Raw genomic sequence first — 72,089 nt, forward strand, 5'->3', positions numbered from 1 at the left:
TGCAGGCTCGTCTTGCATCTCCGAAAATGAAAGGATGTCTGAATCCCCTGTGGAGACCACAGAGAAAGACCTAGTTCCCCACCTCATCGCGACCGGAGGCCTCACATCCTTTGAAAACTCCAGAGGTCCGCGGAGATCAGTGCCTCCAAAGGAGACGATGCCTGACTCCTCGTGAAACTTGATAGGAGTCCCAGGATTCCTGTGGCACGTGGAAAGGGACCCTTGGTCTCCTGCCTCAGCTGGAGAGGCGTCCCAATTGCCCTGCCAAGCCTCGAGGAGAATCCCGAGTTGTCCCTCGCAAATAGGCAGGAGTCCTGACGTCGCTGAACAAACACGTGGGTGGAAGGGCCATCCCCGTCGTAACTCGAGAATATACCCCAGGTTCCCGCCGCAACTCGAGAAAAACCATGAGACTTCCCCCTCGCCGCGAGATGAGGCCCGATTCCCCTGCACTGCGTGCAGAGCAATTCCGTGTTGCACATCACACATGAAAGGAGCCTTGATTTCCTTGATGGCACTCCAGAGAAACCCCAAGAACACTGTTTCAAGGCTGGAGGGATCCTGAGGTCCCTGTAGCAGCACGAAAGAGCTCCGTGGACCATGAATCAACTCGAGATGAGAGGTTAGTCCCTGGCTTCGACTCCAGAGGAATACCACCTTACCACAAGCACCTCAAGAGGAGGCTTCTCTCAGCTCTAGCTATGTGAGAGGGACCCTGACTTTGCGGCCTCAAGTGGAATGGACACCGCGATACCCTGACGCGAAATAAGGCCGGATATCCCTGCAGTGACTTGAATGCAGGCTCGTCTTGCATCTCCCAAGACGAAAGGATGTCTGAATCCCCTGTGGAGACCACAGAGAAAGACCTAGTTCCCCACCTCATTGCGACCGGAGGCCTCAAATCCTTTGAAAACTCCAGAGGTACGCGGAGATCAGTGCCTCCAAAGGAGACGATGCCTGACTCCTCGTGAAACTTGATAGGAGTCCCAGGATTCCTGTGGCACGTGGAAAGGGACCCTTGGTCTCCCGCCTCAGCTGGAGAGGCGTCCCAATTGCCCTGCCAAGCCTCGAGGAGAATCCCGAGCTGTCCTTCGCAACTAGGAAGGAGTCCTGACGTCGCTGAAGAAACACTTGGTTGAAAGGGCCATCCCCCTCGTAACTCGAGAATATACCCCAGGTTCCCGCCGCAACTCGAGAAAAACCGTGAGACTTCCCACTCGCCGCGAGATGAGGCCCGATTCCCCTGCACTGCGTGCAGAGCAATTCCGTGTTGCACATCACACATGAAAGGAGCCTTGATTTCCTTGATGGCACTACAGAGAAACCCCAAGAACACTGTTTCAAGGTTGAGGGATCCTGAGGTCACTGTAGCAACATGAAAGAGCTCCGTGGACCAAAAATCAACTCGAGATGAGAGGTTAGTCCCTGGCTTCGACTCCAGAGGAATACCACCTTACCACAAGCACCTCAGGAGGAGGATTCTCTCAGCTCTATGTATGTGAGAGGGACCCTGAGTTTGCGGCCTCAAGTGGAATGGAGACCGCGATGCCCTGACTCGAAATAAGGCCGGATATCCCTGCAGTGACTTGAATGCAGGCTCGTCTTGCATCTCCCAAGACGAAAGGATGTCTGAATCCCCTGTGGAGACCACAGAGAAAGACCTAGTTCACCACCTCATCGCGACCGGAGGCCTCACATTCTTTCAAAACTCCAGAGGTACGCGGAGATCAGTGCCTCCAAAGGAGACGATGCCTGACTCCTCGTGAAACTTGATAGGATTCCCAGGATTCCTGTGGCACGTGGAAAGGGACCCTTGGTCTCCCGCCTCAGCTGGAGAGGCGTCCCAAGTGCCCTGCCAAGCCTCGAGGAGAATCCCGAGTTGTCCCTCGCAACTAGGCAGGAGTCCTGACGTCGCTGAACAAACACGTGGCTGGAAGGGCCATCCCCTTCGTAACTCGAGAATATACCCCAGGTTCCCGCCGTAACTCGAGAAAAACCATGAGACTTCCCCCTCGCCGCGAGATGAGGCCCGATTCCCCTGCCCTGCGTGCAGAGCAATTCCGTTTTGCACATCACACATGAAAGGAGACTTGATTTCCTTGATGGCACTCCAGAGAAACCCCAAGAACACTGTTTCAAGGCTAGAGGGATACTGAGGTCACTGTAGCAACACGAAAGATCTCCGTGGACCAAAAATCAACTCGAGATGAGAGGTTAAACCCTGGCTTCGACTCCAGAGGAATACCACCTTACCACAAGCACCTCAAGAGGAGGCTTCTCTCAGCTCTAGCTATGTGACAGGGACCCTGAGTTTGCAGCCTCAAGTGGAATGGACACCGCGATTCCCTGATGCGAAATAAGGCCGGATATCCCTGCAGTGACTTGAATGCAGACTCGTCTTGCATCTCCCAAGACCAAAGGATGTCTGAATTCCCTGTGGAGACCACAGAGAATGACCTAGTTCCCCCCTCATCGCCACCGGAGTCCTCACATCCTTTGAAAACTCCAAAGGTACGCGGAGATCAGTGCCTCCAAAGGAGACGATGCCTGACTCCTCGTGAAACATGATAGGAGTCCCAGGATTCCTGTGGCACGTGGAAAGGGACCCTTGGTCTCCCGCCTCAGCTGGAGAGGCGTCCCAATTGCCCTGCCAAGCCTCGAGGAGAATCACGAGTTGTCCCTCGCAACTAGGCAGGAGTCCTGACGTCGCTGAACAAACACGTGGGTGGAAGGGCCATCCCCGTCGTAACTCGAGAATATACCTCAGGTTCCCGCCGCAACTCGAGAAAAACCATGAGACTTCCCCCTCGCCGCGAGATGAGGCCCGATTCCCCTGCACTGCGTGCAGAGCAATTCCGTGTTGCACATCACACATGAAAGGAGTCTTGATTTCCTTGATGGCACTCCAGAGAAAACCCAAGAACACTGTTTCAAGGCTGGAGGGATCCTGAGGTCCCTGTAGCAGCACGAAAGAGGTCCGTGGACCATGAATCAACTCGAGATGAGAGGTTAGTCCCTGGATTAGACTCCAGAGGAATACCACCTTACCACAAGCACCTCAAGAGGAGTCTTCTCTCAGCTCTAGGTATGTGAGAGGGACCCTGATTTTGCGGCCTCAAGTGGAATGGACACTGTGAAGCCCTGACGCAAAATAAGGCCGGATATCCCTGCAGTGACTTGAATGCAGGCTCGTCTTGCATCTCCCAAGATGAAAGGATGTCTGAATCCCCTGTGGAGACTGCAGAGAAAGACCTAGTTCCCCACCTCATGGCGACCGGAGGCCTGACATCCTTTGAAAACTCCAGAGGTCCGCGGAGATCAGTGCCTCCAAAGGAGAAGATGCCTGACTCCTCGTGAAACTTGATAGGAGTCCCAGGATTCCTTTGGCACGTGGAAAGGGACCCTTGGTCTCCCGCCTCAGCTGGAGAGACGTCCCAATTGCCCTGCCAAGCCTCGAGGAGAATCCCGAGTTGTCCCTCGCAACTAGGCTGGAGTCCTGACGTCGCTGAACAAACACGTGGGTGGAAGGGCCATCCCCGTCGTAACTTGATAATATACCCCAGGTTCCCGCCGCAACTCGAGAAAAACCATGAGACTTCCCCCTCGCCGCGAGATGAGGCCCGATACCCCTGCACTGCGTGCAGAGCAATTCCGTGTTGCACATCACACATGAAAGGAGCCTTGATTTCCTTGATGGCACTCCAGAGAAACCCCAAGAACACTGTTTCAAGGCTAGAGGGATCCTGAGGTCCGTGTAGCAGCACGAAAGAGCTCCGTGGACCATGAATCAACTCGAGATGAGAGGTTAGTCCCTGGCTTCGACTCCAGAGGAATACCACCTTACCACAAGCACCTCAAGAGGAGGCTTCTCTCAGCTCTAGCTATGTGAGAGGGACCCTGAGTTTGCGGCCTCAAGTGGAATGGAAACCGCGATTCCCTGACGCGAAATAAGGCCGGATATCCCTGCAGTGACTTGAATGCAGGCTCGTCTTGCATCTCCCAAGACGAAAGGATGTCTGAATCCCCTGTGGAGACCACAGAGAATGACCTAGTTTCCCCCTCATCGCGACCGGAGGCCTCACATCCTTTGAAAACTCCAGAGGTACGCGGAGATCAGTGCCTCCAAAGGAGACGATGCCTGACTCCTCGTGAAACTTGATAGGAGTCCCCGGGTTCCTGTGGCACATGGAAAGGGACCCTTGGTCTCCCGCCTCAGCTGGAGAGGCGTCCCAATTGCCCTGCCAAGCCTCGAGGAGAATCCCGAGTTGTCCCTGGCAACTAGGCAGGAGTCTGACGTCGCTGAACAAACACGTGGGTGGTAGGGCCATCCCCGTCGTAACTCGAGAATATACCTCAGGTTACCATCGCAACTCGAGAAAAACCATGAGACTTCCCCCTCGCCGCGAGATGAGGCCCGATTCCCCTGCACTGCGTGCAGAGCAATTCTGTGTTGCACATCACACATGAAAGGAGCCTTGATTTCCTTGATGGCACTCCAGAGAAACCCCAAGAACACTGTTTCAAGGCGAGAGGGATCCGGAGGTCACTGTGGCAACACGAAAGAGCTCCGTGGACCAAAAATCAACTCGAAATGAGAGGTTAGTTCCTGGCTTCGACTCCAGACGAATACCACCTTACCACAAGCACCTCAAGAGGAGGCTTCTCTTAGCTCTAGGTATGTGAGAGGGACCCTGAGTTTGCGGCCTCAAGTGGAATGGAAACCGCGATGCCCTGACTCGAAATAAGGCCGGATATCCCTGCAGTGACTTGAATGCAGGCTCGTCTTGCATCTCCCAAGACGAAAGGTTGTCTGAATCCCCTGTGGAGACCACAGAGAAAGACCTAGTTCCCCACCTCATCGCGACCGGAGGCCTCACATTCTTTGAAAATTCCAGAGGGACGCGGAGATCAGTGCCTCCAAAGGAGACGATGCCTGACTCCTCATGAAACTTGATAGGAGTCCCAGGATTCCTGTGGCACGTGGAAAGGGACACTTGGTCTCCCGCCTCAGCTGGAGAGGCGTCCCAATTGCCCTGCCAAGCCTCGAGGAGAATCCCGAGCTGTCCCTCGCAACTAGGCAGGAGTCCTGACGTCGCTGAAGAAACACGTGGGTGGAAGGGCCATCCCCGTCGTAACTCGAGAATATACCCCAGGTTCCCGCCGCAACTCGAGAAAAACCATGAGACTTCCCCCTCGCCGCGAGATGAGGCCCGATTCCCCTGCACTGCGTGCAGAGCAATTCCGTGTTGCACATCACACATGAAAGGAGCCTTGATTTCCTTGATGGCACTACAGTGAAACCCCAAGAACACTGTTTCAAGGTTGAGGGATCCTGAGGTCACTGTAGCAAAACAAAAGAGCTCCGTGAACCAAAAATCAACTCGAGATGAGCGGTTAGTCCCTGGCTTCGACTCCAGAGGAATACCACCTTACCACAAGCACCTCAGGAGGAGGATTCTCTCAGCTCTATGTATGTGAGAGGGACCCTGAGTTTGCGGCCTCAAGTGGAATGGAGACCGCGATGCCCTGACTCGAAATAAGGCCGGATATCCCTGCAGTGACTTGAATGCAGGCTCGTCTTGCATCTCCCAAGACGAAAGGATGTCTGAATCCCCTGTGGAGACCACAGAGAAAGACCTAGTTCACCACCTCATCGCGACCGGAGGCCTCACATTCTTTGAAAACTCCAGAGGTACGCGGAGATCAGTGCCTCCAAAGGAGACGATGCCTGACTCCTCGTGAAACTTGATAGGCGTCCCAGGATTCCTGTGGCACGTGGAAAGGGACCCTTGGTCTCCCGCCTCAGCTGGAGAGGCGTCCCAATTGCCCTGCCAAGCCTCGAAGAGAATCCCGAGTTGTCCCTCGCAACTAGGCAGGAGTCCTGACGTCGCTGAACAAACACGTGGCTGGAAGGGCCATCCCCGTCGTAACTCGAGAATATACCCCAGGTTCCCGCCGCAACTCGAGAAAAACCATGAGACTTCCCCCTCGCCGCGAAATGAGGCCCGATTCCCCTGCCCTGCGTGCAGAGCAATTCCGTTTTGCACATCACACATGAAAGGAGACTTGATTTCCTTGATGGCACTCCAGAGAAACCCCAAGAACACTGTTTCAAGGCTAGAGGGATACTGAGGTCACTGTAGCAACACGAAAGAGCTCCATGGACCAAAAATCAACTCAAGATGAGAGGTTAGTCCCTGGCTTCGACTCCAGAGGAATACCACCTTACCACAAGCACCTCAAGAGGATGCTTCTCTCAGCTCTAGCTATGTGACAGGGACCCTGAGTTTGCAGCCTCAAGTGGAATGGACACCGCGATTCCCTGATGCAAAATAAGGCCGGATATCCCTGCAGTGACTTGAATGCAGACTCGTCTTGCATCTCCCAAGACCAAAGGATGTCTGAATTCCCTGTGGAGACCACAGAGAATGACCTAGTTCCCCCCTCATTGCCACCGGAGGCCTCCCATCCTTTGAAAACTCCAGAGGTACGCGGAGATCAGTGCCTCCAAAGGAGACGATGCCTGACTCCTCATGAAACTTGATAGGAGTCCCAGGATTCCTGTGGCACGTGGAAAGGGACCCTTGGTCTCCCGCCTCAGCTGGAGAGGCGTCCCAATTGCCCTGCCAAGCCTCGAGGAGAATCACGAGTTGTCCCTCGCAACTAGGCAGGAGTCCTGACGTCGCTGAACAAACACGTGGGTGGAAGGGCCATCCCCGTCGTAACTCGAGAATATACCTCAGGTTCCCGCCGCAACTCGAGAAAAACCATGAGACTTCCCCCTCGCCGCGAGATGAGGCCCGATTCCCCTGCACTGCGTGCAGAGTAATTCCGTGTTGCACATCACACATGAAAGGAGTCTTGATTTCCTTGATGGCACTCCAGAGAAAACCCAAGAACACTGTTTCAAGGCTAGAGGGATCCTGAGGTCCCTGTAGCAGCACGAAAGAGCTCCGTGGACCATGAATCAACTCGAGATGAGAGGTTAGTCCCTGGATTCGACTCCAGAGGAATACCACCTTACCACAAGCACCTCAAGAGGAGTCTTCTCTAAGCTCTAGGTATGTGAGAGGGACCCTGATTTTGCGGCCTCAAGTGGAATGGACACTGTGATGCCCTGACGGAAAATAAGGCCGGATATCCCTGCAGTGACTTGAATGCAGGCTCGTCTTGCATCTCCCAAGATGAAAGGATGTCTGAATCCCCTGTGGAGACTGCAGAGAAAGAACTAGCTCCCAACCTCATGGCGACCGGAGGCCTCACATCCTTTGAAAACTCCAGAGGTCCGCGGAGATCAGTGCCTCCAAAGGAGACGATGCCTGACTCCTCGTGAAACTTGATAGGAGTCCCAGGATTCCTGTGGCACGTGGAAAGGGACACTTGGTCTCCCACCTCAGCTGGAGAGGCGTCCCAATTGCCCTGCCAAGCCTCGAGGAGAATCCCGAGTTGTCCCTCGCAACTAGGCTGGAGTCCTGACGTCGCTGAACAAACACGTGGGTGAAAGGGCCATCCCCGTCGTAATTTGAGAATATACCCCAGGTTCCCGCCGCAACTCGAGAAAAACCATGAGACTTCCCCCTCGCCGCGAGATGAGGCCCGATTCCCCTGCACTGCGTGCAGAGAAATAAAGTGTTGCACATCACACATGAAAGGAGCCTTGATTTCCTTGATGGCCCTCCAGAGAAACCCCAAGAACACTGTTTCAAGGCTAGAGGGATCCTGAGGTCACTGTAGCAACACGAAAGAGCTCCGTAGACCAAAAATCAACTCGAGATGAGAGGTTAGTCCCTGGCTTCGACTCCAGAGGAATACCACGTTACCACAAGCACCTCAAGAGGAGGCTTCTCTCAGCTCTAGGTATGTGAGAGGGACCCTGAGTTTGCTGCCTCAAGTGGAATGGACACCGCGATTCCCTGACGCGAAATAAGGCCGGATATCCCTGCAGTGACTTGAATGCAGGCTCGTCTTGCATCTCCCAAGACGAAAGGATGTCTGAATCCCCTGTGGAGACCACAGAGAATGACCTAGTTCCCCACCTCATCGCGACCGGAGGCCTCACATCCTTTGAAAACTCCAGAGGTACGCGGAGATCAGTGCCTCCAAAGGAGACGATGCCTGACTCCTCGTGAAACTTGATAGGAGTCCCAGGATTCCTGTGGCACGTGGAAAGGGACCCTTGGTCTCCCGCCTCAGCTGGAGAGGCGTCCCAATTGCCCTGCCAAGCCTCGAGGAGAATCCCGAGTTGTCCCTCGCAACTAGGCAGGAGTCCTGACGTCGCTGAACAAACACGTGGGTGGAAGGGCCATCCCCGTCGTAACTCGAGAATATACCTCAGGTTCCCGCCGCAACTCGAGAAAAACCATGAGACTTCCCCCTCGCCGCGAGATGAGGCCCGATTCCCCTGCACTGCGTGCAGAGCAATTCCGTGTTGCACATCACACATGAAAGGAGTCTTGATTTCCTTGATGGCACTCCAGAGAAACCCCAAGAACACTGTTTCAAGGCTGGAGGGATCCTGAGGTCACTGTAGCAGCACGAAAGAGCTCCGCGACCATGAATCAACTCGAGATGAGTGGTTAGTCCCTAGATTCGACTCCAGAGGAATACCACCTTACCACAAGCACCTCAAGAGGAGTCTTCTCTCAGCTCTAGGTATGTGAGAGGGACTCTGATTTTGCGGCCTCAAGTGGAATGGACACTGCGATGCCCTGACTCGAAATAAGGCCGGATATCCCTGCAGTGACTTGAATGCAGGCTCGTCTTGCATCTCCCAAGATGAAAGGATGTCTGAATCCCCTGTGGAGACTGCAGAGAAAGACCTAACTCCCAACCTCATGGCGACCGGAGGCCTCACATTCTTTGAAAACTCCAGAGGTCCGCGGAGATCAGTGCCTCCAAAGGAGAAGATGCCTGATTCCTCGTGAAACTTGATAGGAGTCCCAGGATTCCTGTGGCACGTGGAAAGGGACACTTGGTCTCCCACCTCAGCTGGAGAGGCGTCCCAATTGCCCTGCCAAGCCTCGAGGAGAATCCCGAGTTGTCCCTCGCAACTAGGCTGGAGTCCTGACGTCGCTGAACAAACACGTGGGTGGAAGGGCCATCCCCGTCGTAATTTGAGAATACACCCCAGGTTCCCGCCGCAACTCGAGAAAAACCATGAGACTTCCCCCTCGCCGCGAGATGAGGCCCGATTCCCCTGCACTGCGTGCAGAGAAATAAAGTGTTGCACATCACACATGAAAGGAGCCTTGATTTCCTTGATGGCCCTCCAGAGAAACCCCAAGAACACTGTTTCAAGGCTCGAGGGATCCTCAGGTCACTGTAGCAACACGAAAGAGCTCCGTGGACCAAAAATCAACTCGAGATGAGAGGTTAGTCCCTGGCTTCGACTTCAGAGGAATACCACGTTACCACAAGCACCTCAAGAGGAGGCTTCTCTCAGCTCTAGCTATGTGAGAGGGACCCTGAGTTTGCTGCCTCAAGTGGAATGGACACCGCGATGCCCTGACGCGAAATAAGGCCGGATATCCCTGCAGTGACTTGAATGCAGGCTCGTCTTGCCTCTCCCAAGACGAAAGGATGTCTGAATCCCCTGTGGAGACCACAGAGAATGACCTAGTTCCCCACCTCATCGCGACCGGAGGCCTCACATCCTTTGAAAACTCCAGAGGTACGCGGAGATCAGTGCCTCCAAAGGAGACGATGCCTGACTCCTCGTGAAACTTGATAGGAGTCCCAGGATTCCTGTGGCACGTGGAAAGGGACCCTTGGTCTCCCGCCTCAGCTGGAGAGGCGTCCCAATTGCCCTGCCAGGCCTCGAGGAGAATCCCGAGTTGTCCCTCGCAACTAGGCAGGAGTCCTGCCATCGCTGAACAAACACGTGGGTGGAAGGGCCATCCCCATCGTAACTCGAGAATATACCCCAGGTTCCCGCCGCAACTCGAGAAAAACCATGAGACTTCCCCTTTGCCGCGAGATGAGGACCGATTCCCCTGCACTGCGTGAAGAGCAATTCCGTGTTGCACATCACACATGAAAGGAGCCTTGATTTCCTTGATGGCACTCCAGAGAAACCCCAAGAACACTGTTTCAAGGCTAGAGGGATCCTGAGGTCACTGTAGCCACACGAAAGAACTCCGTGGCCCAAAAATCAACTCGAGATGAGAGGATAGTCCCTGGCTTCGACTCCATAGGAATACCACCTTACCACAAGCACCTCAAGAGGAGGCTTCTCTCAGCTCTAGGTATGTGAGAAGGACCCTGAGTTTGCGGCCTCAAGTGGAATGGACACCGCGATGCCCTGACTCGAAATACGGCCGGAAATCCCTGCAGTGACTTGAATGCAGGCTCGTCTTGCATCTCCCAAGACGAAAGGATATCTGAATCCCCTGTGGAGACCACAGAGAAAGACCTAGTTCCCCACCTCATCGCGACCAGAGGCCTCACATCCTTTGAAAACTCCAGAGGTACACGGAGATCAGTGCCTCCAAAGGAGACGATGCCTGACTCCTCTTGAAACTTGATACGAGTCCCAGGATTCCTGTGGCACGTCGAAAGGAACCCTTGGTCTCCCGCCTCAGCTGGAGAGGCGTCCCAATTGCCCTGCCAAGCCTCGAGGAGAATCTGGAGTTGTCCCTCGCAACTAGGCAGGAGTCCTGCCGTCTCTGAACAAACACATGGGTGGGAGGGCCATCCCCGTCGTAACTCGAGAATATACCCCAGGTTCCCGCCGCAACTCGAGAAAAACCATGAGACTTCCCCCTCGGCGCGAGATGAGGCCCGATTCCCCTGCACTGCGTGCAGAGCAATTCCCTGTTGCACATCACACATGAAAGGAGCCTTGATTTCCTTGATGGCCCTCCAGAGAAACCCCAAGAACACTGTTTCAAGGCTAGAGGGATCCTGAGGTCACTGTAGCAACACGAAAGAGCTCCGTGGACCAAGAATCAACTCGAGATGTGAGGTTAGTCCCTGGCTTCGACTCCAAAGGAATACCACCTTACCACAAGCCCCTCAAGAGGAGGCTTCTCTCAGCTCTAGGTATGTGAGAGGGACCCTGAGTTTGCGGCCTCAAGTGGAATGGACACCGCGATGCCCTGACTCGAAATAAGGCCGGATATCCCTGCAGTGACTTGAATGCAGGCTCGTCTTGCATCTCCCAAGACGAAAGGATGTCTGAATCCCCTGTGGAGACCACAGAGAAAGACCTAGTTCCCTACCTCATCGCGACCGGAGGCGTTACATCCTTTGAAAACTCCAGAGGTACGCGGAGATCAGCGCCTCCAAAGGAGACGATGCCTGACTCCTCGGGAAACTTGATAGGAGTCCCAGGATTCCTGTGGCACGTGGAAAGGGACCCTTGGTCTCCCGCCTCAGCTGGAGAGGCGTCCCAATTGCCCTGCCAAGCCTCGAGGAGAATCCCGATTTATCCCTCGAAACTAGGCAGGAGTCCTGACGTCGTTGAACAAACACGTGTGTGGAAGCGCCATCCCCGTCGTAACTCGAGAATATACCCCAGGTTCCCGCCGCAACTCGAGAAAAACCATGAGACTTCCCCCTCACCCCCATATGAGGCCCGATTCCCCTGCACTGCGTGCAGAGCAATTCCGTGTTGCACATCACACATGAAAGGAGCCTTGATTTCCTTGATGGCACTCCAGAGAAACCCCAAGAACACTGTTTCAAGGCTAGAGGGATCCTGAGGTCACTGTAGCAACACGAAAGAGCTCCGTGGACCAAAAATCAACTCGAGATGAGAGGTTAGTCCCTGGCTTCGACTCCAGAGGAATACCAGCTTACCACAAGCACCTCAAGTGGAGGCTTCTCTCAGCTCTAGGTATGTGAGAGGGACCCTGAGTTTGCGGCCTCAAGTGGAATGGACACTGCGATGCCCTGACGCGAAATAAGGCCGGATATGCCTGCAGTGACTTGAATGCAGGCTCATCTTGCATCTCCCAAGATGAAAGGATGTCTGAATCACCTGTGGAGACCACAGAGAAAGACCGAGTTCCCCACCTCATCGCGACCGGAGGCCTCACATCCTTTGAAAACTCCAGAGTTACGCAGAGACAGTGCCTCCAAAGGAGACGATGCCTGACATCTCGTGAAATTTGATAGGAGTCCCAGGATTCCTGTGGCACGTGGAAAGGGACCCTTGGTCTCCCGCCTCAGCTGGAGAGGCGTCCCAATTGCCCTGCCAAGCCTCGAGGAGAATCCCGAGTTGTCCCTCGCAACTAGGCAGGAGTCCTGAGGTCGCTGAACAAACACGTGGGTGGAAGGGCCATCCCCGTCGTAACTCGAGAATATACCCCAGGTTCCCGCCGCAACTCGAGAAAAACCATGAGACTTCCCCTTTGCCGCGAGATGAGGACCGATTCCCCTGCACTGCGTGCAGAGCAATTCCGTGTTGCACATCACACATGAAAGGAGCCTTGATTTCCGTGATAGCACTCCAGAGAAACCCAAAGAAAACTGTTTCAAGGCTAGCGGGATCCTGAGGTCACTGTAGCCACACGAAAGAACTCCGTGGCCCAAAAATCAACTCGAGATGAGAGGATAGTCCCTGGCTTCGACTCCATAGGAATACCACCTTACCACAAGCACCTCAAGAGGAGGCTTCTCTCAGCTCTAGGTATGTGAGAAGGACCCTGAGTTTGCGGCCTCAAGTGGAATGGACACCGCGATGCCCTGACTCGAAATAAGGCCGGATATCCCTGCAGTTACTTGAATGCAGACTCGTCTTGCATCTCCCAAGACGAAAGGATGTCTGAATCCCCTGTGGAGACCACAGAGAAAGACCTAGGTCCCCACCTCATCGCGACCGGAGGCCTCACATCCTTTGAAAACTTCAGAGGTACGCGGAGATCAGTGCCTCCAAAGGAGACGATGCCTGACTCCTCGTGAAACTTGATAGGAGTCCCAGGATTCCTGTGCACGTGGAAAGGAACACTTGGTCTCCCGCCTCAGCTGGAGAGGCGTCCCAGTTGCCCTGCCAAGCCTCGAGAAGAATCGCGAGTTGTCCCTCGCAACTAGGCAGGAGTCCTGACTTCGCTGAACAAACACGTGGGTGAAAGGGCCATCCCCGTCGTAACTCGAGAATATACCCCAGGTTCCCGCCACAACTCGAGAAAAACCATTAGACTTCCCCCTCGCCGCGAGATGAGGCCCGATTCCCCTGCACTGCGTGCAGAGCAATTCCGTGTTGCACATCATATATGAAAGGAGCCTTGATTTCCTTGATGGCACTCCAGAGAAACCCCAAGAACACTGTTTCAAGGCTAGAGGGATCCTGAGGTCACTGTAGCAACACGAAAGAGCTCCGTGGACCACAAATCAACTCGAGATGAGAGGTTAGTCCCCGGCTTCGACTCCAGAGGTATACCACCTCACCACAAGCACCTCAAGAGGAGGCTTCTCTCAGCTCTAGGTATGTGAGAGGGACACTGAGTTTGCGGCCTCAAGTGGAATGGACACCGCGATGCCCTGACTCGAAATACGGCCGGAAATCCCTGCAGTGACTTGAATGCAGGCTCGTCTTGCATCTCCCAAGACGAAAGGATATCTGAATCCCCTGTGGAGACCACAGAGAAAGACCTAGTTCCCCACCTCATCGCGACCGGAGGCCTCACTTCCTTTGAAAACTCCAGAGGTACGCGGAGATCAGTGCCTCCAAAGGAGACGATGCCTGACTCCTCTTGAAACTTGATAGGAGTCCCAGGATTCCTGTGGCACGTGGATAGGGACCCTTGGTCTCCCGCCTCAGCTGGAGAGGCGTCCCAATTGCCCTGCCAAGCCTCGAGGAGAATCTGGAGTTGTCCCTCGCAACTAGGCAGGAGTCCTGCCGTCTCTGAACAAACACATGGGTGGGAGGGCCATCCCCGTCGTAACTCGAGAATATACCCCAGGTTCCCGCCGCAACTCGAGAAAAACCATGAGACTTCCCCCTCGGCGCGAGATGAGGCCCGATTCCCCTGCACTGCGTGCAGAGCAATTCCGTGTTGCACATCACACATGAAAGGAGCCTTGATTTCCTTGATGGCACTCCAGAGAAACCCCAAGAACACTGTTTCAAGGCTAGAGGGATCCTGAGGTCACTGTAGCAACACGAAAGAGCTCCGTGGACCAAGAATCAACTCGAGATGTGAGGTTAGTCCTTGGCTTCGACTCCAAAGGAATACCACCTTACCACAAGCCCCTCAAGAGGAGGCTTCTCTCAGCTCTAGGTATGTGAGAGGGACCCTGAGTTTGCGGCCGCAAGTGGAATGGACACCGCGATGCCTTGACTCGAAATAAGGCCGGATATCCCTGCAGTGACTTGAATGCAGGCTCGTCTTGCATCTCCCAAGACGAAAGGATGTCTGAATCCCCTGTGGAGACCACAGAGAAAGACCTAGTTCCCTACCTCATCGCGACCGGAGGCGTTACATCCTTTGAAAACTCCAGAGGTACGCGGAGATCAGCGCCTCCAAAGGAGACGATGCCTGACTCCTCGGGAAACTTGATAGGAGTCCCAGGATTCCTGTGGCACGTGGAAAGGGACCCTTGGTCTCCCGCCTCAGCTGGAGAGGCGTCCCAATTGCCCTGCCAAGCCTCGAGGAGAATCCCGATTTATCCCTCGAAACTAGGCAGGAGTCCTGACGTCGTTGAACAAACACGTGTGTGGAAGGGCCATCCCCGTCGTAACTCGAGAATATACCCCAGGTTCCCGCCGCAACTCGAGAAAAACCATGAGACTTCCCCCTCGCCGCGAGATGAGGCCCGATTGCCCTGCACTGCGTGCAGAGCAATTCCGTCTTGCACATCACACATGAAAGGAGACTTGATTTCCTTGATGGCACTCCAGAGAAACCCCAAGAACACTGTTTCAAGGCTAGAGGGATCCTGAGGTCACTGTAGCAACACGAAAGAGCTCCGTGGACCACAAATCAACTCGAGATGAGAGGTTAGTCCCCGGCTTTGACTCCAGAGGAATACCACCTCACCACAAGCACCTCAAGAGGAGGCTTCTCTCAGCTCTAGGTATGTGAGAGGGACCCTGAGTTTGCGGCCTCAAGTGGAATGGACACCGCGATGCCCTGACTCGAAATACGGCCGGATATCCCTGCAGTGACTTGAATGCAGGCTCGTCTTGCATCTCCCAAGACGAAAGGATTTCTGAATCCCCTGTGGAGACCACAGAGAAAGATCTAGTTCCCCACCTCATCACGACCGGAGGCCTCACATCCTTTGAAAACTCCAGAGGTATGCGGAGATCAGTGCCTCCAAAGGAGACGATGCCTGACTCCTCGTGAAACTTGATAGGAGTCCCAGGATTCCTGTGGCACATGGAAAGGGACACTTGGTTTCCCGCCTCAGCTGGAGAGGCGTCCCAATTGCCCTGCCAAGCCTCGAGGAGAATCCCGAGTTGTCCCTCGCAAATAGGCAGGAGTCCTGACGTTGCTGAACAAACACGTGGCTTGAAGGGCCATCCCCGTCATAACCCGAGAATATACCCCAGGTTCCCGCCGCAACTCGCGAAAAACCATGAGACTTCCCCCTCGCCCCCAGATGAGGCCCGATTCCCCTGCACTGCGTGCAGAGCAATTCCGTGTTGCACATCACACATGAAAGGAGTCTTAATTTCCTTGATGGCACTCCAGAGAAACCCAAAGAACACTGTTTCAAGGCTAGAGGGATCCTGAGGTCACTGTAGCAACACGAAAGAGCCCCGTGGACCAAGAATCAACTCGAGATGAGAGGTTAGTCCCTGGCTTCGACTCCAGAGGAATACCACCTTACACAAGCACCTCAAGAGGAGGCTTCTCTCAGCTCTAGGTATGTGAGAGGGACCCTAAGTTTGCGGCCTCAAGTGGAATGGACACCGCGATGCCCTGACGCGAAATAAGGCCGGATATCCCTGCAGTGACTTGAATGCAGGCTCGTCTTGCATCTCCCAAGATGAACTAATGTCTGAATCCCCTGTGGAGACCACAGAGAAAGACCTAGTTTCCCACCTCATAGCGACCGGAGGCCTCACATCCTTTGAAAACTCCTTAGGAAGGCGGAGATCAGTGCCTCCAAAGGAGACGATGCCTGACTCCTCGTGAAACTTGATAGGAGTCCCAGGATTCCTGTGGCACGTGGATAGGGACCCTTGGTCTCCCGCCTCAGCTGGAGAGGCGTCCCAATTGCCCTGCCAAGCCTCGAGGAGAATCCCGAGTTGTCCCTCGCAACTAGGCAGGAGTCCTGACGTCGCTGAACAAACACCTGGGTGGAAGGGCCATCCCCGTCGTAACTCGAGAATATACCCCAGGTTCCCGCCGCAACTCGAGAAAAACCATGAGACTTCCCCTTTGCCGCGAGATGAGGACCGATTCCCCTGCACTGCGTGAAGAGCAATTCCGTGTTGCACATCACACATGAAAGGAGCCTTGATTTCCTTGATGGCACTCCAGAGAAACCCCAAGAACACTGTTTCAAGGCTAGAGGGATCCTGAGGTCACTGTAGCCACACGAAAGAACTCCATGGCCCAAAAATCAACTCGAGATGAGAGGATAGTCCCTGGCTTCGACTCCATAGGAATACCACCTTACCACAAGCACCTCAAGAGGAGGCTTCTCTCAGCTCTAGGTATGTGAGAAGGACCCTGAGTTTGCGGCCTCAAGTGGAATGGACACCGCGATGCCCTGACTCGAAATAAGGCCGGATATCCCTGCAGTAACTTGAATGCAGGCTCGTCTTGCATCTGCCAAGACGAAAGGATGTCTGAATCCCCTGTGGAGACCACAGAGAAAGACCTAGTTCCCCACCTCATCGCGACCGGAGGCCTCACATCCTTTGAAAACTTCAGAGGTACGCGGAGATCAGTGCCTCCAAAGGAGACGATGCCTGACTCCTCGTGAAACTTGATAGGAGTCCCAGGATACCTGTGCACGTGGAAAGGAACACTTGGTCTCCCGTCTCAGCTGGAGAGGCCTCCCAATTGCCCTGCCAAGCCTCCAGGAGAATCCCGAGTTGTCTGTCGCAACTAGGCAGGAGTCCTGCCGTCGCTGACCAAACACGTGGTTGGAAGCGCCATCCCCGTCGTAACTCGAGAATATACCCCAGGTTCCCGCCGCAACTCGAGAAAAACCATGAGACTTCCCCCTCACCCCCATATGAGGCCCGATTCCCCTGCACTGCGTGCAGAGCAATTCCGTGTTGCACATCACACATGAAAGGAGCCTTGATTTCCTTGATGGCACTCCAGAGAAACCCCAAGAACACTGTTTCAAGGCTAGAGGGATCCTGAGGTCACTGTAGCAACACGAAAGAGCTCCGTGGACCAAAAATCAACTCGAGATGAGAGGTTAGTCCCTGGCTTCGACTCCAGAGGAATACCAGCTTACCACAAGCACCTCAAGTGGAGGCTTCTCTCAGCTCTAGGTATGTGAGAGGGACCCTGAGTTTGCGGCCTCAAGTGGAATGGACACTGCGATGCCCTGACGCGAAATAAGGCCGGATATGCCTGCAGTGACTTGAATGCAGGCTCATCTTGCATCTCCCAAGATGAAAGGATGTCTGAATCACCTGTGGAGACCACAGAGAAAGACCGAGTTCCCCACCTCATCGCGACCGGAGGCCTCACATCCTTTGAAAACTCCAGAGTTACGCAGAGACAGTGCCTCCAAAGGAGACGATGCCTGACATCTCGTGAAATTTGATAGGAGTCCCAGGATTCCTGTGGCACGTGGAAAGGGACCCTTGGTCTCCCGCCTCAGCTGGAGAGGCGTCCCAATTGCCCTGCCAAGCCTCGAGGAGAATCCCGAGTTGTCCCTCGTAACTAGGCAGGAGTCCTGAGGTCGCTGAACAAACACGTGGGTGGAAGGGCCATCCCCGTCGTAACTCGAGAATATACCCCAGGTTCCCGCCGCAACTCGAGAAAAACCATGAGACTTCCCCTTTGCCGCGAGATGAGGACCGATTCCCCTGCACTGCGTGCAGAGCAATTCCGTGTTGCACATCACACATGAAAGGAGCCTTGATTTCCGTGATAGCACTCCAGAGAAACCCAAAGAAAACTGTTTCAAGGCTAGCGGGATCCTGAGGTCACTGTAGCCACACGAAAGAACTCCGTGGCCCAAAAATCAACTCGAGATGAGAGGATAGTCCCTGGCTTCGACTCCATAGGAATACCACCTTACCACAAGCACCTCAAGAGGAGGCTTCTCTCAGCTCTAGGTATGTGAGAAGGACCCTGAGTTTGCGGCCTCAAGTGGAATGGACACCGCGATGCCCTGACTCGAAATAAGGCCGGATATCCCTGCAGTTACTTGAATGCAGACTCGTCTTGCATCTCCCAAGACGAAAGGATGTCTGAATCCCCTGTGGAGACCACAGAGAAAGACCTAGGTCCCCACCTCATCGCGACCGGAGGCCTCACATCCTTTGAAAACTTCAGAGGTACGCGGAGATCAGTGCCTCCAAAGGAGACGATGCCTGACTCCTCGTGAAACTTGATAGGAGTCCCAGGATTCCTGTGCACGTGGAAAGGAACACTTGGTCTCCCGCCTCAGCTGGAGAGGCGTCCCAATTGCCCTGCCAAGCCTCGAGAAGAATCGCGAGTTGTCCCTCGCAACTAGGCAGGAGTCCTGACGTCGCTGAACAAACACGTGGGTGAAAGGGCCATCCCCGTCGTAACTCGAGAATATACCCCAGGTTCCCGCCACAACTCGAGAAAAACCATTAGACTTCCCCCTCGCCGCGAGATGAGGCCCGATTCCCCTGCACTGCGTGCAGAGCAATTCCGTGTTGCACATCATATATGAAAGGAGCCTTGATTTCCTTGATGGCACTCCAGAGAAACCCCAAGAACACTGTTTCAAGGCTAGAGGGATCCTGAGGTCACTGTAGCAACACGAAAGAGCTCCGTGGACCACAAATCAACTCGAGATGAGAGGTTAGTCCCCGGCTTCGACTCCAGAGGTATACCACCTCACCACAAGCACCTCAAGAGGAGGCTTCTCTCAGCTCTAGGTATGTGAGAGGGACACTGAGTTTGCGGCCTCAAGTGGAATGGACACCGCGATGCCCTGACTCGAAATACGGCCGGAAATCCCTGCAGTGACTTGAATGCAGGCTCGTCTTGCATCTCCCAAGACGAAAGGATATCTGAATCCCCTGTGGAGACCACAGAGAAAGACCTAGTTCCCCACCTCATCGCGACCAGAGGCCTCACATCCTTTGAAAACTCCAGAGGTACACGGAGATCAGTGCCTCCAAAGGAGACGATGCCTGACTCCTCTTGAAACTTGATACGAGTCCCAGGATTCCTGTGGCACGTGGATAGGGACCCTTGGTCTCCCGCCTCAGCTGGAGAGGCGTCCCAATTGCCCTGCCAAGCCTCGAGGAGAATCTGGAGTTGTCCCTCGCAACTAGGCAGGAGTCCTGCCGTCTCTGAACAAACACATGGGTGGGAGGGCCATCCCCGTCGTAACTCGAGAATATACCCCAGGTTCCCGCCGCAACTCGAGAAAAACCATGAGACTTCCCCCTCGGCGCGAGATGAGGCCCGATTCCCCTGCACTGCGTGCAGAGCAATTCCGTGTTGCACATCACACATGAAAGGAGCCTTGATTTCCTTGATGGCACTCCAGAGAAACCCCAAGAACACTGTTTCAAGGCTAGAGGGATCCTGAGGTCACTGTAGCAACACGAAAGAGCTCCGTGGACCAAGAATCAACTCGAGATGTGAGGTTAGTCCCTGGCTTCGACTCCAAAGGAATACCACCTTACCACAAGCCCCTCAAGAGGAGGCTTCTCTCAGCTCTAGGTATGTGAGAGGGACCCTGAGTTTGCGGCCGCAAGTGGAATGGACACCGCGATGCCCTGACTCGAAATAAGGCCGGATATCCCTGCAGTGACTTGAATGCAGGCTCGTCTTGCATCTCCCAAGACGAAAGGATGTCTGAATCCCCTGTGGAGACCACAGAGAAAGACCTAGTTCCCTACCTCATCGCGACCGGAGGCGTTACATCCTTTGAAAACTCTAGAGGTACGCGGAGATCAGCGCCTCCAAAGGAGACGATGCCTGACTCCTCGGGAAACTTGATAGGAGTCCCAGGATTCCTGTGGCACGTGGAAAGGGACACTTGGTCTCCCGCCTCAGCTGGAGAGGCGTCCCAATTGCCCTGCCAAGCCTCGAGGAGAATCCCGATTTATCCCTCGAAACTAGGCAGGAGTCCTGACGTCGTTGAACAAACACGTGTGTGGAAGGGCCATCCCCGTCGTAACTCGAGAATATACCCCAGGTTCCCGCCGCAACTCGAGAAAAACCATGAGACTTCCCCCTCGCCGCGAGATGAGGCCCGATTGCCCTGCACTGCGTGCAGAGCAATTCCGTCTTGCACATCACACATGAAAGGAGACTTGATTTCCTTGATGGCACTCCAGAGAAACCCCAAGAACACTGTTTCAAGGCTAGAGGGATCCTGAGGTCACTGTAGCAACACGAAAGAGCTCCGTGGACCACAAATCAACTCGAGATGAGAGGTTAGTCCCCGGCTTTGACTCCAGAGGAATACCACCTCACCACAAGCACCTCAAGAGGAGGCTTCTCTCAGCTCTAGGTATGTGAGAGGGACCCTGAGTTTGCGGCCTCAAGTGGAATGGACACCGCGATGCCCTGACTCGAAATACGGCCGGAAATCCCTGCAGTGACTTGAATGCAGGCTCGCCTTGCATCTCCCAAGACGAAAGAATTTCTGAATCCCCTGTGGAGACCACAGAGAAAGACCTAGTTCCCCACCTCATCGCCACCGGAGGCGTTACATCCTTTGAAAACTCCAGAGGTACGCGGAGATCAGTGCCTCCAAAGGAGACGATGCGTGACTCCTCGTGAAACGTGATAGGAGTCCCAGGATTCCGGTGGCACGTGGAAAGGAACACTTGGTCTCCCGCCTCAGCTGGAGAGGAGTCCCAATTGCCCTGCCAAGCCTCGAGGAGAATCCCCAGTTATCCCTCGAAACTAGGCAGGAGTCCTGACGTCGCTGAACAAACACGTGGGTGGAAGGGCCATCCCCGTCGTAACTCGAGAATATACCCCAGGTTCCCGCCGCAACTCGAGAAAAACCATGAGACTTCCCCCTCGCCGCGAGATGAGGCCCGATTGCCCTACACTGCGTGCAGAGCAATTCCGTCTTGCACATCACACATGAAAGGAGCCTTGATTTCCTTGATGGCACTCCAGAGAAACCCCAAGAACACTGTTTCAAGGCTAGAGGAATCCTGAGGTCACTGTAGCAAGACGAAAGAGCTCCGTGGACCACAAATCAACTCGAGATGAGAGGTTAGTCCCCGACTTTGACTCCAGAGGAATACCACCTCACCACAAGCACCTCAAGAGGAGGCTTCTCTCAGCTCTAGGTATGTGAGAGGGACCCTGAGTTTGCGGCCTCAAGTGGAATGGACACCGCGATGCCCTGACTCGAAATACGGCCGGATATCCCTGCAGTGACTTGAATGCAGGCTCGTCTTGCATCTCCCAAGACGAAAGGATTTCTGAATCCCCTGTGGAGACCACAGAGAAAGATCTAGTTCCCCACCTCATCACGACCGGAGGCCTCACATCCTTTGAAAACTCCAGAGGTATGCGGAGATCAGTGCCTCCAAAGAAGACGATGCCTGACTCCTCGTGAAACTTGATAGGAGTCCCAGGATTCCTGTGGCACATGGAGAGGGACACTTGGTTTCCCGCCTCAGCTGGAGAGGCGTCCCAATTGCCCTGCCAAGCCTCGAGGAGAATCCCGAGTTGTCCCTCGCAAATAGGCAGGAGTCCTGACGTTGCTGAACAAACACGTGGCTTGAAGGGCCATCCCCGTCATAACCCGAGAATATACCCCAGGTTCCCGCCGCAACTCGCGAAAAACCATGAGACTTCCCCCTCGCCCCGAGATGAGGCCCGATTCCCCTGCACTGCGTGCAGAGCAATTCCGTGTTGCACATCACACATGAAAGGAGTCTTAATTTCCTTGATGGCACTCCAGAGAAACCCAAAGAACACTGTTTCAAGGCTAGAGGGATCCTGAGGTCACTGTAGCAACACGAAAGAGCTCCGTGGACCAAGAATCAACTCGAGATGTGAGGTTAGTCCCTGGCTTCGACTCCAGAGGAATACCACCTTACCACAAGCACCTCAAGAGGAGGCTTCTCTCAGCTCTAGGTATGTGAGAGGGACCCTAAGTTTGCGGCCTCAAGTGGAATGGACACCGCGATGCCCTGACTCGAAATAAGGCCGGATATCCCTGCAGTGACTTGAATGCAGGCTCGTCTTGCATCTCCCAAGATGAACTAATGTCTGAATCCCCTGTGGAGACCACAGAGAAAGACCTAGTTTCCCACCTCATAGCGACCGGAGGCCTCACATCCTTTGAAAACTCCTTAGGAAGGCGGAGATCAGTGCCTCCAAAGGAGACGATGCCTGACTCCTCGTGAAACTTGATAGGAGTCCCAGGATTCCTGTGGCACGTGGATAGGGACCCTTGGTCTCCCGCCTCAGCTGGAGAGGCGTCCCAATTGCCCTGCCAAGCCTCGAGGAGAATCCCGAGTTGTCCCTCGCAACTAGGCAGGAGTCCTGACGTCGCTGAACAAACACCTGGGTGGAAGGGCCATCCCTGTCGTAACTCGAGAATATACCCCAGGTTCCCGCCGCAACTCGAGAAAAACCATGAGACTTCCCCCTCGCCGCGAGATGAGGCCCGATTCCCCTGCACTGCTTGCAGAGCAATTCCGTGTTGCACATCACACATGAAAGGAGCCTTGATTTCCTTGGTGGCACTCCAGAGAAAACCCAAGAACACTGTTTCAAGGCTAGCGGGATCCTGAGGTCACTGTAGCAACACGAAAGAGCTCAGTGGACCAAGAATTAACTCGAGATGAGAGGTTAGTCACTGGCTTCGACTCCAGAGGAATACCACCTTACCACAAGCACCTCAAGAGGAGGCTTCTCTCAGCTCTAGGTATGTGAGAGGTACCCTGATTTTGCGGCCTCAAGTGGAATGGACACTGCAATGCCCTGACGCGAAATAACGCCGGATATCCCTGCAGTGACTTGAATGCAGGCTCGTCTTGCATCTCCCAAGATGAAAGGATGTCTGAATCCCCTGTGGAGACCACAGAGAAAGACCTAGTTTCCCACCTCATGGCGACCGGAGGCCTCACATCCTTTGAAAACTCCAGAGGTACGCGGAGATCAGTGCCTCCAAAGGAGACGATGCCTGACTCCTCGTGATACTTGATAGGAGTCCCAGGACTCCCGTGGCACGTGGATAGGGACCCTTGGCCTCCCGCCTCAGCTGGAGAGGCGTCCCAATTGCCCTGCCAAGCCTCGAGGAGAATCCCGAGTTGTCCCTCGCAACTAGGCAGGAGTCCTGACGTCACTGAACAAACACGTGGCTGGAAGGGCCATCCCCGTCATAACTCGAGAATATACCCCAGGTTCCCGCCGCAACTCGAGAAAAACCATGAGACTTCCACCTCGCCGCGAGATGAGGCCCGATTCCCCTACACTGCGTGCAGAGCATTTCAGTTTTGCACATCACACATGAAAGGAGCCTTGATTTCCTTGATGGCACTCCAGAGAAACCCCAAGAACACTGTTTCAAGGCTAGAGGGATCCTGAGGTCACTGTAGCAACACGAAAGAGCTCCGTGGCCCAAAAATCAACTCGAGATGAGAGGTTAGTCACTGGCTTCGACTCCAGAGGAATACCACCTTAACACAAGCACCTCAAGAGGAGGCTTCTCTCAGCTCTAGGTATGTGAGAGGGACCCTGAGTTTGCGGCCCCAAGTGGAATGGACTCCGCGATGCCCTGATTCGAAATAAGCCCGGATATCCCTGCAGTGACTTGAATGCAGGCTCGTCTTGCATCTCCCAAGACGAAAGGATGTCTGAATCCCCTGTGGAGACCACAGAGAAAGACCTAGTTCCCCACCTCATCGCGACCGGAGGCCTCACATCCTTTGAAAACTTCAGAGGTACGCGGAGATCAGTGCCTCCAAAGGAGACGATGCCTGACTCCTCGTGAAACTTGATAGGAGTCCCAGGATTCCTGTGCACGTGGAAAGGGACCCTTGGTCTCCCGCCTCAGCTGGAGAGGCGTCCCAATTGCCCTGCCAAGCCTCGAGGAGAATCCCGAGTTCTCCCTCGCAACTAGGCAGGAGTCCTGCCTTCGCTGAACAAACACGGGGTTGAAAGGGCCATCCCCGTCGTAACTCGAGAATATACCCCAGGTTCCCGCCGCAACTCGAAAAAACCATGAGACTTCCCCCTCGCCGCGAGATGAGGCCCGATTCCCCTGCACTGCGTGCAGAGCAATAAAGTGTTGCACATCACACATGAAAGGAGCCTTGATTTCCTTGATGGCACTCCAGAGAAACCCCAAGAACACTGTTTCAAGGCTAGAGGGATCCTGAGGTCACTGTAGCAACACGAAAGAGCTCCGTGGCCCAAAAATCAACTCGAGATGAGAGGTTAGTCCCTGGTTTCGACTCCAGAGGAATACCACCTTACCACAAGTACCTCAAGAGGAGGCTTCTCTCAGCTCTAGGTATGTGAGAGGGACACTGAGTTTGCGGCCTCAAGTGGAATGGACACCGCGATGCCCTGACTCGAAATAAGGCCGGATATCCCTGCAGTGACTTGAATGCAGGCTCGTCTTGCATCTCCCAAGACGAAAGGATGTCTGAATCCCCTGTGGAGACCTCAGAGAAAGACCCAGTTCCCCACCTCATGGCGACCGGAGGCCTCACATCCTTTGAAAACTCCAGAGGTACGCGGAGATCAGTGCCTCCAAAGGAGACGATGCCTGACTCCTCGTGAAACTTGATAGGAGACCCAGGATTCCTGTGGCATGTGGAAAGGGACCCTTGGTCTCCCGCCTCAGCTGGAGAGGCGTCCCAATTGCCCTGCCAAGCCTCGAGGAGAATCCCGAGTTGTCCCTCGCAACTAGGCAGGAGTCCTGACGTCGCTGAAGAAACACGTGTGTGGAAGGGCCATCCCCGTCGTAACTCGAGAATATACCCCAGGTTCCCACCGCAACTCGAGAAAACCCATGAGACTTCCCCCTCGCCGCGAGATGAGGCCCGATTCCCCTGCACTGCGTGCAGAGCAATTCAGTGTTGCACATCACACATGAAAGGAGCCTTGATTTCCTTGATGGCACTCCAGAGAAAACCCAAGAACACTGTTTCAAGGCTAGAGGGATCCAGAGGTCACTGTAGCAACACGAAAGAGCTCCGTGGCCCAAAAATCAACTCGAGATGAGAGGTTAGTCCCTGGCTTCGACTCCAGAGGAATACCACCTTAACACAAGCACATCAAGAGGAGGCTTCTCTCAGCTCTAGGTATGTGAGAGGGACCCTGAGTTTGCAGCCTCAAGTGGAATGGACACCGCGATGCCCTGACTCGAAATAAGGCCGAATATCCCTGCAGTGACTTGAATGCAGGCTCGTCTTGCATCTCCCAAGACGAAAGGATGTCTGAATCCCCTGTGGAGACCACAGAGAAAGACCTAGTTCCCCACCTCATCGCGACCGGAGGCCTCACATCCTTTGAAAACTCCAGAGGTACGCGGAGATCAGTGCCTCCAAAGGAGACGATGTCTGACTCCTCATGAATCTTGATACGAGTCCCAGGATTCCTGTGGCACGTGGAAAGGGACCTTTGGTCTCCCGCCTCAGCTGGAGTGGCGTCCCAATTGCCCTGCCAAGCCTCGAGGAGAATCCCGAGTTCTCCCTCGCAACTAGGCAGGAGTCCTGACGTCGCTGAACAAACACGTGGGTGGAAGGACCATCCCTGTCGTAACTCGAGAATATACCCCAGGGTCCAGCCGCAACTCGAGAAAAACCATGAGAATTCCCCCTCGCCGCGAGATGAGGCCCGATTCCCCTGCACTGCGTTGAGAGCAATTCCGTGTTGCACATCACACATGAAAGGAGCCTTGATTTCCTTGATGGCACTCCAGAGAAACCCCAAGAACACTGTTTCAAGGCTAGAGGGATCCTGAGGTCACTGTAGCAACACGAAAGAGCTCCGTGGACCAAAAATCAACTCGAGATGAGAGGTTAGTCCCTGGCTTCGACTCCAGAGGAATACCACCTTACCACAAGCACCTCAAGAGGAGGCTTCTCTTAGCTCTAGGTATGTGAGAGGGACCCTGAGTTTGCGGCTTCAAGTGGAATGGACACCGCGATGCCCTGACTCGAAATAAGGCCGGATATCCCTGCAGTGACTTGAATGCAGGCTCGTCTTGCATCTCCCAAGACGAAAGGATGTCTGAATCCCCTGTGGAGACCACAGAGAAAGACCTAGTTTCCCACCTCATCGCGACCGGAGGCCTCACATTCTTTGAAAACTCCAGAGGTACGCGGAGATCAGTGCCTCCAAAGGAGACGATGCCTGACTCCTCGTGAAACTTGATAGGAGTCCCAGGATACCTGTGGCACGTGGTAAGGGACCCTTGGTCTCCCGCCTCAGCTAGAGAGGCGTCCCAATACCCTGCCAAGCCTCGAGGAGAATCCCGAGTTGTCCCTCGCAACTAGGCAGGAGTCCTGACGTCGCTGAACAAACACGTGTGTGGAAGGGCCATCCCCGTCGTAACTCGAGAATATACCCCAGGTTCCCGCCGCAACTCGAGAAAAACCATGAGACTTCCCCCTCGCCGCGAGATGAGGCCCGATTCCCATGCACTGCGTGCAGAGCAATTCCGTCTTGCACATCACACATGAAAGGAGCCTTGATTTCCTTGATGGCACTCCAGAGAAACCCCAAGAACACTGTTTCAAGACTAGAGGGATCCTGAGGTCACTGTAGCAACACGAAAGAGCTCCGTGGACCAAAAATCAACTCGAGATGAGAGGTTAGTCCCTGGCTTCGACTCCAGAGGAATACGACCTTACCACAAGCACCTCAAGAGGAGGCTTCTCTCAGCTCTAGGTATGTGAGAGGGACCCTGAGTTTGCGGCCTCAAGTGGAATGGACACCGCGATGCCCTGACTCGAAATAAGGCTGGATATCCCTGCAGTGACTTGAATGCAGGCTCGTCTTGCATCTCACAAGATGAAACGTTGTCTGAATCCCCTGTGGAGACCACAGAGAAAGACCTAGTTCCCCACCTCATCGCGACCGGAGGCCTCACATTCTTTGAAAATTCCAGAGGTATGCGGAGATCAGTGCCTCCAAAGGAGACGATGCCTGACTCCTCGTGAAACTTGATAGGATTCCCAGGATTCCTGTGGCACGTGGAAAGGGACCCTTGGTCTCCCGCCTCAGCTGGAGAGGCGTCCCAATTGGCCTGCCAAGCCTCGAGGAGAATCCCGAGTTGTCCCTCGCAACAAGGCAGGAGTCCTGACGTCGTTGAACAAACACGTGGGTGTAAGGGCCATCCCCGTCGTAACTCGAGAATATACCCCAGGTTCCCGCCGCAACTCGAGAAAAACCATGAGACTTCCCCCTCGCCGCGAGATGAGGCCCGATTCCCCTGCACTGCGTGCAGAGCAATTCCGTGTTGCACATCACACATGAAAGGAGCCTTGATTTCCTTGGTGGCACTCCAGAGAAACCCCAAGAACACTGTTTCAAGGCTAGAGGGATCATGAAGTCACTGTAGCCACATGAAAGAGCTCCGTGGACCAAAAATCAACTCGAGATGAGAGGTTAGTCCCTGGCTTCGACTCCAGAGGAAACCACCTTACCACAAGCACCTCAAGAGGAGGCTTCTCTCAGCTCTAGGTATGTGAGAGGGACACTGATTTTGCGGCCTCAAGTGGAATGGACACCGCGATGCCCTGACTCGAAATAAGGCCGGATATCCCTGCAGTGACTTGTATACAGGCTCGTCTTGCATCTCCCAAGACGAAAGGATGTCTGAATCCCCTGTGGAGACCTCAGAGAAAGATCTAGTTCCCCACCGCATCGCGACCGGAGGCCTCACATCCTTTGAAAATTCCAGAGGTACGCGGAGATCAGTGCCTCCAAAGGAGACGATGCCTGACTCCTCGTGAAACTTGATAGGAGTCCCAGGATTCCTGTGGCATGTGGAAAGGGACCCTTGGTCTCCCGCCTCAGCTGGAGAGGCGTCCCAATTGCCCTGCCAAGCCTCGAGCAGAATCCCGAGTTGTCCCTCGCAACTAGGCAGGAGTCCTGACGTCGCTGAACAAACACGTGTGTGGAAGGGCCATCCCCGTCGTAACTCGAGAATATACCCCAGGTTCCCACCGCAACTCGAGAAAACCCATGAGACTTCCCCCTCGCCCCGAGATGAGGCCCGATTCCCCTGCACTGCGTGCAGAGCAATTGAGTGTTGCACATCACACATGAAAGGAGCCTTGATTTCCTTGATGGCACTCCAGAGAAACCCCAAGAACACTGTTTCAAGGCTAGAGGGATCCAGAGGTCACTGTAGCAACACGAAGGAGTTCCGTGGCCCAAAAATCAACTCGAGATGAGAGGTTAGTCCCTGGCTTCGACTCCAGAGGAATACCACCTTAACACAAGCACATCAAGAGGAGGCTTCTCTCATCTCTAGCTATGTGCGAGGGACCCTGAGTTTGTGGCCTCAAGTGGAATGGACACCGCGATGCCCTGACTCGAAATAAGGCCGGATATCCCTGCAGTGACTTGAATGCAGGCTGGTCTTGCATCTCCCAAGATGAAAGGATGTTGAATCCCCTGTGGAGACCACAGAGAACGACCTAGTTCCCCACCTTATCGCGACTGGAGGCCTCACATCCTTTGAAAACTCCAGAGGTACGCGGAGATCAGTGCCTCCAAAGGAGACGATGCCTGACTCCTCGTGAAACTTAATAGAAGTCCCAGGATTCCTGTGGCACATGGAAAGGGACCCTTGGTCTCCCCCCTCAGCTGGAGAGGCGTCCCAATTGCCCTGCCAAGCCTCGAGGAGAATCCAGAGTTGTCCCTCGCAACTAGGCAGGAGTCCTGACGTCGCTGAACAAACACGTGTGTGGAAGGGCCATCCCCGTCGTAACTCGAGAATAAACCCCAGGTTTCCACCGCAACTCGAGAAAAACCATGAGACTTCCCCCTCGCCGCGAGATGAGGCCCGATTCCCCTGCACTGCGTGCAGAGCAATTCCGTGTTGCACATCACACATGAAAGGAGCCTTGATTTCCTTGATGGCACTCCAGAGAAACCCCAAGAACACTGTTTCAAGGCTAGAGGGATCCTGAGGTCACTGTAGCAACACGAAAGAGCTCCATGGACCAAAAATCAACTCGAGATTAGAGGTTAGTCCCTGGCTTCGACTCCAGAGGAAACCACCTTACCACAAGCACCTCAAGAGGAGGCTTCTCTCAGCTCTAGGTATGTGAGAGGGACCCTGAGTTTTCGGCCTCAATTGGAATGGACACCGCGATGCCCTGACTCGAAATAAGGCCGGATATCCCTGCAGTGACTTGAATGCAGGCTCGTCTTGCATCTCCCAAGACGAAAGGATGTCTGAATCCCCTGTGGAGACCACAGAGAAAGACCTAATTCCCTACCTCATCGCGACCGGAGGCCTCACATCCTTTGAAAACTCCAGAGGAACGCGAAGTACAGTGCCTCCAAAGGAGACGATGCCTGACTCCTCGTGAAACTTGATAGGAGTCCCAGGATTCCTGTGCAGGCGGATAGGGACAGTTGGTCTCCCGCCTCAGCTGGAGAGGCGTCCCAATTGCCCTGCCAAGCCTCGAGGAGAATCCCGAGTTGTCCCTCGCAACTAGGCAGGAGTCCTGCCGTCACTGATCAAACACCTGTGTGGAAGGGCCATCCCCGTCGTAACTCGAGAATATACCCCAGGTTACCGCTGCAACTCGAGAAATACCATGAGACTTCCCCCTCGCCGTGAGATGAGGTCCGATTCCCCTGCACTGCATGCAGAGCAATACCGTGTTGCACATCACACATGAAAGGAGCCTTGATTTCCTTGATGGCACTCCAGAGAAACCCCAAGAACACTGTTTCAAGGCTAGAGGGATCCTGAGGTCACTGTAGCAACACGAAAGAGCTCCGTGGACAAAAATCAACTCGAGATGAGAGGTTAGTCCCTGGCTTCGACTCCAGAGGAATACCACCTTACCACAAGCACCTCAAGAGGAGGCTTCTCTCAGCTCTAGGTATGTGAGAGGGACCCTGAGTTTGCGGCCTCAAGTGGAATGGACCCCGCGATGCCCTGGCTCGAAATAAGGCCGGATATCCCTGCAGTGACTTGAATGCAGGCTCGTCTTGCATCTCCCAAGACGAAAGGATGTCTGAATCCCCTGTGGAGACAACAGAGAAAGACCTAGTTCCCCACCTCATCGCGACCGGAGGCCTCACATCCTTTGAAAACTCCAGAGGTACGCGGAGATCAGTGCCTCCAAAGGAGACGATGCCTGACTCCTCCTGAAACTTGATAGGAGTCCCAGGATTCCTGTGAACGTGGATAGGGACCCTTGGTCTCCCGCCTCAGCTGGAGAGGCGTCCAAATTGCCCTGCCAAGCCTCGAGGAGAATCCCGAGTTGACCCTCGCAACTAGGCAGGAGTCCTGACGTCGCTGAACAAACTCGTGGGTGGAAGGGCCATCCCCGTCGTAACTCGAGAATATACCCCAGGTTCCCGCCGAAACGCGAGAAAAACCGTGAGACTTCCCCCTCGCCGCAAGATGAGGCCCGATTCCCCTGCACTGCATGCAGAGCAATTCCGTGTTGCATATCACACATGAAAGGAGCCTTGATTTCCTTGATGGCACCCCAGAGAATCCCCAAGAACACTGTTTCAAGGCTAGAGGCATCCTGAGGTCACTGTAGCAACACGAAAGAGCTCCGTGGACCAAAAATCAACTCGAGATGAGAGGTTAGTCCCTGGCTTCGACTCCAGAGGAATACCACCTTACCACAAGCACCTCAAGAAGAGGCTTCTCTCAGCTCTAGGTATGTGAGAGGGACCCTGAGTTTGCGGCCTCAAGTGGAATGGACACCCCGACGCCCTGACTCGAAATAAGGCCGGATATCCCTGCAGTGACTTGAATGCAGGCTCGTCTTGCATCTCCCAAGTCGAAAGGATGTCTGAATCTCCTGTGGAGACCACAGAGAAAAACCTAGTTCCCCACCTCATCGCGACCGGAGGCCTCACATCCTTGGAAAACTCCAGAGGTACGCGGAGATCAGTGCCTCCAAAGGAGACGATGCCTGATTCCTCGTGAAACTTGATAGGAGTCCCAGGATTCCTGTGGCACGTGGAAAGGGACCCTTGGTCTTCCGCCTCAGTTGGAGAGGCGTCCCAATTGCCCTGCCAAGCCTCGAGGAGAATCCCGAGTTGTCCCTGGCAACTAGGCAGGAGTCCTGACGACGCTGATCAAACACGTGTGTGGAAGGGCCATCCCCGTCATAACTCGAGAATATACCCCAGGTTCCGGCCGCAACTCGAGAAAAACCATGAGACCTCGCTCTCGACGCGAGATGAGGCCAGATTCCCCTGCACTGCGTGGAGAGCAATTCCGTGTTGCATATCACACATGAAAGGATCCTTGATTTCCTTGATGGCACTCCAGAGAAACCCCAAGAACACTGTTTCAAGGCTAGAGGGATCCTGAGGTCACTGTAGCAACACGAAAGAGCTCCGTGGACCAAAAATCAACTCGAGATGAGAGGTTAGTCACTGGCTTTGACTCCAGAGGAAACCACCTTACCACAAGCACCTCAAGAGGAGGCTTCTCTCAGCTCTAGGTATGTGAGAGGGACCCTGAGTTTGCGGCCTCAAGTGGAAGGGACACCGCGATGCCCTGACTCGAAATAAGGCCGGATATCCCTGCAGTGACTTGAATGCAGGCTCGTCTTGCATCTCCCAAGATGAAAGGATGTCTGAATCCCCTGTGGAGACCACAGAGAAAGACCTAGTTCCCCACCTCATCGCGAGCGGAGGCCTCACATACTTTGAAAACTCCAGAGGTACACTAAGATCAGTGCCTCCAAAGGAGATGATGCCTGACTCCTCGTGAAACTTGATAGGAGTCCCAGAATTCCTGTGGCACGTGGAAAGGGACCCTTGGTCTCCCGCCTCAGCTGGAGAGGCGTCCCAATTGCCCTGCCAAGCTTCGAGGAGAATCCCGAGTGGTCCCTCGCAACTAGGCAGGAGTCCTGACGTCGCTGAACAAACTTGTGGGTGGAAGGGCCATCCCCGTCGTAACTCGAGAATATACCCCAGGTTCCCGCCGCAACTCGAGAAAAACCATGAGACTTCCCCCTCGCCGCCAGATGAGGCCCGATTCCCCTGCACTGCGTGCAGAGCAATTCTGTGTTGCATATCACACATGAAAGGAGCCTTGATTTCCTTGATGGCACTCCAGAGAAACCCCAAGAACACTGTTTCAAGGCTAGAGGGATCCTGAGGTCACTGTAGCAACACGAAAGAGCTCCGTGGACCAAAATTCAACTCGAGATGAGAGGTTTGTCCCTGGCTTCGACTCCAGAGGAATAGCACCTTACCACAAGCACCTCAAGAGGAGGCTTCTCTCAGCTCTAGCTATGTGAGAGGGACCCTGAGTTTGCGGCCTCAAGTGGAATGGACACCGCGATGCCCTGACTCGAAATAAGGCCGGATATCCCTGCAGTGACTTGAATGCAGGCTCGTCTTGCATCTCCCAAGATGAAAGGATGATTGAATCCCCTGTGGAGACCACAGAGAAAGACCTATTTCCCCACCTCATCGCGACCGGAGGCCTCACATCCTTTGAAAACTCCAGAGGTACGCGGAGATCAGTGCCTCCAAAGGAGACGATGCCTGACTCCTCGTGAAACTTGATAGGAGTCCCAGGATTCCTGTGGCACGTGGAAAGGGACACTTGGTCTCCCGCCTCAGCTGGAGAGGCGTCCCAATTGCCCTGCCAAGCCTCGAGGAGAATCCCGAGTTGTCCCTCGCAACTAGGCAGGAGTCCTGACGTCGCTGAACAAACACGTGGGTGGAAGGGCCATCCCCGTCGTAAGTCGAGAATATACCCCAGGTTCCCACCGCAATTCGAGAAAAACCATGAGACTTCCCCATCGCCGCAAGATGAGGCCCGATTCCCCTGCACTGCATTCAAAGCAATTCCGTGTTGCACATCAAACATGAAAGGAGCCTTGATTTCCTTGATGGCACTCCAGAGAAACCCCAAGAACACTGTTTCAAGGCTAGAGGGATCCTGAGGTCACTGTAGCAACACGAAAGAGCTCCGTGGACCAAAAATCAACTCGAGATGAGAGGTTAGTCACTGGCTTCGACTCCAGAGGAATACCACCTTACCACAAGCACCTCAAGAGGAGGCTTCTCTCAGCTCTAGGTATGTGAGAGGGACCCTGATTTTGCGGCCTCAAGTGGAATGGACACTGCGATGCCCTGACGCGAAATAACGCCGGATATCCCTGCAGTGACTTGAATGCAGGCTCGTCTTGCATCTCCCAAGATGAAAGGATGTCTGAATCCCCTGTGGAGACCACAGAGAAAGACCTAGTTCCCCACCTCATGGCGACCGGAGGCCTCACATCCTTTGAAAACTCCAGAGGTACGCAGAGATCAGTGCCTCCAAAGGAGACGATGCCTGACTCCTCGTGAAACTTGATAGGAGTCCCAGGATTCCTGTGGCACGTGGAAAGGGACACTTGGTCTCCCGCCTCAGCTGGAGAGGCGTCCCAATTGCCCTGCCAAGCCTCGAGGAGAATCCCGAGTTGTCCCTCGGAACTAGGCAGGAGTCCTAACGTCGCTGAACAAACACGTGGGTGGAAGGGCCATCCCCGTCGTAACTCGAGAATATACCCCAGGTTCCGGCCGCAACTCGAGAAAAACCATGAGACTTCCCCCTCGCCGCGAGATGAGGCCCGATTCCCCTGCTCTGTGTGCAGAGCAATTCCGTGTTGCACATCACACATGAAAGGAGCCTTGATTTCCTTGATGGCACTCCAGAGAAACCCCAAGAACACTGTTTCAAGGCTAGAGGGATCCTGAGGTCACTGTAGCAACAGGAAAGAGCTCCTTGGACCAAAAATCAACTCGAGATGAGAGGTTAGTCCCTGGCTTCGACTCCAGAGGAATACCACCTCACCACAAGCACCTCAAGAGGAGGATTCTCTCAGCTCTAGGTATGTGAGAGGGACCCTGAGTTTGCGGCCTTAAGTGGAATGGACACCGCGATGCCCTGACTCGAAATAAGGCCGGATATCCCTGCAGTGACTTGAATGCAGGCTCGGCTTTCATCTCGCAAGACGAAAGCATGTCTGTATCCCCTGTGGAGACCACAGTGAAAGACCTAGTTCCCCACCTCATCGCCACCGGAGGCCTCACATCCTTTGAAAACTCCAGAGGTACGCGGAGATCAGTGCCTCCAAAGGAGACGATGCCTGACTCGTCGTGAAACTTGATAGGAGTCCCAGGATTCCTGTGGCACGTGGAAAGGGACACTTGGTCTCCCGCCTCAGCTGGAGAGGCGTTCCAATTGCCCTGCCAATCCTCGAGGAGAATCCCGAGTTGTCCCTCGCAACTAGGCAGGAGTCCTGAGGTCGCTGAACAAACACGTGGGTGGAAGGGCCATCCCCGTCGTAACTCGAGAATATACCCCAGGTTCCCGCCGCAACTCGAGAAACACCATGAGACTTCCCACTCGCCGCGAGATGAGGCCCGATTCCCCTGCACTGCGTGCAGAGCAATTCCGTGTTGCACATCAAACATGAAAGGAGCCTTGATTTCCGTGATGGCCCTCCAGAGAATCCCCAAGAACACTGTTTCAAGGCTAGAGGGATCCTGAGGTCACTGTAGCAACAGGAAAGAGCTCCGTGGACCAAAAATCAACTCGAGATGAGAGGTTAGTCCCTGGCTTTGACTCCAGGAATACCACTTTACCACAAGCACCTCAAGAGGAGGTTTGTCTCAGCTCTAGGTATGTGTGAGGGACCCTGAGTTTGCGGTCTCAAGTGGAATGGACACTGCGATGCCCTGACGGGAAATAAGGACGGATGTCCTTGCAGTGACTTGAATGCAGGCTCGTCTTGCATCTCCCAAGATGAAAGGATGTGTGAATCCCCTGTGTAGACCACAGAGAAAGACCTAGTTCCCCACCTCATCGCCACCGGAGGCCTCACATCCTTTGAAAACTCCAGAGGTAGGCGGAGATCAGTGCCTCCAAAGGAGACGATGCCTGACTCCTCGTGAAACTTGATAGGAGTCCCAGGATTCCTGTGGCACGTGGAAAGGGACCCTTGGACTAATGCCTCAGCTGGAGAGGCGTCCCAATGGCCCTGCCAAGCCTCGAGGAGAATCCCGAGTTGTCCCTCGCAACTAGGCAGGAGTCCTGACGTCGCTGAACAAACACGTGTGTCGAAGGGCCATCCCCGTCGTAACTCGAGAATATACCCCAGGTTCCCGCCGCAACTCGAGAAAAACCATGAGACTTCCCCCTCGCCGCGAGATGTGGCCAGATTCCCCTGCACTGCGTGAAGAGCAATTCCGTGTTGCACATCACACATGAAAGGAGCCTTGATTTCCGTGAAGGCACTCCAGAGAAACCCCAAGAACACTGTTTCAAGGCTAGAGGGATCCTGAGGTCACTGTAGCAACACGAAAGAGCTCCGTGGACTAAAAATCAACTCGAGATGAGAGGTTAGTCCCTGGCTTCGACACCAGAGGAATACCACCTTACCACAAGCACCTCAAGAGGAGGCTTCTCTCAGCTCTAGCTATGTGAGAGGGACCCTGAGTTTGCGGCCTCAAGTGGAATGAACACCGCGATGACTTGACTCGAAATAAGGCCGGATATCCCTGCAGTGACTTGAATGCAGGCTCGTCTTGCATCTCCCAAGATGAAAGGATGTCTGAATCCCCTGTGGAGACCACAGAGAAAGACCTAGTTCCCCACCTCATCGCGACCGGAGGCCTCACATCCTTTGAAAACTCCAGAGGTACGCGGAGATCAGTGCCTCCAAAGGAGACGATGCCTGACTCCTCGTGAAACTTGATAGGAGTCCCAGGATTCCTGTGGCACGTGGATAGGGACCCTTGGTCTCCCGCCTCAGCTGGAGAGGCGTCCCAATTGCCCTGCCAAGCCTCGAGGAGAATCCCGAGTTGACCCTCGTAACTAGGCAGGAGTCCTGACGTCGCTGAACAAACACGTGGGTGGAAGGGCCATCCCCGTCGTAACTCGAGAATATACCCCAGGTTCCCGCCGCAACTCGAGAAAAACCATGAGACTTCCCCCTCGCCGCGAGATGAGGCCCGATTCCCCTGCACTGCGTGCAGAGCAATTCCGTGTTGCACATCACACATGAAAGGAGCCTTGATTTCCTTGATGGCACTCCAGAGAAACCCCAAGAACACTGTTTCAAGGCTAGAGGGATCCTGAGGTCACTGTAGCAACACGAAAGAGCTCCATGGACCAAAAATCAACTCGAGATTAGAGGTTAGTCCCTGGCTTCGACTCCAGAGGAAACCACCTTACCACAAGCACCACAAGAGGAGGCTTCTCTCAGCTCTAGGTATGTGAGAGGGACCCTGAGTTTTCGGCCTCAATTGGAATGGACACCGCGATGCCCTGACTCGAAATAAGGCCGGATATCCCTGCAGTGACTTGAATGCAGGCTCGTCTTGCATCTCCGAAGACGAAAGGATGTCTGAATCCCCTGTGGAGACCACAAAGAAAGACCTAATTCCCTACCTCATCGCGACCGGAGGCCTCACATCCTTTGAAAACTCCAGAGGAACGCGAAGTACAGTGCCTCCAAAGGAGACGATGCCTGACTCCTCGTGAAACTTGATAGGAGTCCCAGGATTCCTGTGCAGGTGGATAGGGACAGTTGGTCTCCCGCCTCAGCTGGAGAGGCGTCCCAATTGCCCTGCCAAGCCTCGAGGAGAATCCCGAGTTGTCCCTCGCAACTAGGCAGGAGTCCTGCCGTCACTGATCAAACACCTGTGTGGAAGGGCCATCCCCGTCGTAACTCGAGAATATACCCCAGGTTACCGCTGCAACTCGAGAAATACCATGAGACTTCCCCCTCGCCGTGAGATGAGGTCCGATTCCCCTGCACTGCATGCAGAGCAATACCGTGTTGCACATCACACATGAAAGGAGCCTTGATTTCCTTGATGGCACTCCAGAGAAACCCCAAGAACACTGTTTCAAGGCTAGAGGGATCCTGAGGTCACTGTAGCAACACGAAAGAGCTCCGTGGACAAAAATCAACTCGAGATGAGAGGTTAGTCCCTGGCTTCGACTCCAGAGGAATACCACCTTACCACAAGCACCTCAAGAGGAGGCTTCTCTCAGCTCTAGGTATGTGAGAGGGACCCTGAGTTTGCGGCCTCAAGTGGAATGGACCCCGCGATGCCCTGGCTCGAAATAAGGCCGGATATCCCTGCAGTGACTTGAATGCAGGCTCGTCTTGCATCTCCCAAGACGAAAGGATGTCTGAATCCCCTGTGGAGACAACAGAGAAAGACCTAGTTCCCCACCTCATCGCGACCGGAGGCCTCACATCCTTTGAAAACTCCAGAGGTACGCGGAGATCAGTGCCTCCAAAGGAGACGATGCCTGACTCCTCCTGAAACTTGATAGGAGTCCCAGGATTCCTGTGAACGTGGATAGGGACCCTTGGTCTCCCGCCTCAGCTGGAGAGGCGTCCAAATTGCCCTGCCAAGCCTCGAGGAGAATCCCGAGTTGACCCTCGCAACTAGGCAGGAGTCCTGACGTCGCTGAACAAACTCGTGGGTGGAAGGGCCATCCCCGTCGTAACTCGAGAATATACCCCAGGTTCCCGCCGAAACGCGAGAAAAACCGTGAGACTTCCCCCTCGCCGCAAGATGAGGCCCGATTCCCCTGCACTGCATGCAGAGCAATTCCGTGTTGCATATCACACATGAAAGGAGCCTTGATTTCCTTGATGGCACCCCAGAGAATCCCCAAGAACACTGTTTCAAGGCTAGAGGCATCCTGAGGTCACTGTAGCAACACGAAAGAGCTCCGTGGACCAAAAATCAACTCGAGATGAGAGGTTAGTCCCTGGCTTCGACTCCAGAGGAATACCACCTTACCACAAGCACCTCAAGAAGAGGCTTCTCTCAGCTCTAGGTATGTGAGAGGGACCCTGAGTTTGCGGCCTCAAGTGGAATGGACACCCCGACGCCCTGACTCGAAATAAGGCCGGATATCCCTGCAGTGACTTGAATGCAGGCTCGTCTTGCATCTCCCAAGTCGAAAGGATGTCTGAATCTCCTGTGGAGACCACAGAGAAAAACCTAGTTCCCCACCTCATCGCGACCGGAGGCCTCACATCCTTGGAAAACTCCAGAGGTACGCGGAGATCAGTGCCTCCAAAGGAGACGATGCCTGATTCCTCGTGAAACTTGATAGGAGTCCCAGGATTCCTGTGGCACGTGGAAAGGGACCCTTGGTCTTCCGCCTCAGTTGGAGAGGCGTCCCAATTGCCCTGCCAAGCCTCGAGGAGAATCCCGAGTTGTCCCTGGCAACTAGGCAGGAGTCCTGACGACGCTGATCAAACACGTGTGTGGAAGGGCCATCCCCGTCATAACTCGAGAATATACCCCAGGTTCCGGCCGCAACTCGAGAAAAACCATGAGACCTCGCTCTCGACGCGAGATGAGGCCAGATTCCCCTGCACTGCGTGGAGAGCAATTCCGTGTTGCATATCACACATGAAAGGATCCTTGATTTCCTTGATGGCACTCCAGAGAAACCCCAAGAACACTGTTTCAAGGCTAGAGGGATCCTGAGGTCACTGTAGCAACACGAAAGAGCTCCGTGGACCAAAAATCAACTCGAGATGAGAGGTTAGTCCCTGGCTTTGACTCCAGAGGAAACCACCTTACCACAAGCACCTCAAGAGGAGGCTTCTCTCAGCTCTAGGTATGTGAGAGGGACCCTGAGTTTGCGGCCTCAAGTGGAAGGGACACCGCGATGCCCTGACTCGAAATAAGGCCGGATATCCCTGCAGTGACTTGAATGCAGGCTCGTCTTGCATCTCCCAAGATGAAAGGATGTCTGAATCCCCTGTGGAGACCACAGAGAAAGACCTAGTTCCCCACCTCATCGCGAGCGGAGGCCTCACATACTTTGAAAACTCCAGAGGTACACTAAGATCAGTGCCTCCAAAGGAGACGATGTCTGACTCCTCATGAATCTTGATACGAGTCCCAGGATTCCTGTGGCACGTGGAAAGGGACCCTTGGTCTCCCGCCTCAGCTGGAGAGGCGTCCCAATTGCCCTGCCAAGCTTCGAGGAGAATCCCGAGTGGTCCCTCGCAACTAGGCAGGAGTCCTGACGTCGCTGAACAAACTTGTGGGTGGAAGGGCCATCCCCGTCGTAACTCGAGAATATACCCCAGGTTCCCGCCGCAACTCGAGAAAAACCATGAGACTTCCCCCTCGCCGCCAGATGAGGCCCGATTCCCCTGCACTGCGTGCAGAGCAATTCTGTGTTGCATATCACACATGAAAGGAGCCTTGATTTCCTTGATGGCACTCCAGAGAAACCCCAAGAACACTGTTTCAAGGCTAGAGGGATCCTGAGGTCACTGTAGCAACACGAAAGAGCTCCGTGGAACAAAATTCAACTCGAGATGAGAGGTTTGTCCCTGGCTTCGACTCCAGAGGAATAGCACCTTACCACAAGCACCTCAAGAGGAGGCTTCTCTCAGCTCTAGCTATGTGAGAGGGACCCTGAGTTTGCGGCCTCAAGTGGAATGGACACCGCGATGCCCTGACTCGAAATAAGGCCGGATATCCCTGCAGTGACTTGAATGCAGGCTCGTCTTGCATCTCCCAAGATGAAAGGATGATTGAATCCCCTGTGGAGACCACAGAGAAAGACCTATTTCCCCACCTCATCGCGACCGGAGGCCTCACATCCTTTGAAAACTCCAGAGGTACGCGGAGATCAGTGCCTCCAAAGGAGACGATGCCTGACTCCTCGTGAAACTTGATAGGAGTCCCAGGATTCCTGTGGCACGTGGAAAGGGACACTTGGTCTCCCGCCTCAGCTGGAGAGGCGTCCCAATTGCCCTGCCAAGCCTCGAGGAGAATCCCGAGTTGTCCCTCGCAACTAGGCAGGAGTCCTGACGTCGCTGAACAAACACGTGGGTGGAAGGGCCATCCCCGTCGTAAGTCGAGAATATACCCCAGGTTCCCGCCGCAATTCGAGAAAAACCATGAGACTTCCCCATCGCCGCAAGATGAGGCCCGATTCCCCTGCACTGCATTCAAAGCAATTCCGTGTTGCACATCAAACATGAAAGGAGCCTTGATTTCCTTGATGGCACTCCAGAGAAACCCCAAGAACACTGTTTCAAGGCTAGAGGGATCCTGAGGTCACTGTAGCAACACGAAAGAGCTCCGTGGACCAAAAATCAACTCGAGATGAGAGGTTAGTCACTGGCTTCGACTCCAGAGGAATACCACCTTACCACAAGCACCTCAAGAGGAGGCTTCTCTCAGCTCTAGGTATGTGAGAGGGACCCTGATTTTGCGGCCTCAAGAGGAATGGACACTGCGATGCCCTGACGCGAAATAACGCCGGATATCCCTGCAGTGACTTGAATGCAGGCTCGTCTTGCATCTCCCAAGATGAAAGGATGTCTGAATCCCCTGTGGAGACCACAGAGAAAGACCTAGTTCCCCACCTCATGGCGACCGGAGGCCTCACATCCTTTGAAAACTCCAGAGGTACGCAGAGATCAGTGCCTCCAAAGGAGACGATGCCTGACTCCTCGTGAAACTTGATAGGAGTCCCAGGATTCCTGTGGCACGTGGAAAGGGACACTTGGTCTCCCGCCTCAGCTGGAGAGGCGTCCCAATTGCCCTGCCAAGCCTCGAGGAGAATCCCGAGTTGTCCCTCGGAACTAGGCAGGAGTCCTAACGTCGCTGAACAAACACGTGGGTGGAAGGGCCATCCCCGTCGTAACTCGAGAATATACCCCAGGTTCCGGCCGCAACTCGAGAAAAACCATGAGACTTCCCCCTCGCCGCGAGATGAGGCCCGATTCCCCTGCTCTGTGTGCAGAGCAATTCCGTGTTGCACATCACACATGAAAGGAGCCTTGATTTCCTTGATGGCACTCCAGAGAAACCCCAAGAACACTGTTTCAAGGCTAGAGGGATCCTGAGGTCACTGTAGCAACAGGAAAGAGCTCCTTGGACCAAAAATCAACTCGAGATGAGAGGTTAGTCCCTGGCTTCGACTCCAGAGGAATACCACCTCACCACAAGCACCTCAAGAGGAGGATTCTCTCAGCTCTAGGTATGTGAGAGGGACCCTGAGTTTGCGGCCTCAAGTGGAATGGACACCGCGATGCCCTGACTCGAAATAAGGCCGGATATCCCTGCAGTGACTTGAATGCAGGCTCGGCTTTCATCTCGCAAGACGAAAGCATGTCTGTATCCCCTGTGGAGACCACAGTGAAAGACCTAGTTCCCCACCTCATCGCCACCGGAGGCCTCACATCCTTTGAAAACTCCAGAGGTACGCGGAGATCAGTGCCTCCAAAGGAGACGATGCCTGACTCGTCGTGAAACTTGATAGGAGTCCCAGGATTCCTGTGGCACGTGGAAAGGGACACTTGGTCTCCCGCCTCAGCTGGAGAGGCGTTCCAATTGCCCTGCCAAGCCTCGAGGAGAATCCCGAGTTGTCCCTCGCAACAAGGCAGGAGTCCTGAGGTCGCTGAACAAACACGTGGGTGGAAGGGCCATCCCCGTCGTAACTCGAGAATATACCCCAGGTTCCCGCCGCAACTCGAGAAACACCATGAGACTTCCCACTCGCCGCGAGATGAGGCCCGATTCCCCTGCACTGCGTGCAGAGCAATTCCGTGTTGCACATCAAACATGAAAGGAGCCTTGATTTCCGTGATGGCCCTCCAGAGAATCCCCAAGAACACTGTTTCAAGGCTAGAGGGATCCTGAGGTCACTGTAGCAACAGGAAAGAGCTCCGTGGACCAAAAATCAACTCGAGATGAGAGGTTAGTCCCTGGCTTTGACTCCAGGAATACCACTTTACCACAAGCACCTCAAGAGGAGGTTTGTCTCAGCTCTAGGTATGTGTGAGGGACCCTGAGTTTGCGGTCTCAAGTGGAATGGACACTGCGATGCCCTGACGGGAAATAAGGCCGGATGTCCCTGCAATGACTTGAATGCAGGCTCGTCTTGCATCTCCCAAGATGAAAGGATGTGTGAATCCCCTGTGTAGACCACAGAGAAAGACCTAGTTCCCCACCTCATCGCCACCGGAGGCCTCACATCCTTTGAAAACTCCAGAGGTAGGCGGAGATCAGTGCCTCCAAAGGAGACGATGCCTGACTCCTCGTGAAACTTGATAGGAGTCCCAGGATTCCTGTGGCACGTGGAAAGGGACCCTTGGACTAATGCCTCAGCTGGAGAGGCGTCCCAATGGCCCTGCCAAGCCTCGAGGAGAATCCCGAGTTGTCCCTCGCAACTAGGCAGGAGTCCTGACGTCGCTGAACAAACACGTGTGTCGAAGGGCCATCCCCGTCGTAACTCGAGAATATACCCCAGGTTCCCGCCGCAACTCGAGAAAAACCATGAGACTTCCCCCTCGCCGCGAGATGTGGCCAGATTCCCCTGCACTGCGTGAAGAGCAATTCCGTGTTGCACATCAAACATGAAAGGAGCCTTGATTTCCTTGATGGCCCTCCAGAGAATCCCCAAGAACACTGTTTCAAGGCTAGAGGGATCCTGAGGTCACTGTAGCAACACGAAAGAGCTCCGTGGACCAAAAATCAACTCGAGATGAGACGTTAGTCCCTGGCTTCGACTCCAGAGGAATACCACCTTACCACAAGCACCTCAGGAGGAGGATTCTCTCAGCTCTAGGTATGTGAGAGGGACCCTGAGTTTGCGGCCTCAAGTGGAATGGACACCGTGATGCCCTGACTCGAAATAAGGCCGGATATCCCTGCAGTGACTTGAATGTAGACTCGTCTTGCATCTCCCAAGACGAAAGGATGTCGGAATCCCCTGTGTAGATCACAGAGAAAGACATAGTTCCCCACCTCATCGCGACCGGAAGCCTCACATTCTTTGAAAACTCCAGAGGTACGCGGAGATCCGTGCCTCCAAAGGAGACGATGCCTGACATCTCCTGAAACTTGATAGCACTACCAGGATTCCTGTGGCACGTGGAAAGGGACCCTTGGTCTCCCGCCTCAGCTGGAGAGGCGTCCAATTGCCCTGCCAAGCCTCGAGGAGAATCCCGAGTTGTCCCTCGCAACTAGGCAGGAGTCCTGCCGTCCTTGAACAAACACGTGGGTGGAAGGGCCATCCCCGTCGTAACTCGAGATTATACCCCAGGTTCCGGCCGCAACTCGAGAAAAACCATGAGACTTCCCCCTCGCAGCGAGATGAGGCCCGATTCCCCTGCACTGCATGCAGAGCAATTCCGTGTTGCACATCAAACATGAAAGGAGCCTTGATTTCCTTGATGGCACTCCAGAGAAACCCAAAGAACACTGTTTCAAGGCTAGAGGGATCCTGAGGTCACTGTAGCAACACGAAAGAGCTCCGTGGACCAAAAATCAACTCGAGATGAGAGGTTAGTCCCTGGCTTCGACTCCAGAGGAATACCACCTTACCACAAGCACCTCAAGAGGAGGCTTCTCTCAGCTCTAGGTATGTGAGAGGGACCCTGAGTTTGCGGCCTCAAGTGGAATGGACACCGCGATGCCCTGGCTCGAAATAAGGCCGGATATCCCTGCAGTGACTTGAATGCAGGCTCGTCTTGCATCTCCCAAGACGAAAGCATGTCTGAATCCCCTGTGGAGACCACAGAGAAAGACCTAGTTCCCCACCTCATAGCGACCGGAGGCCTCACATCCTTTGAAAACTCCAGAGGTACACGGAGATCAGTGCCTCCAAAGGAGACGATGCCTGACTCCTCATGAAACTTGATAGGAGTCCCAGGATTCCTGTGGCACGTGGAAAGGGACCCTTTGTCTCCCACTCAGCTGGAGAGGCGTTCCAATTGCCCTGCCAATCCTCGAGGAAAATCCCGAGTTGTCCCTCGCAACTAGGCATGAGTCCTGACGTCGCTGAAAAAACACGTGGGTGGAAGGGTCATCACCGTCGTAACTCGAGAATATACCCCAGTTTCTCGCCGCAACTCGAGAAAAACCATGAGACTTCCCCCTCGCCGCGAGATGAGGCCGATTCCCCTGCACTGCGTGCAGTGCAATTCCGTGTTGCACATCACACATGAAAGGAGCCTTGATTTCCTTGATGGCCCTCCAGAGAATCCCCAAGAACACTGTTTCAAGGCTAGAGGGATCCTGAGGTCACTGTAGCAACACGAAAGAGCTCCGTGGACCAAAAATCAACTCGAGATGAGACGTTAGTCCCTGGCTTCGACTCCAGAGGAATACCACCTTACCACAAGCACCTCAGGAGGAGGATTCTCTCAGCTCTAGGTATGTGAGAGGGACCCTGAGTTTGCGGCCTCAAGTGGAATGGACACCGTGATGCCCTGACTCGAAATAAGGCCGGATATCCCTGCAGTGACTTGAATGTAGACTCGTCTTGCATCTCCCAAGACGAAAGGATGTCGGAATCCCCTGTGTAGATCACAGAGAAAGACATAGTTCCCCACCTCATCGCGACCGGAAGCCTCACATTCTTTGAAAACTCCAGAGGTACGCGGAGATCAGTGCCTCCAAAGGAGACGATGCCTGACATCTCCTGAAACTTGATAGCACTACCAGGATTCCTGTGGCACGTGGAAAGGGACCCTTGGTCTCCCGCCTCAGCTGGAGAGGCGTCCAATTGCCCTGCCAAGCCTCGAGGAGAATCCCGAGTTGTCCCTCGCAACTAGGCAGGAGTCCTGCCGTCCTTGAACAAACACGTGGGTGGAAGGGCCATCCCCGTCGTAACTCGAGATTATACCCCAGGTTCCGGCCGCAACTCGAGAAAAACCATGAGACTTCCCCCTCGCAGCGAGATGAGGCCCGATTCCCCTGCACTGCATGCAGAGCAATTCCGTGTTGCACATCAAACATGAAAGGAGCCTTGATTTCCTTGATGGCACTCCAGAGAAACCCAAAGAACACTGTTTCAAGGCTAGAGGGATCCTGAGGTCACTGTAGCAACACGAAAGAGCTCCGTGGACCAAAAATCAACTCGAGATGAGAGGTTAGTCCCTGGCTTCGACTCCAGAGGAATACCACCTTACCACAAGCACCTCAAGAGGAGGCTTCTCTCAGCTCTAGGTATGTGAGAGGGACCCTGAGTTTGCGGCCTCAAGTGGAATGGACACCGCGATGCCCTGGCTCGAAATAAGGCCGGATATCCCTGCAGTGACTTGAATGCAGGCTCGTCTTGCATCTCCCAAGACGAAAGCATGTCTGAATCCCCTGTGGAGACCACAGAGAAAGACCTAGTTCCCCACCTCATAGCGACCGGAGGCCTCACATCCTTTGAAAACTCCAGAGGTACACGGAGATCAGTGCCTCCAAAGGAGACGATGCCTGACTCCTCATGAAACTTGATAGGAGTCCCAGGATTCCTGTGGCACGTGGAAAGGGACCCTTTGTCTCCCACTCAGCTGGAGAGGCGTTCCAATTGCCCTGCCAATCCTCGAGGAAAATCCCGAGTTGTCCCTCGCAACTAGGCATGAGTCCTGACGTCGCTGAAAAAACACGTGGGTGGAAGGGTCATCACCGTCGTAACTCGAGAATATACCCCAGTTTCTCGCCGCAACTCGAGAAAAACCATGAGACTTCCCCCTCGCCGCGAGATGAGGCCGATTCCCCTGCACTGCGTGCAGTGCAATTCCGTGTTGCACATCACACATGAAAGGAGCCTTGATTTCCTTGATGGCACTCCAGAGAAAACCCAAGAACACTGTTTCAAGGCTAGAGGGATCCTGAGGTCACTGTAGCATCACGAAAGAGCTCCGTGGACCAAGAATCAACTCGAGATGAGAGGTTACTCCCTGGCTTCGACTTCAGAGGAATACCACCTTACCACAAGCACCTCAAGAGGAGGCTTCTCTCAGCTCTAGGTATGTGAGAGGGACCCTGAGTTTGCGGCCTCAAGTGGAACGGACACCGCGATGCCCTGACTCGAAATAAGGCCGGATATCCCTGCAGTGACTTGAATGCAGGCTCGTCTTGCATCTCCCAAGATGAAAGGATGTCTGAATCCCCTGTGGAGATAACAGAGAAAGACCTAGTTCCCCACCTCATCGCGACCGGAGGCCTCATATCCTTTGAAAACTCCAGAGGTACGCGGAGATCAGTGCCTCCAAAGGAGACGATGCCTGACTCCTCGTGAAACTTCATAGGAGTCCCAGGATTCCTGTGGCACGTGGAAAGGGACCCTTGGTCTCCCACCTCAGCTGGAGAGGCGTCCCAATTGCCCTGCCAAGCCTCGAGGAGAATCCCGAGTTGTCCCTCGCAACTAGGCAGGAGTCCTGACGTTGCTGAAGAAACAAGTGTGTGGAAGGGCCATCCCCGTCGTAACTCGAGAATATACCCCAGGTTCCCGCCGCAACTCGAGAAAAACCATGAGACTTCCCCCTCGCCGCGAGATGAGGCCCGATTCCCCTTCACAGCGTGCAGAGCAATTCCGTGTTGCACATCAAACATGAAAGGAGCCTTGATTTCCTTGATGGCACTCCAGAGATACCCCAAGAACACTGTTTCAAGGCTAGAGGGATCATGAGGTCACTGTAGCCACATGAAACAGCTCCGTGGACCAAAAATCAACTCGAGATGAGAGGTTAGTCCCTGGCTTCGACTCCAGAGGAAACCACCTTACCACAAGCACCTCAAGAGGAGGCTTCTCTCAGCTCTAGGTATGTGAGAGGGACACTGATTTTGCGGCCTCAAGTGGAATGGACACCGCGATGCCCTGACTCGAAATAAGGCCGAATATCCCTGCAGTGACTTGAATGCAGGCTGGTCTTGCATCTCCCAAGACGAAAGGATGTCTGAATATCCTGTGGAGACCACAGAGAAAGACCTAGTTCCCCACCTCATCGCGACCGGAGGCCTCACATACTTTGAAAACTCTAGAGGTACACTGAGATCAGTGCCTCCAAAGGAGACGATGCCTGACTCCTCGCGAAACTTGATAGGAGTCCCAGGATTCCTGTGGCACGTGGAAAGGAACTCTTCGTCTCCCGCCTCAGCTGGAGAGGCGTCCCAATTGCCCTGCCAAGCCTCGAGGAGAATCCCGAGTTGTCCCTCTCAACTAGGCAGGAGTGCTCACGTCGCTGAACAAACACGTGGGTGGAAGGGCCATCCCCGTCGTAACTCGAGAATATACCCCAGGTTCCCGCCGCAACTCGAGAAAATCCATGAGACTTCCCCCTCGCCGCAAGATGAGGCCCGATTCCCCTGCACTGCATTCAAAGCAATTCCGTGTTGCACATCAAACATGAAAGGAGCCTTGATTTCCTTGATGGAACTCCATAGAAACCGCAAGAACACTGTTACAAGGCTAGAGGGATGCTGAGATCACTGTCGCAACACGAAAGAGCTCCGTGGACCAAAAATCAACTCGAGATGAGAGGTTAGTCCCTGGCTTCGACTCCAGAGGAATACCACCTTACCACAAACACTTCAAGAGGAGGCTTCTCTCAGCTCTAGGTATGTGAGAGAGACCCTGATTTTGCGGCCGCAAGTGAAATGGACACTGCCATGCCCTGACTCGAAATAAGGCCGGATATCCCTGCAGTGACTTGAATGCAGGCTCGTCTTGCATCTCCCAAGATGAAAGGATGTCTGCATCCCCTGTGGAGACCACAGAGAAAGACCTAGTTCCCCACCTCATCGCGACCGGAGACCTCACATCCTTTGAAAACTCCACAGGTACGCGGAGATCAGTGCCTCCAAAGAAGACGATGCCTGACTCCTCGTGAAACTTGATAGGAGTCCCAGGATTCCTGTGGCACGTGGAAAGGAACCCTTGGTCTCGCGCCTCAGCTGGAGAGGCGTCCCAATTGCCCTGCCAAGCCTCGAGAAGATTCCCGAGTTGTCCCTCGCATCTAGGCAGGAGTCCTGACGTCGCTGAACAAACACGTGGGTGGAAGGGCCATCCCCGTCGTAACTCGAGAATATACCACAGGTTCCCGCCGCAACTCGAGAAAAACCATGAGACTTCCCCATCGCCGCGAGATGAGGCCCGATTCCCCTGAACTGCATGCAGAGCAATTCCGTGTTGCACATCACACATGAAAGGAGCCTTGATTTCCTTGATGGCACTCCAGAGAAACCCCAAGAACACTGTTTCAAGGCTAGAGGGATCCTGAGGTCACTGTAGCAACAAGAAAGAGCTCCGTGGACCACAAGTCAACTGGAGATTAGAGGTTAGTCCCTGACTTCGACTCCAGAGTAATACCACCTTACCACAAGCACCTCAAAGGAGGCTTCTCTCAGCTCTAGGTATGTGAGAGGGACCCTGAGTTTGCGGCCTCAAGTGGAATGGACACCGTGATGCCCTGACTCGAAATAAGGCCGGATATCCCTGCAGTGACTTGAATGTAGACTCGTCTTGCATCTCACAAGACGAAAGGATGTCGGAATCCCCTGTGTAGATCACAGAGAAAGACATAGTTCCCCACCTCATGGCGACCGGAAGCCTCACATTCTTTGAAAACTCCAGAGGTACGCGGAGATCAGTGCCTCCAAAGGAGACGATGCCTGACATCTCCTGAAACTTGATAGGACTCCCAGGATTCCTGTGGCACGTGGAAAGGGACCCTTGGTCTCCCGCCTCAGCTGGAGAGGCGTCCAATTGCCCTGCCAAGCCTCGAGGAGAATCCCGAGTTGTCCCTCGCAACTAGGCAGGAGTCCTGAGGTCGCTGAACAAACACGTGGGTGGAAGGGCCATCCCCGTCGTAACTCGAGAATATACCCCAGGTTCCGGCCGCAACTCGAGAAAAACCATGAGACTTCCCCCTCGCCGCGAGATGAGGCCCGATTCCCCTGCACTGCATGCAGAGCAATTCCGTGTTGCACATCAAACATGAAAGGAGCCTTGATTTCCTTGATGGCACTCCAGAGAAACCCCAAGAACACTGTTTCAAGGCTAGAGGGATCCTGAGGTCACTGTAGCAACACGAAAGAACTCCGTGGACCAAAAATCAACTCGAGATGAGAGGTTAGTCCCTGGCTTCGACTCCAGAGGAATACCACCTTACCACAAGCACCTCAAGAGGAGGCTTCTCTCAGCTCTAGGTATGTGAGAGGGACCCTGAGTTTGCGGCCTCAAGTGGAATGGACACCGCGATGCCCTGGCTCGAAATAAGGCCGGATATCCCTGCAGTGACTTGAATGCAGGCTCGTCTTGCATCTCCCAAGACGAAAGCATGTCTGAATCCCCTGTGGAGACCACAGAGAAAGACCTAGTTCTCCACCTCATCGCGACCGGAGGCCTCACATCCTTTGAAAACTCCAGAGGTACACGGAGATCAGTGCCTCCAAAGGAGACGATGCCTGACCCCTCGTGAAACTTGACAGGACTCCCAGGATTCCTGTGCACGTGGATAGGGACCGTTGGTCTCCCGCCTCACCTGGAGAGGCGTCCCAATTGCCCTGCCAACCCTCGAGGAGAATCCCGAGTTGTCCCTCGCAACTAGGCAGAAGTCCTGACGTCGCTGAACAAACACGTGGTTGAAAGAGCCATCCACGTCGTAACTCGAGAATATACCCCAAGTTCCCGCCGCAACTCGAGAAAAACCATGAGACTTTCCCCTCGCCGTTATATGAGGCCCGATTCCCCTGCACTGTGTGCAGAGCAATTCCATGTTGCACATCACACACGAAAGGAGCCTTGATTTCCTTGGTGGCACTCCAGAGAAACCCCAAGAACACTGTTTCAAGGCTAGAGGGATCCTGAGGTCACTGTAGCAACAAGAAACAGCTCCGTGGACCAAAAATCAACTCGAGATGAGAGGTTAGTCCCTGGCTTCGACTCCAGAGGAATACCACCTTACCACAAGCACCTCAAGAGGAGGCTTCTCTCAGCTCTAGGTATGTCAGAGGGACCCTGAGTTTGCGGCCTCAAGTGGAATGGACACCGCGATGCCCTGACTCGAAATAAGGCTGGATATCCCTGCAGTGACTTGAATGTAGGCTCGTCTTGCATCTCCCAAGACGAAAGGATGTCTGAATCCCCTGTGGAGACCACAGAGAAAGACCTAGTTCCTGACATCATCGCGACCGGAGGCCTCACATCCTTTGAAAACTCCAGAGGTACGCGGACATCAGTGCCTCCAAAGGAGACGATGCCTGACTCCTCGTGAAACTTCATAGGAGTCCCAGGATTCCTGTGGCACGTGGAAAGGGACCCTTGGTCTCCCGCCTCAGCTGGAGAGGCGTCCCAATTGCCCTGCCAAGCCTCGAGGAGAATCCCGAGTTGTCCCTCGCAACTAGGCAGGAGTCCTGACGTCGCTGAACAAACACGTGGGTGGAAGGGCCATCCCCGTCGTAACTCGAGAATATACCCCAGGTTCCCGCCGCAACTCGAGAAATACCATGAGACTTCCCCCTCGCCGTGAGATGAGGTCCGATTCCCCTGCACTGCATGCAGAGCAATACCGTGTTGCACATCACACATGAAAGGAGCCTTGATTTCCTTGATGGCACTCCAGAGAAACCCCAAGAACACTGTTTCAAGGCTAGAGGGATCCTGTGGTCACTGTAGCAACTCGAAAGAGCTCCGTGGACCAAAAATCAACTCGAGATGAGAGGTTAGTCCCTGATTCGACTCCAGAGGAATACCACCTTACCACAAGCACCTCAAGAGGAGGCTTCTCTCAGCTCTAGGTATGTGAGAGGGACCCTGAGTTTGCGGCCTCAAGTGGAATGGACACCGCGATGCCCTGGCTCGAAATAATGCTGGATATCCAGCAGTGACTTGAATGCAGGCTGTATTGCATCTCCGAAGACGAAAGGATGTCTGAATCCCCTGTGGAGACCACAGAGAAAGACCTAGTTCCCCACCTCATCGCGACCGGAGGCCTCACATACTTTGAAAACTCCAGAGGTACGCTGAGATCAGTGCCTCCAAAGGAGACGATGCCTGACTCCTCGTGAAACTTGATAGGAGTTCCAGAATTCCTGTGGCTCTTGGAAAGGGACCCTTGGTCTCCCGCGTCAGCTGGAGAGGCGTCCCTATTGCCCTGCCAAGCCTCGAGGAGAATCCCGAGTTTTCCCTCGCAACTAGGCATGAATCCTGACGTCGCTGAACAAACACGTGGGTGGAAGGGCCATCCCCCTCGGAACTCGAGAATATACCCCAGGTTGCCGCCGCAACTCGAGAAAAACCAAGAGACTTCCCCCTCGCCAAGAGATGAGGCCCGATTCCCATGCACTGCACGCAGAGCAATTCCGTGTTGCACATCACACATGAAAGGAGCCTTGATTTCCTTGATGGCACTCCAGAGAAACCCCAAGAACACTGTTTCAAGGCTAGAGGGATCCTGAGGTCACTGTAGCAACACGAAAAACTCCGTGGACCAAGAATCAACTCGAGATGAGAGGTTAGTCCCTGGCTTCGACTCCAGAGGAATACCACCTTACCACAAGCACCTCAAGAGGAGGCTTCTCTCAGCTCTAGCTATGTGAGAGGGACCCTGAGTTTGCGCCCTCAAGTGGAATGGACACCGCGATGCCCTGGCTCGAAATAAGGCCGGATATCCCTGCAGTGACTTGAATGCAGGCTCGTCTTGCATCTCCCAAGATGAAAGGATGTCTGAATCCCCTGTGGAGACCACAGAGAAAGACCTAGTTCCCGACCTCATCGCGAACGGAGGCCTCACATCCTTTGAAAACTCCAGAGGTACACGGAGATCAGTGCCTCCAAAGGAGACGATGCCTGACTCCTCGTGAAACTTGATAGGAGTCCCAGGATTCCTGTGCACGTGGATAGGGACAGTTGGTCTCCCGCCTCAGCTGGAGAGGCGTCCCAATTGCCCTGCCAAGCCTCGAGGAGAATCCCGAGTTATCCCTCGCAACTAGGCAGGAGTCCTGACGTCGCTGAACAAACACGTGGTTGAAAGAGCCATCCCCGTCGTAACTCGAGAATATACCCCAGGTTCCCACCGCAACTCGAGAAAAACCATGAGACTTTCCCCTCGCCGCGATATGAGGCCCGATTCCCCTGCACTGCGTGCAGAGCAATTCCATGTTGCACATCACACATGAAAGGAGCCTTGACTTCCTTGGTGGCACTCCAGAGAAACCCCAAGAACACTGTTTCAAGGCTAGAGGGATCCTGAGGTCACTGTAGCAATACGAAAGAGCTCCGTGGACCAAAAATCAACTCGAGATGAGAGGTTAGTCCCTGGCTTCGACTCCAGAGGAATACCACCTTACCACATGCACATCAAGAGGAGGCTTCTCTCAGCTCTAGGTATTTGAGAGGGACCCTGTGTTTGCGGCCTCAAGTGGAATGGACACCGTGATGCCCTGACTCGAAATAAGGCCGGATATCCCTGCAGTGACTTGAATGTAGGCTCGTCTTGCATCTCACAAGACGAAAGGATGTCGGAATCGCCTGTGTAGATCACAGAGAAAGACATAGTTCCCCACCTCATCGCGACCGGAAGCCTCACATCCTTTGAAAACTCCAGAGGTACGCGGAGATCAGTGCCTCCAAAGGAGACGATGCCTGACATCTCGTGAATCTTGATAGGAATCCCAGATTTCCTGTGGCACGTGGAAAGGGACCCTTGGTCTCCAGCCTCAGCTGGAGAGGCGTCCAATTGCCCTGCCAAGCCTCGAGGAGAATCCCGAGTTGTCCCTCGCAACTAGGCAGGACTCCTGCAGTCGCTGAACAAACACGTGGGTGGAAGGGCCATCCCCGTCGTAACTCGAGAATATACCCCAGGTTCCCGCCGCAACTCGAGAAAAACCATGAGACTTCCCCCTGGCCGTGAGATGAGGCCCGATTCCCCTTCACTGCGTGCAGAGCAATTCCGTGTTGCACATCAAACATGAAAGGAGCCTTGATTTCCTTAATGGCACTCCAGAAATACCCCAAGAACACTGTTTCAAGGCTAGAGGGATCATGAGGTCACTGTAGCCACATGAAACAGCTCCGTGGACCAAAAATCAACTCGAGATGAGAGGTTAGTCCCTGGCTGCGACTCCAGAGGAAACCACCTTACCACAAGCACCTCAAGAGGAGGCTTCTCTCAGCTCTAGGTATGTGAGAGGAACACTGATTTTGCGGCCTCAAGTGGAATGGACACCGCGATGCCCTGACTCGAAATAAGGCCGAATATCCCTGCAGTGACTTGAATGCAGGCTCGTCTTGCATCTCCCAAGACGAAAGGATGTCTGAATATCCTGTGGAGACCACAGAGAAAGACCTAGTTCCCCACCTCATCGCGACCGGAGCCCTCACATACTTTGAAAAGTCCAGAGGTACACTGAGATCAGTGCCTCCAAAGGAGACGATGCCTGACTCCTCGCGAAACTTGATAGGAGTCCCAGGATTCCTGTGGCACGTGGAAAGGAACTCTTCGTCTCCCGCGTCAGCTGGAGAGGCGTCCCAATTGCCCTGCCAAGCCTCGAGGAGAATCCCGAGTTGTCCCTCTCAACTAGGCAGGAGTGCTCACGTCGCTGAACAAACACGTGGGTGGAAGGGCCATCCCCGTCGTAACTCGAGAATATACCCCAGGTTCCCGCCGCAACTCGAGAAAAACCATGAGACTTCCCCCTCGCCGCAAGATGAGGCCCGATTCCCCTGCACTGCATTCAAAGCAATTCCGTGTTGCACATCAAACATGAAAGGAGCCTTGATTTCCTTGATGGAACTCCATAGAAACCCCAAGAACACTGTTTCAAGGCTAGAGGGATCATGAGGTCACTGTAGCCACATGAAACAGCTCCGTGGACCAAAAATCAACTCGAGATGAGAGGTTAGTCCCTGGCTTCGACTCCAGAGGAATACCACCTTACCACAAACACCTCAAGAGGAGGCTTCTCTCAGCTCTAGGTATGTGAGAGAGACCCTGATTTTGCGGCCGCAAGTGAAATGGACACTGCGATGCCCTGACTCGAAATAAGGCCGGATATCCCTGCAGTGACTTGAATGCAGGCTCGTCTTGCATCTCCCAAGATGAAAGGATGTCTGCATCCCCTGTGGAGACCACAGAGAAAGACCTAGTTCCCCACCTCATCGCGACCGGAGACCTCACATCCTTTGAAAACTCCACAGGTACGCGGAGATCAGTGCCTCCAAAGAAGACGATGCCTGACTCCTCGTGAAACTTGATAGGTGTCCCAGGATTCCTGTGGCACGTGGAAAGGATCCCTTGGTCTCCCGCCTCAGCTGGAGAGGCGTCCCAATTGCCCTGCCAAGCCTCGAGAAGATTCCCGAGTTGTCCCTCGCAACTAGGCAGGAGTCCTGACGTCGCTGAACAAACACGTGGGTGGAAGGGCCATCCCCGTGGTAACTCGAGAATATACCCCAGGTTCCCGCCCCAACTCGAGAAAAACCATGAGACTTCCCCATTGCCGCGAGATGAGGCCCGATTCCCCTGCACTGCATGCAGAGCAATTCCGTGTTGCACATCACACATGAAAGGAGCCTTGATTTCCTTGATGGCACTCCAGAGAAACCCCAAGAACACTGTTTCAAGGCTAGAGGGATCCTGAGGTCACTGTAGCAACAAGAAAGAGCTCCGTGGACCACAAGTCAACTGGAGATTAGAGGTTAGTCCCTGACTTCGACTCCAGAGTAATACCACCTTACCACAAGCACCTCAAGAGGAGGCTTCTCTCAGCTCTAGGTATGTGAGAGGGACCCTGAGTTTGCGGCCTCAAGTGGAATGGACACTGCGATGCCCTGACTCGAAATAATGCTGGATATCCTGCAGTGACTTGAATGCAGGCTTGTTTTGCATCTCCGAAGACGAGAAGATGTCTGAATCCCCTGTGGAGACCACAGAGAAAGACATAGTTCCCCACCTCATCGCGACCGGAAGCCTCACATCCTTTGAAAACTCCAGAGGTACGCGGAGATCAGTGCCTCCAAAGGAGACGATGCCTGACATCTCGTGAATCTTGATAGGACTCCCAGGATTCCTGTGGCACGTGGAAAGGGACCCTTGGTCTCCCGCCTCAGCTGGAGAGGCGTCCAATTGCCCTGCCAAGCCTCGAGGAGAATCCCGAGTTGTCCCTCGCAACTAGGCAGGAGTCCTGACGTCGCTGAACAAACACGTGGTTGAAAGAGCCATCCCCGTCGTAACTCGAGAATATACCCCAGGTTCCCGCCGCAACTGGAGAAAAACCATGAGACTTTCCCCTCGCCGCGATATGAGGCCCGATTCCCCTGCACTGCGTGCAGAGCAATTCCGTGTTGCACATCACACATGAAAGGAGCCTTGATTTCCTTGGTGGCACTCCAGAGAAACCCCAAGAACACTGTTTCAAGGCTAGAGGGATCCTGAGGTCACTGTAGCAACACGAAAGAGCTCCGTGGACCAAAAATCAACTCGAGATGAGAGGTTAGTCCCTGGCTTCGACTCCAGAGGAATACCACCTTACCACAAGCACCTCAAGAGGAGGCTTCTCTCAGCTCTAGGTATGTGAGAGGGACCCTGAGTTTGCGGCCTCAAGTGGAATGGACACCGCGATGCCCTGACTCGAAATAAGGCCGGATATCCCTGCAGTGACTTGAATGTAGGCTGGTCTTGCATCTCCCAAGACGAAAGGATGTCTGAATATCCTGTGTAGATCACAGAGAAAGACATAGTTCCCCACCTCATCGCGACCGGAGGCCTCACATCCTTGAAAACTCCAGAGGTACGCGGAGATCAGTGTCTCCAAAGGAGACGATGCCTGACATCTCGTGAAACTTCATAGGACTCCCAGGATTCCTGTGGCACGTGGAAAGGGACCCTTGGTCTCCAGCCTCAGCTGGAGAGGCGTCCAATTGCCCTGCCAAGCCTCGAGGAGAATCCCGAGTTGTTCCTCGCAACTAGGCAGGAGTCCTGCCGTCACTGAACAAACACGTGTGTGGAAGGGCCATCCCCGTCATAACTCGAGAATATACCCCAGGTTCCCGCCGCAACTCGAGAAAAACCATGAGACTTTCCCCTCGCCGCGAGATGAGGCCCGATTCCCCTGCACTGCGTGCAGAGCAATTCCGTGTTGCACATCACACATGAAAGGAGCCTTGATTTCCTTGGTGGCACTCCAGAGAAACCCCAAGAACACTGTTACAAGGCTAGAGGAATCCTGAGGTCACTGTAGCAACACGAAAGAGCTCCGTGGACCAGAAATCAACTCGAGATAAGAGGTTAGTCCCTGGCTTCGACTCCAGAGGAATACCACCTTACCACAAGCACATCAAGAGGAGGCTTCTCTCAGCTCTAGGTATGTGAGAGGGACCCTGAGTTTGCGGCCTCAAGTGGAATGGACACCGTGATGCCCTGACTCGAAATAAGGCCGGATATCCCTGCAGTGACTTGAAGGTAGACTCGTCTTGCATCTCACAAGACGAAAGGATGTCTGAATCCCCTGTGTAGATCACAGAGAAAGACATAGTTCCCCACCTCATCGCGACCGGAAGCCTCACATTCTTTGAAAACTCCAGAGGTACCCGGAGATCAGTGCCTCCAAAGGAGACGATGCCTGACATCTCGTGAAACTTGATAGGACTCCCAGGATTCCTGTGGCACGTGGAAAGGGACCCTTGGTCTCCCGCCTCACCTGGAGAGGCGTCCAATTGCCCTGCCAAGCCTCGAGGAGAATCCCGAGTTGTCCCTCGCAAATAGGCAGGAGTCCTGCCGTCCCTGAACAAACACGTGTGTGGAAGGGCCATCCCCGTCGTAACTCGAGAATATACCCCAGGTTCCGGCCGCAACTCGAGAAAAACCATGAGACTTCCCCCTCGCCGCGAGATGAGGCCCGATTCCCCTGCACTGCATGTAGAGCAATTCCGTGTTGCACATCAAACATGAAAGGAGCCTTGATTTCCTTGATGGCACTCCAGAGAAACCCCAAGAACACTGTTTCAAGGCTAGAGGGATCCTGAGGTCACTGTATCGACAGGAAAGAGCTCCGTGGACCAAAAATCAACTCGAGATGAGAGGTTAGTCCCTGGCTTCGACTCCAGAGGAATAACACCTTACCACAAGCACCTCAAGAGGAGGCTTCTCTCAGCTCTAGGTATGTGAGAGGGACCCTGAGTTTGCGGCCTCAAGTGGAATGGACACCGCGATGCCCTGGCTCGAAATAAGGCCGGATATCCCTGCAGTGACTTGAATGCAGGCTCGTCTTGCATCTCCCAAGACGAAAGCATGTCTGAATCCCCTGTGGAGACCACAGAGAAAGACCTAGTTCTCCACCTCATCGCGACCGGAGGCCTCACATCCTTTGAAAACTCCAGAGGTACACGGAGATCAGTGCCTGCAAAAGAGACGATGCCTGACTCCTCGTGAAACTTGATAGGAGTCCCAGGATTCCTGTGCACGTGGATAGGGACCGTTGGTCTCCCGCCTCACCTGGAGAGGCGTCCCAATTGCCCTGCCAACCCTCGAGGAGAATCCCGAGTTGTCCCTCGCAACTAGGCAGAAGTCCTGACGTCGCTGAACAAACACGAGGTTGAAAGAGCCATCCACGTCGTAACTCGAGAATATACCCCAGGTTCCCGCAGCAACTCGAGAAAAACCATGAGACTTTCCCCTCGCCCTGATATGAGGCCCGATTCCCCTGCACTGCGTGCAGAGCAATTCCATGTTGCACATCACACACGAAAGGAGCCTTGATTTCCTTGGTGGCACTCCAGAGAAACCCCAAGAACACTGTTTCAAGGCTAGAGGGATCCTGAGGTCACTGTAGCAACACGAAACAGCTCCGTGGACCAAAAATCAACTCGAGATGAGAGGTTAGTCCCTGGCTTCGACTCCAGAGGAATACCACCTTACCACAAGCACCTCAAGAGGAGGCTTCTCTCAGCTCTAGGTATGTGAGAGGGACCCTGAGTTTGCGGCCTCAATTGGAATGGACACCGCGATGCCCTGGCTCGAAATAAGGCCGGATATCCTTGCAGTGACTTGAATGCAGGCTCGTCTTGCATCTCCCAAGACGAAAGGATGTCTGAATCCCCTGTGGAGACCACAGAGAAAGACCTACTTCCCCACCTCATCGCGACCGGAGGCCTCACATCCTTTGAAAACTCCAGAGGTACGCGGAGATCAGTGCCTCCAAAGGAGACGATTCCTGACTCCTCGTGAAACTTGATAGGAGTCCCAGGATTCCTGTGCACGTGGATAGGGACCCTTGGTCTCCCGCCTCAGCTGGAGAGGCGTCCCAATTGCCCTTCCAAGCCTCGAGGAGAATCCCGAGTTGTCCCTCGCAACTAGGCAGGAGTCCTGACGTCGCTGAACAAACACGTGGTTGAAAGGGCCATCCCCGTCGTAACTCGAGAATATACCCCAGGTTCCCGCCGCAACTCGAGAAAAATCATGAGAGTTCCCCCTCGCCGCGAGATGAGGCCCGATCCCCTGCACTGCGTGCAGAGCAACTCCGTGTTGCACATCACACATGAGAGGAGCCTTGATTTCCTTGATGGCACTCCAGAGAAACCCCAAGAACACTGTTTCAAGGCTAGAGGGATCCTGAGGTCACTGTAGCAACACGAAAGAGCTCCATGGACCAAAAATCAACTCGAGATTAGAGGTTAGTCCCTGGCTTCGACTCCAGAGGAATACCACCTTACCACAAGCACCTCAAGAGGAGGCTTCTCTCAGCTCTAGGTATGTGAGAGGGACCCTGAGTTTGCGGCCTCAAGTGGAATGGACACCGCGATGCCCTGACTCGAAATAAGGCCGGATATCCCTGCAGTGACTTGAATGCCGGCTTGTCTTGCATCTCCCAAGACGAAAGGATGTCTCAATCCCCTGTGGAGACCACAGAGAAAGATCTAGTTCCCCACCTCATCGCGACCGGAGGCCTCACATACTTTGAAAACTCCAGAGGTACGCGGAGATCAGTGCCTCCAAAGGAGACAATGCCTGACTCCTCGTGAAACTTGATAGGAGTCCCAGGATTCCTGTGGCACGTGGAAAGGGACCCTTGGTCTCCCGCCTCAGCTGGAGAGGCGTCCCAATTGCCCTGCCATGCCTCGAGGAGAATCCCGAGTTGTCACTCGCAACTAGGCAGGAGTCCTGACGTCACTGAAGAAACACGTGTGTGGAAGGGCCATCCCCGTCGTAACTCGAGAATATACCCCAGGTTCCCGCCGCAACTCGAGAAAAACCATGAGACTTCCCCCTCGCCGCGATATGAGGCCCGATTCCCCTGCACTGCGTGCAGAGCAATTCCGTGTTGCACATCACACATGAAAGGAGCCTTGATTTCCTTGATGGCACTCCAGAGAAACCCCAAGAACACTGTTTCAAGGCTAGAGGGATCCTGAGGTCACTGTAGCAACACGAAAGAGCTCCGTGGACCAAAAGTCAACTCGAGATGAGAGGTTAGTCCCTGGCTTCGACTCCAGAGGAATACCACCTTACCACAAGCACCTCAAGAGGAGGATTCTTTCAGCTCTAGCTATGTGAGAGGGACCCTGAGTTTGCGGCCTCAAGTGAAATGGACACTGCGAAGCCCTGGCTCGAAATAAGGCCGGATATCCCTGCAGTGACTTGAATGCAGGCTCGTCTTGCATCTCCCAAGATGAAAGGATGTCTGAATCCCCTGGGGAGACCATAGAGAAAGACCTTGTTCCCCACCTCATCGCGACTGGAGGCCTTATATCCTTTGAAAACTCCAGAGGTACGCGAAGATCAGTGCCTCCAAAGGAGACGATGCCTGACTCCCCGTGAAAATTGATAGGAGTCCCAGGATTCCTGTGGCACGTGGAAAGGGACCCTTGGTCTCCCGCCTCAGCTGGAGAGGCGTCCCAATTGCCCTGGCAAGCCTCGAGGAGAATCCCGAGTTGTCCCTCGCAACTAGGCAGGAGTCCTGACGTCGCTGAACAAACACGTGGCTGGAAGGGCCATCCCCGTCGTAACTCGAGAATATACCCCAGGTTCCCGCCGCAACTCGAGAAAAACCATGAGACTTCCCCCTCGCCGCGAGATGAGGGCCGATTCCCCTGCACTGCGTGCAGAGCAATTCCGTGTTGCACATCACACATGGAAGGAGCCTTGATTTCTTTGATGGCACTCCAGAGAAACCCCAGGAACACTGTTTCAAGGCTAGAGGGATCCCGAGGTCACTGTAGCAACACGAAAGAGCTCCGTGGACGAAAAATCAACTCAAGATGAGAGGTTAGTCCCTGGCTTCGACTCCAGAGGAATACCACCTTACCACAAGCACATCAAGAGGAGGCTTCTCTCAGCTCTAGGTATGTGAGAGGGACCCTGAGTTTGCGGCCTCAAGTTGAATGGACACCACGATGCCCTGGCTCGAAATAAGGCCGGATATCCCTGCAGTGACTTGAATGCAGGCTCGTCTTGCATCTCCCAAGACGAAAGGATGTCTGAATCCCCTGTGGAGACCACAGAGAAAAACCTAGTTCCCCACCTCATCGCCACCGGAGGCCTCACATCCTTTGAAAACTCCAGAGGTACGCGGAGATCAGTGCCTCCAAAGGAGACGATGCCTGACTCCTCGTGAATCTTGATAGGAGTCCCAGGATTCCTGTGGCACGTGGAAAGGGAGCCTTGGTCTCCCGACTCAGCTGGAGAGGCGCCCCAATTGCCCTGCCAAGCCTCGAGGAGAATCCCGAGTTGTCCCTCGCAACTAGGCAGGAGTCCTGCCGTCACTGAACAAACACGTGTGTGGAAGGGCCATCCCCGTCGTAACTCGAGAATATACCCCTGGTTCCCGCCGCAACTCGAGAAAAACCATGAGACTTCCCCCTCGCCGCGAGATGAGGCCCGATTCCCCTGCACTGCGTGCAGAGCAATTCCGTGTTGCACATCACACATGAAAGGAGCCTTGATTTCGTTGGTGGCATTCCAGAGAAACCCCAGGAACACTGTTTCAAGGTTAGAGTGATGCTGAGGTCACTGTAGCAACACAAAAGACCTCCATGGACCAAAAATCAACTCGAGATGAGAGGTTAGTCCCTGGCTTCGACTCCAGAGGAATACCACCTTACCACAAGCACCTCAAGAGGAGGCTTCTCTCAGCTCTAGGTATGTGAGCGGGACCCTGAGTTTGCGGCCTCAAGTGGAATGGACACCGCGATGCCCTGACTCGAAATAAGGCCGGATATCCCTGCAGTGACTTGAATGCAGGCTCGTCTTGCATCCCCCAAAACGAAACGATGTCTGAATCCCCAGTGGAGACCAGAGAGAAAGACCTAGTTCCCCACCTCATCGCGACCGGATTCCTTATATCCTATGAAAACTCCAGAGGTACGCGGAGATCAGTGCCTCCAAAGGAGACGATGCCTGACTCCTCGTGAAACTTGATAGGAGTCCCAGGATTCCTGTGGCACGTGGAAAGGGACCGTTGGTCTCCCGCCTCACCTGGAGAGGCGTCCCAATTGCCCTGCCAAGCCTCAAAGAGAATCCCGAGTTGTCCCTCGCAACTAGGCAGGAGTCCTGACGTCGCTGAACAAACACGTGGGTGGAAGGGCCATCCCCGTCGTAACTCGATAATATACCCCAGGTTCCCGCCGCAACTCGGGAAAAACCATGAGACTTCCCCCCCGCCGCGCGATGAGGGCCGATTCCCCTGCACTGCGTGCAGAGCAATTCCGTGTTGCACATCACACATGAAAGGAGCCTTGATTTCCTTGGTGGCACTCCAGAGAAACCCCAAGAACACTGTTTCAAGGCTAGAGGGATCCTGAGGTCACTGTAGCAACACGAAAGAGCTCCGTGGACCAATAATCAACTCGAGATGAGAGGTTAGTCCCTGGCTTCGACTCCAGAGGAATACCACCTTACCACAAGCATCTCAAGAGGAGGCTTCTCTCAGCTCTAGGTATGTGAGAGGGACCCTGAGTTTGTGGCCTCAAGTGGAATGGACACCGCGATGCCCTGACTCGAAATAAGGCCGGATATCGCTGCAGTGACTTGAATGCAGGCTCGTCTTGCATCTCCCAAGATGAAAGGATGTCTGAATCCCCTGTGTAGACCACAGAGAAAGACCTAGTTCCCCACCTCATCGCGACCGGAGGCCTCACATCCTTTGAAAATTCCCGAGGTACGCGGAGATCAGTGCCTCCAAAGGAGACGATGCCTGACTCCTCGTGAAACTTGATAGGAGTCCCAGGATTCCTGTGGCACGTGGAAAGGGACCCTTGGTCTCACACCTCAGCTGGAGAGGCGTTCCAAGTGCCCTGCCAAGCCTCGAGGAGAATCCCGAGTTGTCCCTGGCAACTAGGCAGGAGTCCTGACGTCGCTGAAAAAACACGTGGGTGGAAGGGCCATCCCCATCGTAACTAGAGAATATACCGCAGGTTCCCACCGTAACTCGAGAAAAACCATGAGACTTACTCCTCGCCGCGAGATGAGGCCCGATTCACCTGCACTGCGTGCAGAGCAATTCCGTGTTGCACATCACACATGAAAGAAGCCTTGATTTCCTTGATGGCACTCCAGAGAAACCCCAAGAACACTGTTTCAAGGCTAGAGGGATCCTGAGGTCACTGTAGCAACACAAAAGACCTCCATGGACCAAAAATCAACTCGAGATGAGAGGTTAGTCCCTGGCTTCGACTCCAGAGTAATACCACCTTACCACAAGCACCTCAAGAGGAGGCTTCTCTCAGCTCTAGGTATGTGAGAGGGACCCTGAGTTTGCGGCCTCAAGTGGAATGGACACCGTGATGCCCTGACTCGAAATAAGGCCGGATATCCCTGCAGTGACTTGAATGCAGGCTCGTCTTGCATCCCCCAAAACGAAAGGATGTCTGAATCCCCAGTGGAGACCACAGAGAAAGACCTAGTTACCCACCTCATCGCGATCGGAGGCCTCACATCCTTTGAAAACTCCAGATGTACGGGGAGATCAGTGCCTCCAAAGGAGACGATGCCTGACTCCTCGTGAAACTTGATAGGTGTCCCAGGATTCCTGTGGCACATGGAAAGGGACCCTTGGTCTCCCGCCTCAGCTGGAGAGGCGTCCCAATTGCCCTGCCAAGCCTCGAGGAGAATCCCGAGTTGTCCCTCGCAACTAGGCAGGAGTCCTGACGTCGCTGAAGAAACACGTGTGTGGAAGTGCCATCCCCGTCGTAACTCGAGAATATACCCCATGTTCCCGCCGCAACTCGAGAAAAACCATGAGACTTCCCCCTCGCTGCGAGATGAGGCCCGATTCCCCTGCACTGCGTGCAGAGCAATTCCGTGTTGCACATCACACATGAAAGGAGGCTTGATTTCCTTGATGGCACTCCAGAGAAACGCCAAAAACACTGTTTCAAGGCTAGAGGGATCCTGAGGTCACTGTAGCAACACGAAAGTGCTCCGTGGACCAAAAATCAACTCGAGATTAGAGGTTAGTCTCTGGCTTCGACTCCAGAGGAATACCACCTTACCACAAGCACCTCAAGAGGAGGCTTCTCTCAGCTCTAGGTATGTGAGAGGGACCCTGAGTTTGCGGCCTCAAGTGGAATGGACACCGCGATGCCCTGGCTCGAAATAAGGCCGGATATCCCTGCAGTGACTTGAATGCCGGCTTGTCTTGCATCTCCCAAGACGAAAGGATGTCTCAATCCCCTCTGGAGACCACAGAGAAAGATCTAGTTCCCCACCTCATCGCGACCGGAGGCCTCACATACTTTGAAAACTCCAGAGGTACGCGGAGATCAGTGCCTCCAAAGGAGACAATGCCTGACTCCTCGTGAAACTTGATAGGAGTCCCAGGATTCCTGTGGCACGTGGAAAGGGACCCTTGGTCTCCCGCCTCAGCTGGAGAGGCGTCCCAATTGCCCTGCCATGCCTCGAGGAGAATCCCGAGTTGTCACTCGCAACTAGGCAGGAGTCCTGACGTCACTGAAGAAACACGTGTGTGGAAGGGCCATCCCCGTCGTAACTCGAGAATATACCCCAGGTTCCCGCCGCAACTCGAGAAAAACCATGAGACTTCCCCCTCGCCGCGATATGAGGCCCGATTCCCCTGCACTGCGTGCAGAGCAATTCCGTGTTGCACATCACACATGAAAGGAGCCTTAATTTCCTTGATGGCACTCCAGAGAAACCCCAAGAACACTGTTTCAAGGCTAGAGGGATCCTGAGGTCACTGTAGCAACAGGAAAGAGCTCCGTGGACCAAAAATCAACTCGAGATGAGAGGTTAGTCCCTGGCTTCGACTCCAGAGGAATACCACCTTACCACAAGCACCTCAAGAGGAGGCTTCTCTCAGCTCTAGGTATGTCAGAGGGACCCTGAGTTTGCGGCCTCAAGTGGAATGGACACCGCGATGCCCTGACTCGAAATAAGGCTGGATATCCCTGCAGTGACTTGAATGTAGGCTCGTCTTGCATCTCCCAAGACGAAAGGATGTCTGAATCCCCTGTGGAGACCACAGAGAAAGACCTAGTTCCTGACATCATCGCGACCGGAGGCCTCACATCCTTTGAAAACTCCAGAGGTACGCGGACATCAGTGCCTCCAAAGGAGACGATGCCTGACTCCTCGTGAAACTTCATAGGAGTCCCAGGATTCCTGTGGCACGTGGAAAGGGACCCTTGGTCTCCCGCCTCAGCTGGAGAGGCGTCCCAATTGCCCTGCCAAGCCTCGAGGAGAATCCCGAGTTGTCCTTCGCAACTAGGCAGGAGTCCTGCCGTCGCTGAACAAACACGTGTGTGGAAGGGCCATCCCCGTCGTAACTCGAGAATATACCCCAGGTTCCCGCCGCAACTGGAGAAAAACCATGAGACTTCCCCCTCGCCGCGAGATGAGGCCCGATTCCCCTGCACTGCGTGCAGAGCAATTCCGTGTTGCACATCACACATGAAAGGAGCCTTGATTTCGTTGGTGGCACTCCAGAGAAACCCCAGGAACACTGTTTTAAGGTTAGAGTGATGCTGAGGTCACTGTAGCAACACAAAAGACCTCCATGGACCAAAAATCAACTCGAGATGAGAGGTTAGTCTCTGGCTTCGACTCCAGAGGAATACCACCTTACCACAAGCACCTCAAGAGGAGGCTTCTCTCAGCTCTAGGTATGTGAGAGGGTCCCTGAGTTTGCGGCCTCAAGTGGAATGGACACCGCGATGCCCTGACTCGAAATAAGGCCGGATATCCCTACAGTGACTTGAATGCAGGCTCGTCTTGCATCCCCCAAAACGAAACGATGTCTGAATCCCCAGTGGAGACCGGAGAGAAAGACCTAGTTCCCCACCTCATCGCGACCGGATTCCTTATATCCTATGAAAACTCCAGAGGTACGCGGAGATCAGTGCCTCCAAAGGAGACGATGCCTGACTCCTGGTGAAACTTGATAGGAGTCCCAGGATTCCTGTGGCACGTGGAAAGGGACCCTTGGTCTCCCGCCTCAGCTGGAGAGGCGTCCCAATTGCCCTGCCAAGCCTCAAAGAGAATCCCGAGTTGTCCCTCGCAACTAGGCAGGAGTCCTGACGTCGCTGAACAAACACGTGGGTGGAAGGGCCATCCCCGTCGTAACTCGATAATATACCCCAGGTTCCCGCCGCAACTCGAGAAAAACCATGAGACTTCCCCCCCGCCGCGAGATGAGGGCCGATTCCCCTGCACTGCGTGCAGAGCAATTCCGTGTTGCACATCACACATGAAAGGAGCCTTGATTTCCTTGGTGGCACTCCAGAGAAACCCCAAGAACACTGTTTCAAGGCTAGAGGGATCCTGAGGTCACTGTAGCAACACCAAAGAGCTCCGTGGACCAATAATCAACTCGAGATGAGAGGTTAGTCCCTGGCTTCGACTCCAGAGTAATACCACCTTACCACAAGCACCTCAAGAGGAGGCTTCTCTCAGCTCTAGGTATGTGAGAGGGACCCTGAGTTTGCGGCCTCAAGTGGAATGGACACCGTGATGCCCTGACTCGAAATAAGGCCGGATATCCCTGCAGTGACTTGAATGCAGGCTCGTCTTGCATCTCCCAAGACGAAAGGATGTCTGAATCCCCTGTGGAGACCACAGAGAAAGACCTAGTTCCCCACCTCATCGCGACCGGAGGCCTCACATCCTTTGAAAACTCCAGAGGTACACGAAGATCAGTGCCTCCAAAGGAGACGATGCCTGACTCCTCGTGAAACTTGATAGGCGTCCCAGGATTCCTGTGCACGTGGATAGGGACCCTTGGTCTCCCGCCTCAGCTGGAGAGGCGTCCCAATTGCCCTGCCAAGCCTCGAGGAGAATCCCGAGTTGTCCCTCCCAACTAGGCAGGAGTCCTGACGTCGCTGAACAAACACGTGTGTGGAAAGGCCATCCCCGTCGTAACTCGAGAATATACCCCAGGTTCCCGCCGCAACTCGAGAAAAACCATGAGACTTCCCCCTCGCCGCGAGATGAGGCCCGATTCCCCTGCACTGTGTGCAGAGCAATTCCGTGTTGCACATCACACATGAAAGGAGCCTTGATTTCCTTGATGGCACTCCAGAGAAACCCCAAGAACACTGTTTCAAGGCTAGAGGCATCCTGAGGTCACTGTAGCTACAAGAAAGAGCTCCGTGGACCAAAAATCAACTCGAGATGAGAGGTTAGTCCCTGGCTTCGACTCTAGAGGAATACCACCTTTCCACAAGCACCTCAAGAGGAGGCTTCTCTCAGATCTAGGTATGTGAGAGGGACCCTGATTTTGTGGCCTCAAGTGGAATGGACACCGCGATGCCCTGACTCGAAATAAGGCCGAACATCCCTGCAGTGACTTTAATGCAGGCTCGTCTTGCATCTCCCAATACGAAAGGATGTCTGAATCCCCTGTGGAGACCACAGAGAAAGACCTAGTTCCCCCCCTCATGGCGATCGGAGGCCTCACATCCTTTGAAAACTCCAGAGGTACGCGGAGATCAGTGCCTTCAAAGGAGAAGATGCCTGACTCCTTGTGAAACTTGATAGGAGTCCCAGGATTCCTGTGGCACGTGGAAAGGGACCCTTGGTCTCCCGCCTCAGCTGGAGAGGCGTCCCAATTGCCCTGCCAAGCCTCGAGGAGAATCCCGAGTTGTCCCTCGCAACCAGGCAGGAGTCCTGACGTGGCTGAACAAACACGTGGGTGGAAGTGCCATCCCCGTCATAACTCGAGAATATACCCCAGGTTAACACTGCAACTCGAGAAAAAACATGAGACTTTCCCCTCGCCGCAAAATGAGGCCCGATATCCTGCACTGCGTGCAGAGCAATTCCGTGTTGCACATCACACATGAAAGGAGCCTTGATTTACATGATGGCACTCCAGAGAAACCCCAAGAACACTGTTTCAAGGCTAGAGGGATCCTGAGGTCACTGTAGCAACACGAAAGCGCTCCGTGGATGAAAAATCAACTCGAGATGATAGGTTAGTCCCTGGCTTCGACTCCAGAGGAATACCACCTTACCACAAGCACCTCAAGAGGAGGCTTCTCTCAGCTCTAGGTATGTGAGAGGGACCCTGAGTTTGCGGCCTCAAGTGGAATGGACACCGTGATGCCCTGACTCGAAATAAGGCCGGATATCCCTGCAGTGACGTGAATGCAGGCTCGTCTTGCATCTTCTAAGACGAAAGGATGTCTGAATCCCCTGTGGAGACCACAGAGAAAGACCTAGTTCCCCACCTCATCGCGACTGCAGGCCTCACATCCTTTGAAAACTTCAGGGGTACGCGGAGATCAGTGCCTCCAAAGGAGACGATTCCTGACTCCTCTTGAAACTTGATAGGAGGCCCAGGATTTCTGTGGAACGTGGAAAGGGACACTTGGTCTCCCGCCTCAGCTGGAGAGGCGTCCCAATTGCCCTGCCAAGCCTCGAGGAGAATCCCGAGTTGTCCCTCGAAACTAGGCAGGAGTCCTGACATCGCTGAACAAACACGTGGGTGGAAGGGCCATCCCCGTCGTAACTCGAGAATATACCCCAGGTTCCCGCCGAAACTCGAGAAAAACAATGAGTCTTCCCACTTGTCGCGAGATGAGGCTCGATTCCCCTGCACTACATGCAGAGCAATTCCGTGTTGCACATCACACATGAAAGGAGCCTTGATTTCCGTGATGGCACTCCAGAGAAACCCCAGGAACACTGTTTCAAGGCTAGAGGGATCCTGAGGTCACTGTAGCAACACGAAAGATCTCCGTGGACCAAAGATCAACTCAAGATGAGAGGTTAGTCCCTGGCTTCGATTCCAGAGGAATACCACCTTACCACAAGCACCTCAAGAGGAGGCTTCTCTCAGCTCTAGGTATGTGAGAGGGACCCTGATTTGGGGCCTCAAGTGGAATGCCACTGCAATGCCCTGATGCGAAATAAGGCTGGATATCCATGCAGTGACTTGAATGCCGGCTCGTGTTGCATCTCCCAAGACGAAAGGATGTCTGAATCCCCTCTGGAGACAGCAGAGAAAGACCTAGTTCCCCACCTCATGGAGACCGGAGGCCTCACATCCTTTGAAAACTCCAGAGGTACGCGGAGATCAGTGCCTCCAAAGGAGACAATGCCTGACTCCTCGTGAAACTTGATAGGAGTCCCAGGATTCCTGTGGCACGTGGAAAGGGACCCTTGGTCTCCCGCCTCAGCTGGAGAGGCATCCCAGTTGCCCTGCCAAGCCTCGAGGAGAATCCCGAGTTGTCCCTCGCAACTAGGCAGGAGTCCTGACGTCGCGGAACAAACACGTGGGTGCAAGGGACATCCCCGTCGTACCTCGAGAATATACCCCAGGTTCCCGCCGCAACTCGACAAAAACCATGAGACTTCCCCCTCGCCGCGAGATGAGGCCCGATTCCCCTGCACTGCGTGCAGAGCAATTCCGTGTTGCACATCACACATGAAAGGAGCCTTGATTTCCTTGATGGCACCCCAGAGAAACCCCAAGAACACTCTTTCAAGGCTAGAGGGATCCTGAGGTCACTGTAGGAACACGAAAGAGTTCCGTGGATGAAAAATCAACTCGAGATGAGAGGTTAGTCCCTGGCTTCGACTCCAGAGGAATACCACCTTACCACAAGCACCTCAAGAGGAGGCTTCTCTCAGCTCTAGGTATGTGAGAGGGACCCTGATTTAGCGGCATCAAGTGGAATGGACACTGCGATGCCCTGACGCAAAATAAGGCCGGATATCCCTGCAGTGACTTGAATGCAGGCTCGTCTTGCATCTCCCAAGATGAAAGGATGTCTGAATCCCCTGTGGAGACCACAGAGAAAGACCTAGTTCCCCAAGTCATCGCGACCGGAGGCCTCATATCCTTTGAAAACTCCAGAGGAACGCAGAGATCAGTGCCTCCAAAGGAGACGATGCCTGCCTCCACGTGAAACTTGATAGGAGTCCCAGGATTCCTGTGGCACGTGGAAAGGGATCCTTGGTCTCCCGCTTCAGCTGGAGAGGCGTCCCAATTGCCCTGCCAAGCCTCGAGGAGAATCCAGAGTTGTCCCTCGCAACTATGCAGGAGTCCTGACGTCGCTGAAGAAACACGTGTTTTGAAGGGCCATCCCCGTCGTAACTCGAGAATATACCCCAGGTTCCCGCCGCAACTCGAGAAAAACCATGAAACTTCCCCCTCGCCGATAGATGAGACCCGATTCCCCTGCACTGTGTGCAGAGCAATTCCGTGTTGCCCATCACACATGAAAGGAGCCTTGATTTCCTTGATGGCACTCCAGAGAAACCCCAAGAACACTGTTTCAAGGCTAGAGGGATCCTGACGTCACTGTAGCAACACGAAAGAGCTCCGTGGACCAAAATCAACTCGAGATGAGAGGTTAGTCCCTGGCTTCGACTCCAGAGGAATACCACCTTACCACAAGCACCTCAAGAGGAGGCTTCTTTCAGCTCTAGGTGTGTGAGAGGGATCCTGAGTTTGCGGCCTCAAGTGGAATGGACACCGCGATGCCCTGACTCGAAATAAGGCCAGATATCCCTGCAGTGACTTGAATGCAGGCTCGTCTAGCATCTCCCAAGAGGAAAGGATGTCTGAATCCCCTGTGGAGACCACAGAGAAAGACCTAGTTCCCCACCTCATCGCGAACGGAGGCCTCACATCCTTTGAAAAGTCCTGAGGGACGCGGAGATCAGTGCCTCCAAAGGAGACGATGCCTGATTCCTCGTGAAACTTGATAGGAGTCCCAGGATTCCTGTGGCACGTGGAAAGGGACCCTTGGTCTCCCGCCTCAGCTGGAGAGGCGTCCCAATTGCCCTGCCAAGCCTCGAGGAGAATCCCGAGTTGTCCCTCGCAACTAGGCTGGAGTCCTGACGTGGCTGAACAAACACGTGGGTGGAAGGGCCAGCCCCGTCGTAACTCGAGAATATACCCCAGGTTCCCACCGCACCTGGAGAAAAACCATGAGACTTCCCCCTTGCCGCGAGATGAGGCTCGATTCCCCTGCACTACATGCAGCGCAATTCCGTGTTGCACATCACACACGAAAGGAGCCTTGATTTCCTTGATGGCACTCCAGAGAAACCCCAGGAACACTGTTTCAAGGCTAGAGGGATCCTGAGGTCACTGTAGCAACACGAAAGATCTCCATGGACCAAAGATCAACTCGAGATGAGAGGTAAGTCCCTGGCTTCGACTCGAGAGGAATACCACCTTACCACAAGCACCTCACGAGGAGGCTTCTCTCAGCTCTAGGTGTGTGAGAGGGAACCTGAGTTTGCGGCCTCAAGTCGAATGGACACCGCGATGCCCTGACTCGAAATAAGGCCGGATATCCCTGCAGTGACTTGAATGCAGGCTCGTCTTGCATCTCCCAAGACGAAAGGATGTCTGAATCCCCTGTGGAGACAACAGAGAAAGACCTAGTTTCCCACCTCATCGCGACCGGAGGCCTCACATCCTTTGAAAAGTCCTGAGGGACGCGGAGATCAGTGCCTCCAAAGGAGACGATGCCTGACTCCTCGTGAAACTTGATAGGAGGCCCAGGATTCCTGTGGCACGTGGAAAGGGACACTTGGTCTCCCGCCTCAGCTGAAGAGGCGTCCCAATTGCCCTGCCAAGCCTCGAGGAGAATCCCGAGTTGTCCCTCGCAACTAGGCAGGAGTCCTGACGTCGCTGAACAAACACGTGGGTGGAAGGGCCATCCCCGTCGTAACTCGAGAATATGCCCCAGGTTCCCGCCGCAACTCGAGAAAAACCATGAGACTTCCCCCTCGCCGCGAGATGAGGCCCGATTCCCCTGCACTGCGTGCAGAGCAATTCCGTGTTGCACATCACACATGAAAGGAGCATTGATTTCCTTGATGGCACTCCAGAGAAACCCCAAGAACACTGTTTCAATGCTAGAGGGATCCTGAGGTCACTGTAGCAACACGAAAGAGCTCCGTGGACCACAAATCAACTCGAGATTAGAGGTTAGTCCCTGGCTTCGACTCCAGAGGAATACCACCTTACCACAAGCACCTCAAGAGGTGGCTTCTCTCAGCTTTAGGTATGTGAGAGGGACCCTGAATATGAGGCCTCAAGTGGACTGGACACTGCGATGCCCTGACTTGAAATAAGGCTGGATATCCCTGCAGTGACTTGAATGCAGGCTCTTCTTGCATCTCCCAAGACGAAAGGATGTATGAATCCCCTGTGGAGACCACAGAAAAAGACCTATTTCCCCACCTCATCGCGACCGAAGGCCTCACATCCTTTGAAAACTCCAGAGGTACGCGGAGATCAGAGCCTCCAAAGGGGAGGATGCCTGACTCCTCGTGAAACTTGATAGGAGTCCCAGGATTCCTGTGGCACGTGGATAGGGACCCTTGGTCTCCCGCCTCAGATGGACAGGCGTCCCAATTGCCCTGCCAAGCTTCGAGAAGAATCCCGAGTTGTCCCTCGCAGCTAGGCAGGAGTCCTGACGTGGCTGAACAAACAAGTGGGTGGAAGGGCCATCCCCGTCGTAACTCGAGAATATACCCCAGGTTCTGGCCGCAACTCGAGAAAAACCATGAGTCTTCCCACTTGCCGCGAGATGGGGGTCGATTCCCCTGCACTGCATGCAGAGCAATTCCGTGTTGCACATCACACATTAAAGGAGCCTTGATTTCCTTG

The sequence above is a fragment of the Cervus elaphus genome, chromosome 22 (assembly GCF_910594005.1).
Source record: "Cervus elaphus chromosome 22, mCerEla1.1, whole genome shotgun sequence".
In the NCBI taxonomy this organism is placed as follows: domain Eukaryota; kingdom Metazoa; phylum Chordata; class Mammalia; order Artiodactyla; family Cervidae; genus Cervus; species Cervus elaphus.